This window comes from Mirounga leonina, unplaced genomic scaffold (genome assembly GCF_011800145.1).
Source record: "Mirounga leonina isolate KUSES-001 unplaced genomic scaffold, KU_Mleo_1.0 Mir_108, whole genome shotgun sequence".
Lineage (NCBI taxonomy): Eukaryota > Metazoa > Chordata > Mammalia > Carnivora > Phocidae > Mirounga > Mirounga leonina.
Window position 1 is genome coordinate 5,363,925 of NW_023270237.1, and position 67,612 is coordinate 5,431,536.

A 67,612-nucleotide genomic window follows, 5' to 3' on the forward strand; every position below is an offset into this window, starting at 1 on the left:
ACATATTCTATAGAAGGGAAGAGAAACAGGGAGGGAGAGAGTCGAATGCCAGATGGACACATCAGAAAGTTTTGAAACTTCCACAACTCACAAAAATCAATGGGGAATCACAGGTTTGAAATTCCTTGGTCTAGAACATTGAGAAGAGGTGCTAATATTTAAACAAAATGCAGGTTATAAATCTTGGGTTGAAAAGTAAGAATATGAAGATAAAAAGTGCAATGAGGAAATAAAAAAGTATGTATGTGGAGGAGGTACCTCAGAAATGCTCAAAACTAGCTGTCATTGGTCAATAGATTTTCTACTGGGTCTGCCATAGGTGTGCAGAAAGATACAGTATTAGAATGGATCTTAGATTGTAAATGATGCATTAGAAGTTCATTAATAAGTTTTGGAATTTATAGCCCAAACATTCTTCACATTGTTCTCTATCATATAGCTTTTTCAAAAATGGGCTCACAAGACATATTATAAGAGTGAGAGCTTAGCTACCCTTCAAAGTCCAGGATGGAATTGCTAAATTTAAGCATTCTGAACTTTGAATAGCTTTTTTTAACAATTCACATACTGGGGCGCCTGGGTGGCTCAATCATTAAGCGTCTGCCTTCGGCTTGGGTCATGATCCCAGGGTCCTGGGATCGAGCCCCGCATTGGGCTCCCTGCTCAGCAGGAAGCCTTCTCCCTCTCCCACTCCCCCTGCTTGTGTTTACTCTCTCGCTGTGTCTCTCTCTGTCAAATAAATAAATAAATAAATAAATAAATAAATAAATAAAATCTTTAAAAACGAAAAAAAAAAAAAAACCAGTTCACATACTACCAGAGAGTCCTTCATTTCTAAAAGTTTTAGTGAGAATCAGCTATTCCAATAATGACATTCAAATATTTTTTGCAGTTTTTAATAATATATTTTGAAAAAACTAGTAAAGTACTGTAGGGTGACTAACATAATAAAAATAATATATTTTGGGAGCTACACTGTAAAATGTGCTTAAACCACTGTAGGAAGTTTTATGATTTTTAATTAAAACAGAGGCAGATTACAGATTGCAGAATATGGACTACTGTTAGTAGGCATTGCGTGGCAGAGATTGGCTAGATGCTCCCGATCCTTTTCCTCCTCCTGGATACACAAGAAGACTCATGTTCCAGTCTTGCCTGCAGTTAGGTTTGTGTTATTTGACTAGGTCTGGCCAATGGGATGTGGAGGCAAATAATGTAGACCACTTCCAGACTTGTTTATAAAACAATTGTATGTTTTATAGTCCTGAATGATCTTCCTTGCTGTCTCTCTTTACTTGATGGCTGAGTGATGATCAAGCAGAGGAGTCCATGGAGGCGCTAAGGGGTAGCAGAGCCATAATGCAGAAGTGACCCAGATCTCTCAGTCACTGTCTGGAGGACAGCCTCTAAGGAAGGCAACCCAATCTGTATTGGGTGGGGAAGTGAGACAGAAAAATCTTTTAATTAGATGGTGGGATTCTTTCACAATGTATACTGTATCAAATCACCATGATGTACACTTTAAATATCTTACAATTTTGTCAATTATATCTCTGTAAAACTGAAACAGAACAAAACAAGGGAAGGAAGGAAGGAAGGAAGAAAGAAAGAAAAGTTTTTATTGTTAAACCACTGAGAACTTTTTATTGTTAAGCATTGGGGGTGCATATTAATTACCATAACATTATAACATTGTTTGTAGGTATTTGGTATACCATTCTTTCATTTTATTTGCCAAGGGCCACTGTGCTCAGTACCTTGTCTCTTCTCACATAATGCTCTGAACTTCTCCACTCCCAGACCACATCATGCAGGTCATGATGTTATTCTTCCAAAGAGAGCTCACTTCCTGATCATAGGTTCCAAGAGTTTCAGAGGGCTTGTCCATTCCTCAGGTAATAGATACTTCCATTCGAGCAAAATAATTTCTTCTGGGATAGTAAACAATTTTTTATAAGACACTTTACATTTTGGAGATACCCTCCTCCATATACATACACATCAGACTCCTTTGTTTCATATTCTTATTTTTCAACCCAAGATTCCTAGTTGCATTCTGTTTGAGAGGAGATATCAAAATTTCCTCTCAAATTTCACAGCAGGGAATTTTAACCCATGGCTCCCCATTAATCATAGTTTGTGGAAGCTTTAAAAATTTCTGGTATGCCCATTTTGCTTTCACTACTCCCTCCTGTTAAGTGTAAATAGCTCTATTTTACAATTACCTGACGTGTATTTTTCTCTTTATTTTAAAAAAGTTTCTGTGTTGGAAAAAACCCAGTTCTCATCCTATGCTTCTCCTTTACCCTCATGCTACTATCACACTTAACCACATTTCTGGCAACAGATGTGTAGGGTTTTTTCCCTACAGCAAGCAATTCTGCAACATCAGCTGGGTGTCCTACACTTGAACTCTATTATGACACTGTCGACCTGGAGATAGCATCAGATCCCACAAATGAAGGGCTCAGTCTCACTAGTCTGCCCCCCTCTTCAGATGCCAGCCGCAAGTCCACGTTGTCACCTGTGTTTCTGACCAATTGGCTATAAATTGGAGGTTCCCATGACCCCCTCTTCAGATTTGATTAATATGCTAGAACAGCTCACAAAATCCATGAGAACATTTTACTTACTGTTTACCAACTTATTATAAAAGGACATGATAAGGGATACAGATGGATATCCTGACAGAAGAGATGGTTTAGGGCAAGATGCAGACTCTCCATGCCCTCATGGGCTATGCCACTCTCTCAGCTCATCTACATGTTCACCAACCTGGAAGTTCTCCAAAACCCACATATTTAGAATTTTTGTGAAGTCTTCATCATGTAGGCATGATAGATCATTAACTCCATTTTCAGCCCCCCTCCCATCTCTGGAGAATGGGGGGTAAAGAGGAAAATTCTAAGCTTCTAATCATGACTTGGTCTTTCCAGTGACCAGTTGGCTCCATCTGGGAGCCCACCAAGAGTCACCTCATTAGAACAAAGGACACTGCTATCACCCAGGAAATTCCAAGGGATTTAAGAATCTGTGCCAAGAGCTGGGGGCAGAGATCAATATATATTTTTTCTATTGCCTCACAGTTTCTAATAACCATGACAGCAGTTTGCACCCCTCCCCCCAGCGTCAGCAAAGAGAGCATGGGATTCACCGGGTGTCTATCCCCTGCCTGCCCAGGACAGCCTCTTTAAGGAGCAGCACTTGCAACATGGGCCTGGAAAATCCCAAGGCCCTCATCTCCTCCACCTGACCATTTCCAAAACCTCAACAGAAACTCTGGGCTCTTCTCCATCCCCATCATTGTCAATCCACTGGCAAACCTACCTACAAATTCTGTTATCCTTAAAGTTACTCTGTGTTCAACCAGTCTTTCCCAAACCAAATTCAGCAGAATCTCAAAAATCAAGCTACTTTCCATGCTCTCAAATTTTCCACACCCGGGGAAGTCCCCCCTTTAGACTAAATGAATAGTCTTGACCTTACCAAATGCCTCTGGTACCAGAGCAGACTCGACCTGGTGACTCAAATAAGTGGAGGTATTTTCCCAGAGCCTAAACCCAACCCCGATCTCAGACCTGATCTGGATCTTGGCAGAAGTCTAAAACAGATTCTCAAAGTTTAGAATGTGTTAGAATTGCCAAGGAGATACTTGTTTAAAAGCAAATTCCTGGACCTACAATCTTCAGAGATTTTAAATCTGTAAGATTTTGGGTGGGTCCTAGGAATCTGTATTTCCGTGAAGCCCCTCAGACATATCTGTTCCTGATGATGCAGAGAACTGCTTTCAGAATGCAGATGGAGTAATGTCAGATATCAAGTGACATATTAAGATGCCCTGAGAAAAATGTTCCTCTGTGTCAAAATAAAGTCAATTAAAAAACTTTATGACAGGTTGGCCTTTGCCATTTAAAGACACTCTCAGGATTTTGATGCTTCGTTCTGTCTTTGCTACGGCTCTCTGAATCTCCTCTGAGCCATGATTCAGCCTTTTGTTATGCGTCCTTAGCTTTGCCTCTCAATGTTTGCTTCTGTCCTTACATTGCACTAGGAAATCAGCCAAAGTTCCAGGTCATTGAGTGTGTGGTGGAAATTACTCTAATATCCAGTTCTCTTCCTTTTCCAGGCACTACTGACACAGAACTTCTCCACCCCCTTGTGTTAGGAGGAGCTATGGCATTAATTCTGGCTAATGAAACAGGAGCAGAAGTGACAACTGTGGGATTCTTGAGTCTATCCCTTTCCTTCCACCACCTCTTTCGGGTCTTGTGTTCCAAAAGGCGCAGCTATAAGCTGGTGGAAACTTAATCTGCCCGAGTCCTTTAGATACTTTGTGTAAGAGTTTTTGCTGATTCACAGGGAGCAAGTAGTATGAGCAAGTAATAACCTTGTGTTGGGTTAATCCACCAAGATTTGGGGGTGGCTTGTTATTACAGAAAACCAAGTCTATTCTGACTAACATGGAGTGGTATTGTGCTTTGATGGAGTTTACCCAAGGCCACCTCCACTCTTGCTTATTTGGTTGGTGGCTGCTGACTATGTTGGAGAATTCAGTCCATTGGGCAATGTAATAACTTGTCTTTATTACCAATAATGTTTAGATGAGCACCTAATAAATGTGTTTAAGTAAATAAATATTTAGTTTGAAACAAAGATGTTCAGGGGAATCTCCTCCTTACCGAATACACGGTGAGCTCTTTGGAATCTGACTAGCATGAGCTGATGGATTGTTGGGCATTTGTCTTTTTGTATAACTCAAACATCCCAATTTGAGTTCCAAGAGCCATTCATCTGCACTGACTTTAATCTGGACAGAATTGTCTGTCTAAATCTCTTCTAGGAGCATTTGCTATTCTGTAGACACATAGCCTTAATGTATCTTATAAGTTCAAAAAAAAAAAAATTCAAACTGTCCTGATAAAATATGTTAAAATGACCGAGTCAAACTTCTTTTTTTTTTTTTTTTCCATTTCACTCCTCTGGAGGTAACATGAAAGTTCAGGGCAGTCATAACCCTTAGGAGGCTTTTAAGTGTAACTCTTAACGGATTTATATTCATGTGTCCTCCTTAGAAACTTTCATTGTCCATACAAAGCAGTTAGGTTGACTAGATTGTCCTTGTTTTACCTTTGCAAAGGCTTAGTTTAAATTGTGCAGCTGGAAGAATGGTCTCTGAACAGGTTTTGCTGGAGCATTGTGTCTGATTTCTGGCCCAGAGCAAGATACAAACTGACAATTTTCTTTTGTTTTGTTTACGTACCCGCCTCTCCTGCCCTTTTCCCCCAATTACAAATGGTTAGTTCTGCTTTTGAAAGTTTTTTGTTTTGTTTTGTTTGCCTAGTTGTATGCACTCCTAAGTTCCTCCGACTTTCTGGGCTCTGAGCCAGGTTAGTTTAACATTGTTTACTGTTTCAGAGCCATCTTGGGAGATTGGTATTTTAATTAAGAACATGTTGATTTTAGATACTAGCAAATGTCTTTGACCCAAAATGTCTCTCCAATCTAAACCTTCTCAGCAGACTTCTCACGGAGCCCTAATCTCCCTTTAAAGATGATGGCTATCTATTTTGAACATATTTACATTGTTGGATGTAGTTTTTCTGGTAGCATTCAATTAACACACTTAGTACATCTTGGCTAAACTATTCTCTTCACCATAGCTTGCTAGTTTTTCCCCTTTTCCTACATTTTAGTTTAATTTATATCTCCAAGAAAATCTCAGCTCAATATGGCACATCTGAAATAAAGAGGTAATTAACTTTTAATATAATAGCTATCACTACTAGTAATAATACTTTGTAACATTTTAAATCTTGTTTACTAAAACAATTTGGTGATAACTATAATTATTCATTAATCTCCTGATTTGTGTTCTCTCAAGGTTGCCTTTCATAAATATCTCTTCCATCTTAATATTTCAAAATAGGTAAATCTAACTTCTAAGTGATATAGGAGTTCCCCATTTTGAAAATGGGGAAATGCCTGAATAATAAGGTAATTGACTAAAATGGTGGTGGGGGCGGGGAGCTCGTATTGTCTTGGTTTGGGTCCTCCAGCCCAGAAGAGGACCCTGAGATGAAGATTGAAGTTCAAATAGCTTATTTGGGAGATGATCCTAGAAAACACGGATTAGGAAGTAGAGAAGGGACACAAGAAAGGCAAGGAAGCCAACAAAGAGTGAGTCATCAAGCCATCTCTTCTGGGCAACTGGGGCTCAGCCCAGGGTCTCCCTCCCTACTGTGGGAGAGAGTGTGGAACATTGCCTAGAGTCATCCCACCTCAGCGGTGCAATTGCCGTATTTATCTCTCAACTTGGTTGAGGCTGCTCCTAAAGGTATTAATTCTCTAGCCCTTCCCACGTGCCCTGCACAGCTTGCCTATGCTAGACAACCAAAGAAACACCCTCAGCATTGAAGGAAGCAACCAGAAGCCAAAGAGGGGGATACAGAAGGATATGAGAGGGTCTGGCAGTGTCTGCTACTCATATGAAAAGATATCTCATTAACAATCAGATACATGCAAATTAAAACAATGAGATATTATTTTTGACATATTTTGACATCATTTTGACATGTTAGAGTGGAAAAGATTTTTTTCCAGAAGGGAGAATGTTGGAAAATACACACTACTAGGGGGGCTGAAAGTACAGTCTTTCTAGAAGGGCCATTTGGGATATAAATCAAAAGCCCCCAAAATACGTTTCTCTTTGATCCAGGAACTCTGCTTCTAAGACTGTATTCTGAGAGGGTAATTAAATCAGTATGCGGTATTCATTGAACCATCAGTTATAAAAGTGAAATAACCAGAAAAATCCAACTGTCCAATAATAAGTGATTGGTTAAGGATTCCATCCATCCGATCCATTCATCCAATGGAATATAATGGAGCCATTTGAACTGATAAAGGAGAAATGATTACCTGGAAATATTTTCACAATATACTGATAAATGTTCAAATCAGATGCTCCTATTTTGTTAAAATATGTATGAATGTGTTGTATGCATATAAAAAATTCTTGAAAGACAAAAACCAGAATGCAGCTATTACTGATTGGTAAGAATACAGATTCAAAAATTTTTTTTGAATATATTTTTGTCATTTTCCACTTTTTTTTTAAAAGATTTTATTTACTTATTTGACACAGAGAGAGAGAGAGAGCAAGCACAAGCTGGGGGTGGGAGTGGTAGAGGGAGAGGGAGAAGTAAGATCCCCACTGAGCTCAATCCCAGGACCCTGAGATCATGACCTGAGCCGAAGGCAGATGCTTAACCCTCTGAGCCACCCAGGTGCCCCTCCCAGGTACTTACAATGGTATTATTATACCTTATAACAAAGTTAAAGTTACTTTTAAAAAGTGAACACATAGTTTATGAGATTATTATATAAAGGCCACTTAGCATGCAAAAATGATACATTAAAAATACCAGTTGTATAAAATCAATGTAGAATGGTAATTTACTGTGAAAGCTACTTCTGTGGGCTAAAAAGCATAAGAGCTGCACCAATCTAATCTTTGAGAAATTTTTTATAAAATTAAAATCACTTGATTTTTTTCTCTAGAAAAATACCGCATAGCATTACCTCTTCTCTTTATACAAAAATATGGGTCATAGTAATTTTGACTTGAGTAGAGTTATAGCTCATGTAATTTTGCAACTTGGAGGAAAAACTTATAGCAAAAACCAAAATTACAAGTAGATCATGTTTAAAAGTTTATGTATATCTTGTGGCTTGGGAATGTGGACTAGCAAGCGAGAGTATGTTTTCTCCTGAGATCAAAAAGCTGTAGAAATAATGATGACCAAAATGTTATGACTCTTTATGGCCAAAAATCATCATCACATACATTATCTGATTTATTTTTCTCATCCAAAGCTCTTGGAGGTTAGTACAATATTACTGTCCCATATTGCGGAATGAAATCCCTGAAGCCTAAGAAGTTTTAATTTATTTTTTTCTCCCTCAGTTAGAAAAGCATCCATTTTAGGAATCAGAAATTTTCTGGTTCTTAAGTTGATTCTTTTCTTCCAACGCTGCACAGAGGATTCAATCACAAGCTCTGGCTCCTATCCCCGACTCCGTTAGCTGGGTTATGTATGCGTTCACGTTCCCTCGTTGGTAAAATAAGGATAGTGATGTGTATAGATCAGGGCGGTTGTTCCCAAACTGCGGGGTGCATCAGAATCACATGGAGGACGTGCTTTTTGTCTTAATTGATATATCATTCACATATAACATTGTGCACACTGGTTGATTTGATAATTCAAGTGCGTGCTGAAACACAGATTGTTGGGTCTCGGCCCCAAACTTTCTGAATGAGTAGGTCTGGGGTGGGGTCTGAGAAGGTGCATTGCTAACGAGTTCTCAGGTGCTGCTGCTGGACCAGAGACCCCTCTTTGAGAACCACTAGTTTAGGATATTGTAACTATTTCTCCTACTGAGAGTTGGTTTTATCTCTCCATGGCATTATAATCTCAGTGTAGATTATAAACACACACACACACACACACGTATATGATGTAGTTTTTGAACGTTTTGGTGAGGTTTGGTGGGGTCCGGGACTGATGGCTAAGAAAGAATTCTTGACACATCTTTGGTGCAGAATGGTGGTTTTATTAAAGCATGGGGACAGGACCCGTGGGCAGAAAGAGCGGCTGCCCCGGGATTGTGAGGGACAACTGATTATATACTTTGGGGTCGGAGGAAGTAAAGATAAGGGAAATTCCAAAAGGATTTTCATATGTTAAAGAAGACTCAAGATCCTGGAGGAATGTTATAATCGGCCTCTCTCGAGTATTTGTCAATGGGATGTAGGTTATAAGGAGATCTAATTTTATTTACATTTCCTTCTGCCTTTGTTCCCCACATCATATATGTTTACATACATAATATATATTTGAGCTATTTTGAGCTATACAGATATAGGTTTGTTTTTTGTTTTTAACTGACTCAGATATTCCCCAAATTACTTAAGTCTTTGCTATGTTGTGCTCTTGTGTGGGAATTATGAATAATATCTCTATTATGAAAATTATTTGAAGGTCACCTGGGTGGCTCAGTCAGTTAAGTGTCTGCCTTCAGCTCAGGTCATGATCCCAGGGTCCTGGAACCAGCCCTCATGGGGCTCCGTACCCAGTGGGGAGCCTGCTTCTCCCTCTGCCTCTCCATGCCACTTATGCGCTCTCTCTCAAAAATAAATAAATAAATAAAATCTTGAAAACGAAAATTATGTGAGCTATTTATTTGGAGTAAGAGTAGTATAGCATTAAACATCAGCTAAAGACCAACTTTCGTTGTCTTCAGAAATTAAGAAAAGAATGTCTGAAGTGCCCCCTCCAAATTGCACCTTTCGTCCTCTCAGGAATGCTATTTACCAGATTTTCTATATCATTGGGAATGCGAGGTGAAGTATTATCGTTATGGAAACAGAAAACAAATAAAGCAGAAGTAACTGAAGTATGTGCTGCTTATTTGTTCTTCTCCTCTCCTTTAACAGCTCTTGGAACTTCAAGTGATTGCACAATCTTGCCATGCATCTGGGTCACAGACCACAGACTCTCTGAGAGAAAGGGGGCCTAGCGAGGGCCATATGAGAGAACTAAGATTTATGAAGTACCTTCCCTGGGCCTGGCATTGTGCTGACTGGTGAGGGGCAGAACAGTGACCAAGATCCAGCCTTCAAGGAACTGAAAGTTCAGACAAGGGACCAGAAAATTATACTACTTCTGTGGTAAGCAGGATGAGACCTTCTGCATATGAATTCCACGGTTCGAGGTAGAACTTTCTTTTGTTTGTTGTAAGTGTACCAGCTCAAGTGTCAAGAGAGACTCTCTTACCCTGGCAAGTTAAGGACAGAATCATTTTTTATCCATATAATTCATTAACTTTTGTATCTTTTTAGCATTTACCTTTTCCAGACCAAGAGTATGGAAACTTTTTATATTTTTAAGTATGAAAATAAGCAATAGGTGCTGTTCATAATCCTCAAGTGTGATACATGAGTTTTCACCAACTAGATAGAAATTTGAAGATGGATGTTGTTTGCTTTCGGAGGCTGTTATCCTTGGTGATAGAAGACGAAACTGGTTGTTGAGGTTCAGTGGTTAGTCCTTGGCTAAATACCTGCGGGCCCAGGCCCCATGAGATTTCAGATTTAGATCAAGGAGCTGAAACCTCTGGTGCTTAGCCTTTTACTCTGAAAGAGAATCAAGAGAGAACATCCTGACCCTCAGGGAGATCTGTATACTTTCCTGACAATGGGATCCACTTACTCAATAATATTCCTTCTTTATTTCTAATCATGGAAACCATTTAGCTATTTGAGCTTTCTGTTACTTCGTTTTTTACAATGACATGTGTTCTTTGTTTAGCTTCATTTTCTCTCACAGGGCTTTGGTTTGAAATAGCTCAGGAAGGGGATTTCATGTCTTGTAGCTATCTAATTTAGAATCGCCTTTCATTTCTCACAGTAATTTTAGCATAATATGTTAATCAAAGTTGTCTTATTTGTTGCCTCTTCTTATTTCTCTGTTTTCACATGACTTTGTTCTTTTTTGTCTATCTCTTGCACAAAGAGCCAAATAAAAATCCCACAAAAAACATATAATTTGGACCAATTAAAATAACAAAAATGTTAGGACAATATGGTATTTATTTCTAAGCTTTCTGTACTAAAAATAATAATGCCTCAGATTTATGTTGCAACTCAAGACACTGTTGCAGACATTTATCTTCCTATTATTCTCAGGAGGGAGAAATGTTTATTACAATCCCAATTTCATACATGGAGTAAAGTGGTTTGTCTGGAGTTCCAAAGTTAGTGAGTGTGGAGGTAAGACAAAGGCCCCTGAGTTTCTTGATTCTCATCCTAGTATTCTGTGCAGTAGACTTTGTTGTTGTTAACGTAAGAATATGCTTTTATGACATAATAATAGACATTTAAAAGAAACATTGGTTATGGATTATGTTTTGTTTTATGTAGAAGCTCTCTATAGGTTTTCTTTAACAGTTTCAAGTGGACTTTGGCTTTAAGTTACTTTAGAAAATTGCAGATGGCATGAAATTCTATGCAGTGTTGGGGTATGGCATGACGATTGGCCCTCCTTGGCAGATGTACCAAATACCTCTGGGATTTTGTCTGTCGCACTTCCTTTTAGATTATTGAAATATTCACATGGAGTAAACCAAAGCTTATATGTGGCTTCCCAGAAGGTTGATAACTATCTTTTAAAATCAAGGGGTTATGTGGAAAGTTTGAACATGGCATGTCATAGGGCATTCACATTATATTAGAATCATAGAAAATGGTGGTCCAAAAACTTTCCTACTCATCATTCTGTCCTACCACAGGGCCTGTGAATTTCAATCTTCACTCTTTTGGGGTAAGAGATCTTTGCTACCATTAAAAATAAATGCTATCTGGTAAGGATGATGGATAAAAATAATAGTTAAGATTTTTGTATTAATTTGTCACCTTAAATTTCATCTCCTGCATGGGCTTTGAGGTAGGAGTTTGGATAGGAAAGGGATCTACAGTTGAGAGGCCAGAAGCACTGTGAACTCATTGAGCATTTGGGAGTTTAGAAGGCCAAGGGAAAGCTAGATGTGGAGTAAGCCATAATCATTCCCACATTGGTCCACCCTGCAGTAGTCACCGAAGGTCAAACGATTTATGAAATGGGACATGAGAGTCCAACAGAAGCTACCATGAATTTCTTTAACCTACCAGAAGCTAATAGATTGTAACTGATTTAATTTTGAAGAAATATAGTCTATTATTCTGTGTCATCATGGTGTGTAAGGACATTAAATAGTTAATAATGAAATGTAAGACAGTATAATACATAAAAAAACAGTGCTTTGACAAGACAGATATTTGTAAATAAACCTTGGTAAAACAGTCCCATCCTGCCCCCCCCCAATACAGCTTCTGCTCCATCTAAAGAATAGATCAATTCATTTTAATTCAGACATTTGGGGGATGTCCACTTTGTGCTGGAATACCAGGGCTTCAGACATGGGAAGTCACAGCGGCTGCTCAAACCTAGAGGCACATCCCAGGGTCTTATAAAGCAGATTATAACTGGAGAGATCAGGGCAACCTCTCCCAGAGAGAGATACAAAGTACAAGGGTAACATTCCTTTGGTTTTCTTTAATTTGTAAAGAAAATATTATCAGTGTTTGCTACGTTTGCAGTATACATTGAAAAGAAAAAAAAAAGAAAAACATAGTTCGACTAATCAGCATGAGAAAAGACGCTCAACATTATTATTATTATTCATCAGAAAAATGTAAATTTAAATAACAAGTTCTCACTTTTCAAATGCTAAAATGGCTAAAATTAAAAAGACAGGGGCACCTGGGTGGCTCAGTCGGTTAAAGGTATATTTCTTGATCTCATCTCAGGTCTTGATCTCAGGGTCGTGAGTTCTTGATCTCATCTCAGGTCTTGATCTCAGGGTCGTGAGTTCAAGCCCTGCATTGGGCTCCACACTGGGCCGGGAGCCTACTTAAAAAAAAATAATCAAAAATAAAAAGACTGATAATGCCAAGTATTCGTAAGGATGTGGAGCAATTGGGGCACTCACATATTTATTGTAATGACCAAAAAAATTCCACTCCAAGACTTACACATGAATGTTCCTACCAGCTTTATTCATAACAACCCAAACTATAAACCCCAAATGTTAATCAACAGGTAAACGGATGAAAAATTTTGGTATATCTTCATTCAATGGAATACTATTCAATAATAAAAAGTAATTAACTATTGAAACATGCAAAAAAATGGATGGATCTCAAAAACTAACAAAGTTAGACACAGAAGAGTACATACTATATGATTCCATTTCTCTGCAGAAACAAATGCAGTCAAAATCAATCTATAATGGTAAAAACAGATCAGTGGTTTCTTGGGACTGGCTATGGGGGGTTTGGGGGAATTGACTGCAAAAGAGCACAAGGGAATTTCCTGAGATGATGGAAATATTGTATATTTTGACTTGGGTGAGGGTACGTGGTTACATACATTTGTCAAAAATCATCAGCCTAGGGGCGCCTGGGTGGCTCAGTTGGTTAAGCGACTGCCTTCGGCTCGGGTCATGATCCTAGAGTCCCGGGATCGAGTCCCACATTGGGCTCCCTGCTCAGCAGGGAGTCTGCTTCTCCCTCTGACCCTCCTCCCTCTCCTGCTCTCTGTCTCTCATTCTCTCTCAAATAAATAAATAAAATCTTAAAAAAAAAAATCATCAGCCTATACACAGAAAGTGGTACATATTGTATAAAAATTATACTTCAAGTTGATTTAGAAAGAAAAAGACTCATCTCTTTATTATGATTTAGCACTAAAGTTATTTTTCACAAGATAATTCTTTCATGGAGGATCCAAATTAGTCTTAACATGGTGCCCAGCAGTGAGATAGGGAACATTTTTATAGCTTAGTGAAAAGTAGGGTACTAATATTGGGGAAGCTGTTCTAGCAACTGCTATGAGGTGATTCTTTTTCAGTCAGGCATTGTTTAAGCATTATGTCTCTAGATTCAGGCTGTCAGGATTTGAACCTTGCTCACAGCTGCTGGCTGAGTCACCTTGGGAAAGTTACTTAATTTCTCGAAGCATTAATTTTCTTATATATAAAATAGGAATAACAATGGTCTCCATTTTGTAATGTGTGCCGAGATTAAATAAGACAGTTTATGTAAAGAGCCTAGGATTCAGGAAATGCTTCATAACTATTAGTTATTCTTTCTGATATCACCCCTCACAGGAACATGGAGATCCGGAGAAGGGAGAACACAGTCTGTGGAGATACAAATTTGCTTTTTCCCTGGTTTTTGTTTTCTTTCATAATGTACGTAAGACTCTCATGAAAGGATTATTGTTCATTCCCAGGAAAAGGACAGAGACTAGGGACAGTGGGCTGAAACGGAGAGACTGAGCTAACAGAAACCACAAGGCTGAGTTTTGCAGCATTCTCTTTGCCCTCATGGTTTTGAGAGGCAGATGAATTTAATGGCAGGCGGCTGCTCTCCAGCCATTCCCCCAGCTCACCACAGCAGGTGGTTCGGGCCCACATCAGGCCCAGGTAAAGATAAAGCCCCACCAAATGTTACCTCATGCCCACATTTAAAATCACAAATCAAGGATCTGTGAATCATCTTGCATTCTGGTTTCAGGTTCTAGCATTACACTTAACCTCAAACTATCCAATACTTAAGATCCATTAACACAATCAATAGAGAATGGGGTGTATTTGAGGATAGGGTTGCGCTGTTAAATTTAAAAATGTGTCTGAGGAGTGCAGTCTTCCTCTGTCTTCTCTGCTTTTTGTTCAGGCATTTACAAATTCTGTTCAGATTCTTGAAGTGAAAGTGAGTAAGTGTATTTTTAAAATTTTCTGTGGAAAAAAAAGGATAATAAGTGAAAACATTCTGGAAGATTCATTTATTTAGAATATTTTCCCAGTAGCTCAGTGTGTGTGTGTGTGTGTGTGTGTGTGTGTGTATTAGACATTTTTATGGAGTTATTTGGCAGAATTTTAAAACTCTGGGGTATGAAAACTATCTGATTATTTTCTTTGCTTTGAAAAATCCAAGTCCTCAATACTTGAAGTCTTAAAATGAATGCATAATTACCTTATAAGCCATTGTTCACATTAGTTGGCAAAGGAGAAAAGCCAGGGAACCAACTTTGTTTAAATGGAATGAACTTCAACAATTAAATCCTTTCTGGGGTGTGTGCTTCCTGAATCCCCACGATGGCTGTGTTCCCAAGGCGATGTGGAAAGGCAGAGGGGTGTTGTAACACACCACCCATGAGAATGCAAATGTAAGTCTGAATATAAAATTAAAGACATCTGTAGGAATCATGAAAATGTGTGACTTAACATCTAGTGTCCCAAACCAAGTGAAACACCCAGGGCTTGGCAAACTGAGATAGTTAAGTGATAATGTGAAGGAGAAGGCCTGAGCTAGTCCAGATTAATCACCATGAGAAACTGATTAAGTTTGTTCCATTTTATCCCTCATTTAAGAATAGATTTTTCACATAAAAATATCCAGTTGGTTGACTGTTTCAAGCAATGTATATAAGTTTAGTTCTTCCTGATTATGATGTGATGGGTAGAACCTATAAGAAGTTTGAATCATTTCAATGTTTTCAGTAGAAAAAACACTAAACAGAATAACTAAATTTTGGGGGAAGCAATTTAGTTTACTGTAAAAAACACTAGACTGAGGTCTCTGGATACTTAGCAAAAGAACTTTGAGTAGATTTTACTAATAATTTTAGTTCTGCTGCTAATGTGCATGAACAAATCACAGTAACTCTCTGCATTGTTTGCTCTTCTTGAAAATAAGGGGGAGAGGTTTGGACTTGATGGTCTTAAGCTCTGTAATTCTCCCTGTCCAAACATAGGTGGAATTTTCAAGATATCTATGTACAGAGAGGTACCTTTCTTTAAACTTAATGACTTTAGTGTAGTATCTGTTTTTTCATTCATTAATTATGTGATACTTAAGATAAATAAAAGATATAAGGAATTAAATGGTAATCACATCATTATATAAACTGCTGGGTAAAGATGGTGGCTTTGATATCATTTCAATCCCTCGTGAATTTTTAGTTGATGGCATAAACTTACAATGACAAAGAGAGTATGACTGTCTCCACAAACTGAACAGTGAGAACCTACCTACAAATCACACGTAATAGACACTTCCTAGTTGGTCTCTTCTTTTTATGACCAGGCTTAGTTTGTATTTTGTTTCACAGCCAAGGGGAATCCATAGCAACAGCATTTGAGAAGCTTAAAAATAGATGCATGAGTGGGAATTGACAGTAAACCTGAGAAAGCCAAATCCTAAACTGATATTGGGAAAAGATGAGAACCAATTAGCTTTATACCACACAGTCCTGAAAAACCTCAACATTGGTGGCACCAGGGCTGGGGTTCGGGGTAGGGGTGGGAGGGATGGGAGAGGGGTTGAGAAAGGGGAAGCAGGGATTAGCTAAAGAAGACTGATTGGTAAGAAGCATTCAGATCCCAAGGCCCCCCATTGCCACCCCAACAGAGAACATGAGACAAGTAAAGAACCAGGGATAGAGCTTCCAAAATCTGAATTTAAAAAAAAAGCAGTAGGAGAGGAAATGGAGAAGAGAGAATCAACAAGAATGCTTCCCAGAATCAAAAGGCATGGGCCTTCCAAATTGAGAGGGCCCAAAGAGTTCTCAGCATGGTGGATTAAAAGAGATTCATACTAAGGAACAACACTACTGGAAGCTAGAAGACTGTGGGAAAAGGCCTTCAGAATTCAGAAGGAAATGATTTCTAAACTAGAATTTTATATCCAGCCAAACTATTAATGAAGTGTCAAGGCAAGACATTTTCAGACTCAGAACGTTTCTCTCCGAAAAATAATGTCTTAGAAGTTGTGGGGTGATATGTCCCACCAAAATAAATAAACAAATGAAGAAAGAGGAAGACATAGGATACAAAAACCAGGATGCACAGCTCAGGGAAAAGATGAAGGGACTCCCCAGGATGATGGTGAAGGGAGTTCCCCAAGTGACAACTGTACATCATGCTTAAAGTCCAGATTGGAACAATGTTGACTCAGAGGCATATATGTCAATATCTTTTCGACCTAAAAATGTCTGGGTGAGTCTGGCCCTATGCTTATCTGTACTATGCTTTCTTGGATCAAGTGCAGATAAAGTTTCATTTCTTCTCTTCCTGTATGGGTCACGTGAGGACACTTGTTCCCCTATATACACGTTCTGCTTGGACCTGCTCCTGAGAGCTAAAGGTTAACCAAGGTGAGATCAGAAGCAGCAAATACAGACCATATTCCTGCCTGATGTCCAGTACCTGGCCCATACTATGCCCTGCCAAATGTCCCAATTGTGTGAGCCCAGTGTTTCTTAGGACTCACTCCTGGCCTAGCTTGCTGTCTCCCCAAAGAGTTTTAGTAAACTCTCAGTGAAAATAAAGCCAGACTAAGACCCAGAATCATACAGTAAACATCCTTCTATAGATTCCTCTTATCCATTTAATATGTCATTTTAATGAAATTTATCTATGTTGATACATTTGGCTCTAATTCATTTATTTTCATAGCTTATATTCTATTGCTTGACTATACTATAATTTATTAATCTGTTCTTTTGTTGTTTGGACTTTTAGGTTGTTTACTATTGGGTGTCATTATAAACAACGCTTGTATGAATATTTTTGTGCATGTCTTCCAGTGAACGTGTAAAAGGGTTTCTCTTTGGTATTTGCTTAGAGAGGAATTGCTGGATTATGGCATTTGTGTGTAACTTAGTGGATATTTCCAAAACTTCCTAAGTAATTTTTTACCAAGTTTTGCTCCCACCAGCAATATATACAAGTTTCTGGTGCTTTATATTCTCACCAATATTTGGTCTTAGCAGACTTTTTGAAGTTTGCTAATTAAATGTATATAAAATGTTTTCTCATTATGGTTTTCATTTTCAGGTGACCAGTGAGGTTAAACATCTTTTCAAGTTCATTGGCCATTTGGGATTCCTATTCTATGACTTGCCTTTTCACACCTTTTGCACATTTTTCTATTTAAATACTCATCTTTTTCCCTGGATTTGAGGAAGTAATTTATATATTCTGGATAATAATCCTTTGTTGATTATAGGTATTATTATTATTTTTTAAAGACTTTATTTATTTATTTGACACAGAGAGAGAGAGAGCACAAGTAGGCAGAGCGGCAGGCAGAGGGAGAGGGAGAAGCAGATTCCCTGCTGAGCAGGGAGCCCGATGTCGGGCTCCATCCCAGGACCCTGGGATCATGACCCGAGCTGAAGGCAGACGTTTAACTGACTGAGCCACTCAGGCGCCCCATTATAGGTATTCTAAATATCTTTACCCAGAGTGTGGCCTACCTCTTCACTTTTATTATAGTGTCTTGTTTTTGGTAAACTTAAAAAAATTAAAGTGTAACGGGGGCGCCTGGGTGGCTCAGTCGGTTAAGTGTCTGCCTTCAGCCCACGTCATGATCCCAGGGTCCTGGGATCGAGCCCCTCATCAGGCTCCCTGCTCGGTGGGAAGCCTGCTTCTCCCTCTCCCACTCCCCCTGCTTGTGTTCCCTCTCTCGCTGTGTCTCTCTCTGCCAAATAAATAAATAAATAAAATCTTAAAAAAAAAAATTAAAGTGTAGGGATGCCTGAGTGGCTCAGGTCATGATCCCAGGGTCCTGGGTTCAAGTCCTGCATCTGGCTCCCTGCTATGCGGGGAGCCTGCTTCTCCTTCTGCCTGCCGTTCCTCCTGCTTGTGCTTGCTCTCTGTCTCTCTCTGCCTCTCTCTCTGACAAATAAATAAATAAAATCTTTAAAAAACATTAAAGTATAAGAGACACATATATAAAGATATAGTTCAATAAATTTTTACAAATAAATATACCATATAAATATACATATAAATATATTATATACCTTGATGCATTTTTAGAATGTGGCTGAATCATTGAATATTTTCCTTTATGGTTTGTGTTTTGTGATTTAAGAAATCTTTCCCGGGGCACCTGGGTGGCTCAGACAGTTAAGCGTCTGCCTTCGGCTTGGGTCATGATCCCACGGTCCTGGGATCGAGCCCCACGTTGGGCTCCCTGCTGAGCAGGGAGCGTGCTTCTCCTTCTCACTCTGCCTGCTGCTTCCCCTGCTTGTACACTCTCCCTCTCTGTCAAAAATAAATAAAATGTTTAAAAAAAAAAAAGAAATCCTTCCCTATCTCAATAACATAAACACATTCTCTTATTTTTCTTCTAAACATTTTAAAGTTTTGGGGCGCCTGGGTGGCTCAGTCATTGGGCGTCTGCCTTCAGCTCAGGTCATGATCTCAGGGTCCTGGGATCAAGCCCCGCATCGGGCTCCCTGCTCTGCGGGAGGCCTGCTTCTCCCTCTCCCACTCCCACTGCTTGTGTTCCCTCTCTAGCTATCTCTCTCTCTGTGTCAAATAAATAAATAAAATCTTTAAAAAAAAATAAAAAAATAAACATTTTAAAGTTTTATTTTTTTACATTTCATGGACCTGGAATGTGTGTGTATGTGAGTGTGTGTGTATAGTTTGAAGTAGTGATCTAGGTTTTGTTTTTGTTTTTTTTACCATATGGATAACCATTTGTTCAAGCACTCTTGATTGGCCATTTTTACTCTCTAATCTACAAATCCACCGTTTTCGTACATCAAGATTCCATATGTGTGTGAACCTAATTTTGAGGTACCCCACTGTGTTCCACAAGTCTCTCTACTTAGCTTTCCACCAACACCCATTATCTTTTTTTTTTTTTTAAAGATTTTATTTATTTGACAGAGCACAAGCAGAGGGAGAGAGAGGGAGAAGCAGGCTCCCCGCCGAGCAAGGAGCCCGATGTGGGACTCGATCCCAGGACCCTGGCATCATGACCTGGGCCGAAGGCAGCTGCTTAACTGACTGAGCCACCCAGGCGTCCCCAACACCCATTATCTTAATTACTGTAAATTTACTATAAGATTTAATATTAAGAGCAAAAATTGCTCCATGTTTTGTACCATAAGCTCCCCGCTGGGCACTGAAGTATGAAAGCATTCAGCTGATTCTGCAAACCCAGGGTGGTGAGGAAGAAACTGCACCAGACTTGCGGTCACAAGGGTCTGGCCTCAGTGTTGCCTTATCTGGGCATTTGATTTGGGGCAGGTCACACTTCTGTCTGGGCCTCAGCCTTTCCATCTTAAAACATGTAAATTCGACTGGCTCCATGAGGTTCCTTCCCATCCTTCTGACTCCATCAGACCTGTTTTTCTAGATTTCCAAGAACCAATCCCCTGTGCCCAATAAAGAGCAATATGTTGTGGAATTCACCACCGGGAAAGAATGACTCCAAGCTCCAAGCTTTGGTTCTTGTGCCTGAAGACTAAACTAGATTATGTTTTTTTTTTTCTTTCTTTTAAAATCTTCTCAGATCTTGTCAACTACCTAAGCTCAGAAGAGAACAACTACCATTGATTTCTCATAAATGGCTCATCTAACAACTACCATTGATTTCTCATAAATGGCTCATCTATTTAATTTTTTTCTAAAGCAACTTGGTTTACAAGTTTAGTTGGTTTCATTGGGACTGTAAAAATACCTCTTCCTCTTTCAGAATGGATTATTTTGAGTAATGATATAAATGAAAATCAGCGTGTAGTTTTATCTTGGTTATTTTGAACTAGAACCACCAGAAGAAATGTTCCTGCCCTTATAAAGCAAGTTAGTTCTATAGTGACATGCTGTAATGAGTGTGCTTTATTTTAAGATCTATATTCGTTCATTTACATTAACAAAATAAATACTTGTTGGAGGGAGGATGTAATTATTCTTGGTACTGAAGACTTACAATTTTTTTTTTAAATTTTTATTTATTTATTTGACAGAGAGAGACACAGTGAGAGAGGGAACACAAGCAGGGGGAATGGGAGAGCGAGAAGCAGGCTTCCTGCCAAGCAGGGAGCCCGATGTGGGGCTCGATCCCAGGACCCTGGGATCATGACCTGAGCCGAAGGCAGACGCTGAATGACTGAGCCACCCAGGCGCCCCAACAATTTTTAACATTAGTATTCACTATGGACTTCCTATAAAATATGATATATTGGAAAATAATATTGGAAGTATGGTAAGACAGGTATCAAATCAGGATTATCTGAGTTGGAAGGGATCTTAGGGAGCCAGTCAAATGTGCATGTTTTAAGGTAAGAAAGGTAAGGTTCAGACAAAAAAAGAGTGACTTGCCCAAAGATTCAACTTAGGGGACCTCTTCTGCTCCAGAAAACTCTTCTGGTGAATTGAGATTTATCTATATGCATTTCTCAAATTGTTTAATTACAATGTTGTTCATACATTCAAGGGCAAATCCAGATTTTGTGGAGTCTAAAGGCATTTAATTTGGGGCGGGCTTTTTTAAAGGACACAAAATTACAAATATAAAATTGAGTATAAAAGGGAATATTTATTTAGAATAGAAAATCTATCAAACAAATTACTGAAGATTTCGAGATTCTAGTCCCTTTCTTGGGAGATTTCTTTAGGCGACTTAGCAGAAACACATATAGTGATGTCTGCAAGCACAGTCTGCCTTCCCTTCCTCACCACGAAGACTCCATGAGCCCCAGCAGCAACCAGCATTGGTGGCTTCATCAGCTTCGGGGTAAATCTGCATCTGCACACATCATGCATACTATTTCACTAATTGTAGGACACAGTATAATATAGAGAATAAAGGCATGTATATTTCATTTTTATGTCATTATAACAGAACAAAAGCACATTTGTCATAAAGTGTAGTGGAACACACAGGCTTTAGCTAAAAAATAAGGATAAGGAAAAATGATACCTTTTATTCATTGTCTGTTATATGCCAGACTCTCCCTTGTTTTTAGATGAGGAAACAGAAGCTCATAGAAGTAGAGCAAGCTGTCCAAGGAGATAGAGCTATTTGTATTCTATCACTCCAGCCTCCCACCAGTGATTCCAAAATGACTGTGTTCAAGTGCTCTGTAGAGGGCCTAGTGCAGAAGATGCAAAATGATAAATGAGCCCATTCCCTGGCAGTGGAGTTCAGAAGCACAGAATATTTCCCCCAAAGATACCGGACTCACATCCCTTTGGAAGCTTTCTTCACAAAAATAACAAACCACACAGCTGGTCGGAGGTAGAATTTGGGTTATTTCCCAACATTTTAGTTTTAACTACATTACATAACTGCAGCCTGCCACAGACCAGTGTGCAGCAATGCCCATGTAGCTCCTCGTGGCTTGTGATTTTATCCTTTTTATCAGTTAGGGGAATATAGTCACATATTCAGAACTTATGACTTGGAGGATATAGCATATCGAATTTATCTGAACAAGCCACTTCAATACCCATTTTCAATACTTGGGTGATGAAAAATATTTAATTTTTAAAAAGTTGTATCTTATACACCCTGTACATAGGTTAAATATGCCAGAGGGTGCAGTCTGAGAGTTGGCAGAACTAGTCTCGCTACTGTCCTTGCTACTAACTACATTTCTGCAACCTGATGAGTTCTTTCTTTTGGGTGCAAAATTCTTAACCTCTTTCAATGTACCTCCTTCAGCTGCATTCCTTGGTGATGAAGTAAAATTATTAGAACTCCGAAACAGTCTATGATTTAAAAAATGTTTTTACAGAAGACTGCTCTATGAAAATGCTGATGCTAGCATTATTCATAGAGGGTTGGTTGTGGAAGTTACCTAGGGAACCATGTACACGGAGAATGGATAAGTAATTTGGATAGCATGATTACCATGGGCTATCAATCAGCTATTACAAACACTAAACTAGATGTACCTATTGCTGTGTGAATCGATCTTAAAAATATAGTATATAGTAAAAATAATATATAGGAGCAATCACTTCTACAGAATAATGCCAGTTACATAAATTATAAACATTTATTTTTAACACAAAAAACAGTATGTGTTTTACAGAGGTAAGTGGATATTTATTTATTTTTTTAATTTAAATTTTTTTAAAAGATTTATTTATTTATTTGACAGAGAGAGACACAGCGAGAGCGGAAACACAAGCAGGGGGAGTGGGGGAGGGAGAAGCAGGCTTCCCGCCAAGCAGGGAGCCTGACGCGGGGCTCGATCCCAGCACCCTGAGATTGTGACCCGAGCCGAAGGCAGATGCTTAACGACTGAGCCACCCAGGTGCCCCACAAAGGTGAATGGATATTTATAAAGTGGATTATAAGTGGATATTACAAAGATAAGTGGATACTTAACGTTAAATATATCAGGTTTCCCAGTCCAGGCTGATATTGGGCATGGTGATGAAGAAGGAAAGGGTGTGATGGTAGAGAGAAGAGCCTTGCACGGACCAGTGATTCTAGGGTGCTACAGAATAAACTCGATCCTGAGCACACACACAATTCAGTAATAGTCACTTGCTCAAGGAAGATCAGGGGCTTGAAGAATCAACGCCAAAAATATTGACTGAGAACAATATGAAACATAAATTTCAACTAACGAACATAGGCAGTATAAACCTTCTCATATAAATTCAAAATTACTGATAAAATTAGGAAAGGAAACAGCCAGAATTTATATATTAGATTCAGGTCCTCAATTCACATGTGTGAATGTGGGTCAAATTTGGGTCTTGAAAAAAACTTACAGCACATCCACATGTGATAATAATGAAAGGTTAAATATTCTCAGCATTGGACACTCACCAACTTCATTGTTTCTGTCGTTTTTCCTTCTTTCAGCCAGATTATTTTTGGCTCTACTTTCTCTGGCTTGCTTCTATGGCCAGTTCTGGGCTTCCTCTTCCTTTGGCTGCTGTCTTGGCATGAATATTATTGATATTTCTTTTAAAGAAGTAAATAGTTTTTGCTTTGGCCACACACAATGTAAACTCTTTCCCTTTCCCTCCACCCCCCTCTCTCTGGCACACACACACACACACACACAGAGCTACCCTAAGACTTTGAATAAAGCCAACTCTACAATTAGTGGCTTAAGAGTGATATTTAATACCAGGGTAAAAGAGGTGGTATATATATAATAATATGAACAAAAGCGTTCCAGAGAATTCTGAGAAGTTATTTGTTCCACAAAGAAAGAGATAACCAGGGATCAAAATTTCTTATTCTTTATCATATTCTCCATTCCCATAGTCCGAAGCTAAGTATTTAAATAATATTACTATACATGATAGGTTTAATATTTTACCTCAAGTTTTTATTTTGAAAGGCAAAATACTATTATTACAATGCTATGATATTAGTAATAGTAGTATATGACTTCGGAAGAAAAATATCTTACACTGAATTTTTCACTTCTTGGCTTTATTGCCCAGGATATGTGGATTGTCTCCTCTATATTTGTTGCCAGCAGTCATCATGAATAGTGAAGAGTAGTTAGGAAGCTTGCTGTACAACGTGGCAGGTGCAACACTGTGGTGTGGTGGTTGAGTGAATGGGCCCCGGGGGCTAGGCTGCCTGGATTGAATCCTGATTCTGCCGATAATGGATTGTATGGCCTTGGGCGAGTTGTTCAACTTCTTCGTACTTTAGAGGGTTATTATAAAACTTCAGTGAGGTAATATTTGCAGAGCACTTAAAATAGTACTTGTCACATAGTAGGAAGTAAATGACCTCGGACTGCGGTGGTTCTTATTTTAAGTCATGTTGGCATTTTATCGTTTCTCTGCCTCCTCTCTTTCTGTTGGTTGCCAGTTGAGTCCATTTCTAGTACCTATTCTCACTTTCTTATTAAGCGGATGTTGCTAATCTGTGGTGGCCTGGGAAATGACGATATCAACTTATTAGAATTTTGTCTAAAATTAAGTTGGATAGTTTAAAGATCTTTCTTATGAATCATGCATATGATCTTTAGTTCTTGGATGAGGAGACATCTACCTAACTTGCTCAGAAATGGCCCTTTTTCCCCCTCTTCCAAACACCAATTATGTTCTGAGTAATTGAGTTCAATTGCTAACTGTTCTCTAGTTAGCAGGGTTTATCATACTCCCTTTTATTCGATAAAATATACTCTGCATTGAGTATCACAGTTCCTTACCCTTTCCTCTCATTTATACATAAGCTTCTATATCCCGCAGTCATTCTGGGACAGCAAAGAATGTGCTGGCCTCTGGGAAAAGGAATGGATATCATGGAAGGTGATGGTTACATCAATCTCTCTCAGAGAACGGCCATAACTCTCTGTGAGCTTCTGGACCCACGAGATTTTCTTAAAGGTTGTTTTTTGTTTTTTTTTTTAACCTAACCTGTGTCTTCCCTACATGAGTGTAGGTGCGTAATTCCAATTAGGATGTATGAAACAAGACAAAACTGTTGAAAACTCATGTAAGTCATCACTAGACTGACTCTCCACTTCCTTCCACTTTCCACCTTAAAATGCGAACAACCCAAAACCAAACAAACCATTCTTTTGGGATTATTCTTCTTGGCTTTGTAGTGAATGGAAAGAATGAATTTAAGAGCAATCTTGAAGGCTGCCAAGAAGACCTTATTTTAAGTCATGGTCATAAAATTTTTGAGTTAGAAGGATCCATAAAAAAATTTAGCTCAATTTCTGGATTTTTCAGATGAGGAAACTGAGACCAGGAAAAGTTGAATGACCTGACAAAAATTACTAGGTCAGAACCTGACATTTTAAATGCTCGTGAAGCTATAATTTCTTGGCCATGATACCTACTATGGGCCCTAAAATATATTGTAAATTTTATCAGCTGGGTGTATCTCAGTTGCAAGTGATTAAAAAAAAAAAACAAAACCCAAAAAATCCAAAAACCTAGCCTAAACTAATTTAAGAAAAAGAGGAAAAATTGTTGGCTCATGTAATAAAGTATCTAGGGGGAAGTTTGGCTTAAAGCATCCCACAATCCGGCAGCTCAAATAGTGTCAACAGAACCCATTTCCTCTGTTGTTCTCTGACAGATCCCTCTTCCATATGTGAAAGATGGTGGCAACAGCTCCAGACTCAGTATCCTCTCAGATTCTATCCTCTCAAGTTCAATAGGAAAGAGCCAGGAGCTCCAGAATAGACTCCTATCATCCTATTGGCTCTGATGGGCACTATGTGGCATGTCCATAGAAATCAGAGACCAGGAGAAATGTGATACATTGATTGTGATGAGGGAACAGAAGACAAGCTGAGGACAAAGCAGAAGCTGACCCCCCCCCCCGCCATGGGATATATGTTACATTCCTCAGGCACTTCTGGCTGCCCTAAAGGAAAAACTAACTTATAGAGTTTCCCTCAGTTTACAAATATCTTAGCAATCTACAAGAACAAAGCATTCTATCATCAATAGCCTAGCTTCCAGAAGGAAATGTAGATACAATTAAATGTCTTTATAACCTGCAGCCCATCAACAGATACTTGAAGTGGGCAGAATGTTATGTTCCTCCAGGAAGTTCCCAACTATCTTAATGTTAATGCCTTACTAGAGCGGTAAACAACCTTAACTTGACAATGGTAAGGCCGTGGGTATCCTGTGAGTCTTCTTTAGCATATGAAAGTTCTTTCTGAAACCTCCCTTTTTCCTTAGCTCCCCCAACCCCGAAGTATATAATCAGCCACCGCTCACAACCCCAGGGCAGCAGCTCTTTCTTTCTGTCCATAGGTCCTGTCCCCGTGCTTTAATAAAATCACCATTTTGCACCAAAGACGTCTCAAGAATCCTTTCTTAGTCGTTGGCTCCGGACTCCACCCCATTGAACCTCACCTAAATCCCAAAACCCCATCAACTGGCTTAGGTTTGTGTCCGCTCAGTGAGAATCAGTACACGAATTATCTGAATGAGTTAATATATACATGTTATTTATTGTTTTCTAACAAACAATTATATAGCCCCTTTCTGCCAGCTCGTTCTAAGGATTTTACAAATACCAACCCATCTTAACAACCCAAGGAGATAGGTACTGTTACTGTCCCCATTTCAGAAATGAGAAAACCAAGTCACAGAGAGGTTAAGAAATGTGCCCAAGTTTATGTAGCTTATAATCTGCGGAGTAGGCACAATTCCATATGAGGCAGTCCTGCTCTTGAATACCTGTTTTCCCACTGCGTGCACTGAGTAATTGAATTCTTCCACTGTATCTAGCACAGCCATCTTTTAAAAAATTTTTGTTTTTATTTTTTTGTGAGAGAGAAAGCACGTGAGCGGGGGGGAGGGGCAGAGGGAGAGGAGAGAAAGAATCCTAAGTAGGCTCCACGCTCAGCTCAGCGAAGAGCCCCACTCAGGCCTCGATCTCATGACCCTGAGATCGTGACCTGAGCCGAAACCAAGTCAGACGCTTAACCGGCTGAGTCACCCAGGTGCCCCTCTTGTACAGCCACCTTCTTAACTGCAAGAGTGTACGAGGCGGAGCCTATGATTTTTCTTCCTTATCGTTATGGGGAGACTGATGAGCAGAAGGGTGAGTGGTGTACAGAAGGTGCGCTGGCAGGGCTGGGGGCAAGGGGCAGATCGAGCTCTGTAGGTAACAGCTAGTTCTCAGTGTTCTGGGCTTCCTTTTCAAACAGTCTTTTGGGCTCTTGTAGAATGAGTTCACATGCATACTACATTTGCTAATTCTGGCAACTGAGAAGATCTGCCAATAAGCTTCTTGGAGATGGATGACTTTTTAAATGTCAAATGCAACATTGAGCCGTTAAATTGTGCTGTTTAAAATGTCAGGAAAAACCATTATTTTTGCAGACAGGGCTTCAGTGTGGTCTGATTTCAAGTCTGTGGAATGACTCCTGTCTTTGAGAAGAATCCTTCTTTTCTTATTTTGAAATGCTGCTATTGTTTTGTCCAGGGAAGAGTGGTCCGAGAGGCATTTCTGGCCACTGAGTCCAAGCTAGCATGGGCAAGTAGTTGAAGTTCCCACCCCGGACTAGCCTCATCCTCGCAGGAACTCGGCCAATAGCTAGCCACCGGCCTGCCCTCTTCCCATCTTCCCCCTGTACTAAAACCTCCTCCCCCCCCTCCACCCCAATACAGAGCTCTGGGTGAGGTTTCCTCTAGAATCCATTCCAGTTCTGTTGTTTTCAGCCATTTTTCTGCAGAGCATAGTGGGGACTAGTAGAGTAGACTTTATTACTCCCAAGAAGAATCCAGTTGAACGCTTTAGAGCACAGCAGTCCCCATGGGCAAGTGCCAAGTAATGACCGCTCCCTGTGGAGAGTTAGAGCCTGGAAGCTTTGGGTCTCTTTCTCCACATGTGTCATTTTCATCCAGGTCTTGTCACATGATTAGGAGCCTGAATTAAATCGCCAGAAAGTAATCTGGAGTTTGAGTGATATGGGTGGAAGTGGGTGAGAGAGAGGGCAACTACCTCCCCGAGTTGTGGGAGAGCTGGGAGAGGGAGGGATGCAGCCCCCTCTGTAATCTGTGGCCCTGAGGTCTTCTGAAGCACTGTTTTAGCACAGTCAGCCCCTCCTCCTCTGGCTTCCTCCTTCATTGTGACACAGCTTGATCATCTCAAATTGTTAGGCTGAAGGAGATGACTCCCAACCGGTCTCCGTATCTGAAATTATATGGTAAGAACTACCACATAATTTATGAGAAACCCAATTAATTTGGTGTGCGTTGGGGGAGGAGGGGAACCTCTGTCCTGCTAGTGTAGGAGACTGCCATCTTGTGTCTACCACGACTCAGTATGAATATACGATTTTCCGTGTTCTATATTGTCCCATTTATGAAGCCCTTTAAAGAGGGTGAGCAATGCGTGTGGAAAGGCCCAGCTTACAGCCTTAACTCTAGAACCATCTAGCTGGTTCATATCGAACAAAGAGAAGTTTTTTCTGATCCTTTTTTTTCTCTTGTGAAATGAGGAAATAAACTAGATTATTTTTAAGATGTGCTTCCTACTTGAAGAGTCAAATCTGTATTTCTGAAGTCAGAGTTTTAAAAAATATTAATGATTGTTTTTTTATCTCCACAGTGTTGGAAACGTAAATGAATATTTGTCCCTGTGTAACAAACAGATAAGGGAACTGAGACACAGAGACATTTATAGCCCATCGAACATCAGACCCTGAGTCCTTCAGAGAGCTTCTGTTCCCTCGTGTGATCCTTTGTCTGTGAGTCACTGACCTACATCACACAGGCCGTGCTGGCTCTCCCACTCTGGGACTAACATGGTAAAGTCAGTGGGGACGAACAGCTTGGTTCCCAGATCACTCAGCTGGGAGATGATATTTAGAATGATGGCTTAAAAACAATTCTGACCAAGCAAAGCATTAGTCAGCTTGGGAAAACTTTATGGCTTGGGAGGAACTTCTCAGGGAGGGAGAGGTAACAGTACATTCTATTCATCCCAGGAGGATCATTTGCCATAAGTCAGTCAGGGAAGAATTTGTTTTGGACCCACACAGAGAGAAGGGAAGCAGTGAAAGAAAGCAAGCCTGACTGGAAGTTCGAAGGCTTAATTTGCTTCTAGTCTGACTCTGCCAAACACTTACCACAAGACAAAATACATACCCTTTCTGACCTTGACTTTTCCAATCTATAGAATGGGAGGATAAAACTAAATGGTCCCTAAACTTCTCTGAACTCTGACGCCCATTTCTGCGTCACAGCTGTCATTTGGAGGCTTCTTAATGTGCGAAACAAATCTTACAGGAGTCAGAAGTACCTCTCTCCCTATGATCTCCTGCCCTGGCTCTGTGTTCTCTCTAGCTTATGAACACCTTCCTATGAGTCTCCTCATCACAGCCTGATTTTTATTATTGCGAGTGATTCCCCTCTCTTCCGTGGTGGGCTCTTGGTGAACAAGCCATTCATTTTGGGTCACATTTCATTGCAAGTTATTCATTTCAGGGTCACCTTAGCACATAGTGAATGCTGCCTTGCCTTTTGTTTGCTAGGATTGCATATCCAGGAAATTACAAGTCTATGATCGCTCCATATTTCAAGTATTACTATTTCTTAGATTTCGAATGCTAAGTATTTAATAATCTCTTGTGCAACCTTCGTGGTATGCTACTGATATGCAGAGATCGAACTCCTTTATTTCAGTGAACAGTTAGTGGTGGACAATTACTTATTTTCTCAATCAAGGGGAGAGCAACTTATACATGCAAATGATTGCATGTACATATGATTTTCTATATACATACACATTTTCTCCTGGCCAGTATGTATTCTGTTGGCTTAAATAACTGAACAATTTTTACATTTGTTTTTAATTTTTATGCTATACCTCTGGTTACAACTATCTCCTAGTTCTTCCTACTATTTGCTTATTATGAAGCCCTTCGATGAACTTTAAAGCTGAAAAGGTCCATCTCTGATGCAACCCTTTCTTTTACAGTTCAGAAAACTGAGGCCCAGGGACGCCTGGGTGGCTCAATCGGTTAAGTGTCTTTCTTCGGCTCAGGTCATGATCCCAGGGTCCTGGAATCGAGTCCCGCATCAGGCTCCTTGCTCAGTGAGGAGCTTGCTTCTCCCTCTCCCGCTGCTGCTGCTTCCCCCTGCTTGTGCTCTCTCTCTGACAAATAAATAAATAAAATTAAAAAAAACCCTGAGGCTCAGAGAGGCTTAACGTGTCCCTGCTGGTCACAGCCAAGGGAGAACTAGAACAGATCCGTCTTGCTTTCCAGCCCAATGATTGCGTCTCTGCTCTAGCACGGTAATATTTATAGACATAACATAGCACACATATATGTTTATAAAATATAAACAAAGAAATATTTATGTTTTGCCCACATTCTGTTACAGAAAGGTAGAGAAATTCAGATATAAATTTCCCGCTTGGATGTCTCAGAAATGTGCATCTTCAGGAATATTATTCATTGGTTGAAGAAAATATTGCTAGGTAAGTAGAAGATATGTATCTTGTTTCTTTAGAAGCCCAGTTCACACTGTGCCAAGGGGATAGAGTACAAGTGCTGGTTAATAATTTATAGTACGCATTCATCTCCATTCCTCTTTGACTAAAATATTAATCCTCCATTGATCATCATCATTTGCTTTTTGCCTTGGCAATATACAGTGTGCAGAGAGTTTGATGAAAGGGTGATTTCCTAGACTCATCATAGCCGCCCGTGCTCTGCCAGTAATTTACTGACTTTATTTACTTGTGGTAATGAGCACACCATGGAGAGGATACCAGCTGCTGGGATTGTCTTGGGTGCCTTTTTTCTAGGGCAGGACAATGTAAAAAGCACAGCTGTTTTTCTAATTTAGTATTTGCAGCATGTGCCTGCGTTTTTATTACATTTTTAGTGGAAAAAAAACCGCAGGTGAATATAGAATATAAAAAATCTGAGCCTGGTTTCTATTAATAAAGTGAATTTGTTTAAAAGTATCTCGAGAAAGGTGGGGGGTGGTTTGTGTATATATTCTAAAAAATAATAGCCAGGCTTTGGAAGGTAGGACATAAAAGATTTGGTTTAGTGACTTAGGATTATATAATTGTTTAATGGGTATAATTTTTAAATATGTGGCGATATTTTATATGTGCACGTGTTTTCCATGTGTGTACAATTTGTATAATTGCTCATGAATTGTAGGCTGAGATAAAAGAAATTTAGTATGTAAACCATCCTTTGCTATATATATGTGTTTATTTTTTATTTTTTGAAGATTTTATATATTTATTTGAGAGAGAGAGAGAGCACGAGCAGGGGGAAGGGCAGAGGGAGAAGCAGGCTTCCCGCAGAGCAGGGAACCTGATGCGGGGCTCCGTCCCAGGACCCTGGGATCATGACCTGAGCCGAAGGCAGACGCCTAACCGACTGAGCCACCCAGGTGCCCCTACATATATATTTATATATTAAAGAAGAGAAACTTTATATTTTGATTTGTAAAAAGGAAGTCAATTTGCAAATCATTCTTTGTTTACTATGAAATGCAGTTTTGAATTTTTGTCTAAAAATATCTACTTTTCCAAAATGCAGGCATTTTGACTAAATTGTGAAGCCACGAGGGTGACCTAACTAAGGAGGAACTAGCACGTTTCATTCCCTCTCTGTCCTTGTCCCGTGTTGGGCATTGAGTGCACTGCTGTTCAGACCACAAGACCCCACAAGCTAGCTCCTTTCACCCCTTCTCTTTCTGATTTTCATCTCTGCCTTCCTCTTTTTTTAAAAAATAGAAACATTTCTGCTTTTATCTCCTCTCACTACCTCTTTAAATCTCCTTTATTTAAATAAACCTGAGAATTGCAAGAACTCTTGGCACACCCAAGTTTGTGGGCTGAGCTGCATGCCTGTTACAATACTCGTCATTTCTCATAGGTGATGCGCCAAAGATATGGTGACTGTGGGGCACTTGGTTGCTTATTACACACTTTCAGGACAATGGATTTATGTTACAATTGCTCCTACTCAGCTAGGGGCCCAGTTTTTCCTGAAGCTCAGGGAGATAGACCTTCTCTTTGAACAGTCATTTATGTAATGCCTACATATTGGGAGGTGGGGGATGGGGGTAGGAAAGACTTAGTAATTGTGCTCTACTCTTGAATATTGTAACTGGACTACTTGGCAAGTCACCATTTTAATGTATCAAATAGATATTTTTTCATATATACTTAATATATATTTTAAAATATCAAAGATATATATCAGGATCTAGCAAGGAAATCTGAAACCGCTTTAAGTATTTACAAGAAGAGAAATTCAACATAGGAACTGTTAACACAGGTGATGAGGAAGCTGGGAAAAATAGGCTTATCAACAGAGAGAGAGGTGAGGGAGGCAGAGTTACATATAGGCAAGGACACAGGAACCAGGGTCACCTAGCTTTGGCTGGAAATTTGGCAGACCTGTCTGCAGGAGCTAAAGCCCTAGAGGAGACCATTCAGTCATCTGAGAGGCCATCCAAGGTGGAGGAAGTGGCGGCCTCATGTTTCTCCCCACCCCCTATCTCCTCCACAATCTCATGCTGATGTTGGCCCATCGCAGAGGGCAGCCAGCGACACTGGAAGCTCAGGAAAAACAAGCTGTGGAGATCAGCTCCCCTTTGCCAGCAGTGCAGGTCAGAGCGGTGTGGCGGAGCAGGGACGCGAAGGAAAGGGAGAGGAGAATGGATCACGGAGTGAATAGGCTCAGAACTTCCACACGAAGGTCACCATCTGACTGTAACTGAATCCTCTTGACCCCCATTACTGGCAGAATCTTCATGGCAGTTGATGAATCCAAGTGGGCAGGGACTACAGAATCTGAAGGTTATCCAGAGCCTGCCTGTTGACTGAGCTTCTCTTTGGGACTTTCTATTTCTCTTTCTCCTTCCTCCCACTCTCACCACTTCTTTCTTGCTTAAACTTTCCCTGTGGTTACTAGTCAGAATTATGTAGGCTTTCTGGGGAAAACCTCAACTCTTCTTCAGCTGGCTTACAGCCTTGGTTTAGGTTAGAATAATTAAGTCAAGGATGATGTCTGCAGAAGAGCGGCTCAAACCTCAGAGGTGGGATGGGGCCTTCTCCACACACCCGCCCAGAAAGTGATCTCTGAGAGCTAAGGTGGCTTCTCAGCCCTACGTATCATCACTTGTTGCCAGATATTTGAATTACTTGGTTAATGTTGCAATCCTAATAGAATATAGATTTCTCGTGGATAAAGACTGTGCCCTACAGGAGTCTATATCCCTTAGCATAGTGCTACTCAAATATTAAGTACTGCAATGTTTTTAACTGAAAGGTAAAGACCCCTAAATGGACAAAGATAAGCTCTAGTGTCTCCGGTTTTGGTTAAATTATATAAAGTCTTGGAGCCTCATGTTAATGCTTTTTAAGGTAGAATTTTAAATAAAGGACATGCTTTTATGACCTGTCCAATTACATCACAAGCAATTCGAGGGCAAGGACATTAGCGTACATTTTAATGTCAAGCATCCAGCCCACTGTCTTGGCACAAACAAGATCCTCAGTACATGTTTAATAAAGAAAAATCTGATTGAAAAATTGAAAAGAAGATTGGCCAAGCTGCAATATGAATATGCTTTTAAAATATTTAACTTCCTTTAAAATTTTCTATTTCTTTTTATTATTTAGTAGTAAGAAAAATTTGGAATCTACTTATCAGGGGTTGCAAACTCAAATGCTTACCAGGGATCAAGCAAGTAATGAGAAATGAATCTGGTTGTGACAAAAGAGACTAGTGGGGACCGTTGGGACCTGGAGATGATTGGAGAGCACTCTAAAAGTCCTCTCTCCAGGGAGAAGCAGATGTCCTGTCCTAGCCAACTGTCCTACGAGAGAGTAGCCGCAGTGTTGTCCAAACTTCTGGATATGTATGTGGAATTCCTATATGTTTAAGGCCAGATCAGCCAGTTAGGGGATTCTTCTAAAAACAATATCCATTTTAGACTTCCAGGTGTTAATAATACTTATAGTTCCTCCTAATGTATTTATTGAAGATGTTTTGGGAATTATGATTTTGGAGCTCTAATTTTCCCTGTCTCCCTTTCCAATTTTTTTTTTAAAGATTTATTTATTTATTTTAGAGAGAGAGAGAAAGAGAGAGCTTGAGCTGGAGGGGCAGAGAGAGAGGGAGAGAGATCTCAAGCGGACTCCATGCTGAGCCTGACATAGGGCTGGATCTCACAACCACGAAGTCACAACATGAGCAGAAACCAAAGGCTGGTCGCTTAACTGACTGCACCACCCAGGTGCCCCTCCCTTTCCTACTTTAACTGGAATACTGTATCAGTTTTACTCAGTTTAGTGGCAGGGGTAACTATAAGTCAGAAAAGAGTGCTATCAGCTATTGCTGAACTTTGACCTTCAATTGACGAAAGTGCTGAACAGTTAGTTGCCTTTTCAGATTATTTTCTACAGCAAACATTTTTTTAAAAACACACGAAAGATAACAGATTTTCAGTCGACCGATAGATTATCAACAAATGTGCTTATTGCATAGAGACTACAAAGTTTATGCATACTCTTTTTTTTTTTTTATGCATACTCTTATGTTTCGATGTGGTCAGCTCAGATAAGTGCAACACACTGTTGACAAAAGTAGGCTTCTGAGTTCTTGTGGCCAAACAGCCAGGGAGGTTCATAGACACAAATCCTCTGCGCACCGGCAGAGACTAATGGCTCAAGCAGAGACACCTGAGTTTCATAAGACCTACTCCAATTTGTAGTTGATTTGAGGGGACCTAATAAAGGTAGTCAATGAGTCATTTTCCAGCATGATATAACTAGAATTGGTTCTTGGCCCAGAAAGATGTGAGTCAGTTTAGTCCTGACTCAGTTCCCAGTCTGATGCACGGTGACTCACTTCCCCATGTGATGTCATGTTTGTTCCTTGTGAGATGTGACCTCTTCGTTGTTTTGTTGTATTAGGGTTGTTTTCTTTTTTGAAGAAGAAGAAGAAAATGAGAATATTGTAGCATAAGATGAAATACTCCAAGGAATACAGAATCAGACTAATAAAAAAAAGCCTTGATTTTCTCACAGTGAGCCTGAAGAAGTAATTAAGCTTTAAATGCCTATATTGTTGTTCCCATGTATTAGGATTGTTAATTTCCAAACAGCCTAGCTATTAGCCAACATTTGATTGAAAACATTTTGCATGTAAAAGAGGAAAAATTGGTATAACAACAATTCAGTCATTTGGTAGATATATTTATAAAAGGCAGCTGCATCTGAAAAAAAGTCAACAATAGATGGTGAGATTAAAGAGGACACATGCATGGATCTTTCTAGAAAGATACATTAATTTGTATACAGAAAGTAAATCCCAAATGGAACATTTGTTATGAAATCCACGAGCATTTCAGAATACGTAGAATTTTTTAAAAAATACGATAAAAATGGCTTTTTATGCTTTTGTCAATTGTGAATGAAATTCAATACATGGCCTGTGTAGGGGGTCAAGTTTGGAAGCAGAGGAGAAAAAGCAGTGTATGCATCTCAGACACTATGTAGGGAAATGGATTAACTTTGGTCTTCCCCTTAGGCAGACCAAACACTCTCATCATCAGTAGATGTCTATACTGAGAAAGTCAAAGCAATGGAAGTTAAGGTTGTTTCAATGACAGCAATAAAAACCCTTTTTGGCTAATTGAAGCTAAAAAGGGGGATATTTTAGGGGATGGATGAATCAGAGTAGTTGGCAATAACCAAGCCTCAGAGCACTTTGAGGATCCCCAGCCTAGGTAATTCTGGGCCTGCCAGGGTTCTGTCAACCTGCAACTCTCTTCAGTGGCCTTTTATAACCATTTATCCCTATTCATGTTTTGAAGACCTAGAAGAATGATCCATTAATTGGCCCACCTTGGCAGGTACATCTCCTTTTGGATGAATCATCTCTGGCAGAGGGTACAGCTGCACAATTCTCCATGGGAGAACTGTTATGAGCTGGTAGTCATCCCAACTTGCATCTGCTATGTAGACCATTTGGCTGGTTCTCCAACTTCTTTACCCTACAGCCCCAATCATCACATTTTTTTTTTTTTTAAGATTTTATTGATTTATTTGACAGAGACACAGTGAGAGAGGGAACACAAACAAGGGGGAGTGGGAGAGGGAGAAGCAGGCTCCCCGCGGAGCAGGGAGCCTGATGTGGGGCTCGATCCCAGGATCCTGGGAACATGACCCGAGGCAAAGGCAGACACTTAATGACTGAGCCACCCAGGTGCCCCCAATCATCACATTTTTATCTACCCTGTAGATGAGTGTTTCTCAAAGTCTTATGTTAACATGGATCACCTGGGGATCTTCTTAAAATACAAATTCTGATCCAGTAGAACTGGGGTACTACCTGAGATTCTGCATTTAAAGTAAGCTCCCAAGCGATGCTGATAAGGCCAGTTCATGGACCAGACTTTCAGTAGCAAGACTGTAAAGAGTTTCTTGGTCACCTTACTAATATCCATTCTCTCCTCCCCCTCTCCTAATAGCATGGACATCTTTATTCAAGCATTTATTTCCACCCCTATACAGTCCATATGCTTTGGAGGAAACTGAGCATACTCCCAGCCCTAGTGGTGGGTACCAGTTGGCTTAAACCTAATCAGCTATTCAATGTTATTTCAATGGCCCAGGACCTAGAGCAGTGGCTAACAGGTAATAGACATCAACAGATATTTGTTAAATGAATACATGGATGGGTGTGAGCATAGACAGGTGAGATGAGCTTATCCAATTAGGATGGATTTCAGGACACTGGCTTGGAATGCTGGTGTGGAAGCCCTCTTTGCCATTGGATGTGAATGTTTGAGACTTGATTGTGACTGGCAGCCTTCCTACAACTGTTAGGGAGTCAGCCTTAAAATGAGGCTGACACTAGAGAAGGCGGAGCAGAGAGGTAAAAAGAAATGGACCACTGATATCACTGAAACACTTGATCAACTATGTCCACCCAACAGTTACGAGAACCAAGAATCCCCTTCAATTTTAAAGCCAGTTTTAGTTGGAGCCTCTGTTACAACATAAAGAGTCTTTTTTTAAATAATTTTTTTAAAGGTTTGTTTATTTTAGGGAGAGGGTGTCCGTGTGCACGAGCAGTGGGGGGAGGGGCTGAGGGAGAGGGAGAGAGAATCTCAAGCAGACTCCACACTCAGTGCAGAGCCTAACATGGGGCTCGATCTCACAACCCTGAAATCATGACCTAAGCTGAAGCCCAATTGACTAAGCCACCCAGGCACCCCTGTTATAACATAAACAGTCTTATCTGACAATAGGTCAGATATGTTTTATTCCATTCCTAGGATACCCCATTATGGTGCAATGTGGTGGTACCTTCATGAGTCACTGTGGTCATAAAGCACCATGGTCAGAAAGCATTCCACAACACTCTCTGATACGGATTTAGAAATAGACTTTATTGATGAAAAATACTAAGCAAGTGTCTGCAGGAAGAGCAGAAGTCTGTGATCTTAGCCTTTCATCGATCTAAGGAAAGGCATCTACTGGAATATGGAAGGTTTATGTTCTATCTCCTTGTTGCTTTCCATATAGGGAAAGTGAGAGAACAACTCATCTGTGGGGATACAAACACTACTGGGGCACCAGGTGTTAAATAGTGTTAAATGTTTTCAGGATGTCCAGGAAAGCCAGTTTTTCAGCTTTGGAGATTTGAGGCTTGAGGGGGCAGAGAAGAAGCCTCCAGTCCTATAGAGGAAGCTAAGTTGAGTTGGAGGGAGTCCATCCCACTGGGAGAAGGTGGAAGGCCCTGCTCCTGTTGGCCTGCCCAGGCTGCCTCAAGTGACCTCCCAGAGTCATTTCTAGAAAATTTTGCTCATCACCCACACTACACTAACCTAAACTCTTTTGCCAGCCAGTTGCTTAAAATCCTTCACTTGCTTCACCACTGCCTTCAGGATAAAGTCTCCGGAGTTTGTTTTCCAAGATTGTCATCATCTGGCCTAACCTAACTCTTAAGTCTCTCTCGTGTCACGCTGACATTATACCAGAAACTTCAGCTGTACCAGAGGGTCTTCTGCGCTCCCGACATTTAATACATCATCACTTCTCAGTGTCTGGAAGTCTTTTGCGCCATGGCTCTTCCCAGAATGCATCTTGCTGAGCGCTGTGCCCACTAAATTTTCTCCTGATCAAAGCCTGCTTATCCTTTAAGTTTCAGCTCAACTGTTACTCTCTCTGGGAAGCAGTCCCAGATCTTTAATCCCCACACCCAGCATAATTATTCACTGCTGCTTCTGAGTCCCCATAGCACTTGGTTCACACTGCTAGCTTCCACTTATCACCTTGTTAAGCCACATATCCATGGCCTCCCCTAGATTACGAGTTTCCCTAGCATAGAGAGCTTGTCTTATTTGTCTTTATAGCTTAAGCCCTACTGGGCTACTCTCCATGGGACTGATCCTGTTGGCCTCACTGTAGGATCTTGACTTTTATTCTCATTAGGGAGCATGCCTTAAGACCAAAGTTGACCAAACAATTGTACAGGATTCTTGATGAGAAGAGAATCTGAAGATGGACAGCCTGTTAAAAATGCAGGAATTTGCAAGCAGGAGAGGGCCTAATGAGTTTGGAAGGGAACAAAATTAGGAAAAGAAGAAGCTTGATTTTTTTTTTAAAGATATTATTTTACTTATTTATTCGACAGAGAGAGATAGCAAGAGAGGGAACACAAGCAGGGGGAGTGGGAGAGGGAGAAGCAGGCTTCCCACAGAGCAGGGAGCCCCATGTGGGGCTCGATCCCAGGACCCCGGGATCATGACCTGAGCTGAAGGCAGACGCTTAACGACTGAGCCACCCAGGTGCCCCAAACTTGATCTTTTGGAACAGAGTTTCCAGAGGGTCGGTGGGACCAGCTGCCTTGGAGAATAGCCACTGATACCCAAGATGATCTAGTATATAAAAGAAATAGTATATTGTTTAAGATAAAAATTTCCCCCCTTTCGGCCTTTTCGCAATGATTGCATTGCTGTTAACTTTCTTACTAAAGTGTAATGCTCAAGACAGCAGGAAGCCAGCTAGAAACAGCTGTGTATATGGCCATTTATTGATCTGCCCTCACTGTTAGGACGTAAGAGGTGGGCTTTCTATTTCCACAGCCAGTGGCGCCTGGGTTGTTCTTGTTGAAGTCCCAGTGACAGGCACCTTAGACCACACGGAGTTAAGGGATGTAGTTGATTCTTTCATTTTCTTCAGGCCAACAAGCTTCAGAGATCTGTCACCATACATCCTGACCTCTGTGGATTTTTAGAGCAGGATCATGTCCAGAACTGTAAGAACCAGCAGGTCATGCGGCTTTTCTGAAGGTCTATTCAGCCACCTCAGAATATACTTACAGGCGTGCTAATGCCAAGGTACACGGGCCACTGGGTGTGAGACTGACAGGAGCAGAGCCCTGGAGGCCTAATGGGGTGGTTGGCACGGCGACAGTCTGCAGGCCCCGTCTGGCCTGCACGGCAGCTGCACATGGTCCTGGGACCCGAGCCAGCTGGTGGCTCATGGCAACGGTTTCTGGGTCCTGGCACCAGCCCAAGATCGGCCCCAGCTTCTTAGCCCTGACCTGGCAGTGGCTTTGTTCTCGCTTGGAGCTGAAGTTCACCCCCGCACCGAGCCTCAAGGTGAAGGCAGGCCCTTGAACCCTAACCCGCGTCCACCTCTCGCACTGCCACGTCCTCTGCTCTGGGTGAGGCTAAGGGCCGGGAGGAAAGGCCAGTCCTTGGGGGTTAATCTTAGCCTCAGAACTTTGGTAGTGGTTTTGTCCGTGGTGGGGCTGAGCACTTCCGTGCTGTGTGTGCTTGGGGCCCCAAGTGCGGGTTGAGATCGTCAGGGATGGAACAGAAGCCCGGCAGGAGATGCCCCTGACCCTGACTCGTCCAGGAGCACTCTGAGGCAACTCAAGGACTGGATTTCAAAACTGGCCTTGGTGTCGCCAGAAGTGTCACCCCACATAGGGGTCTCCTTAACCGGGTATCAGGAATACCACAAAATTCTCAAAATAACATGGATTTTAATCTCTATTCGAACGTTTCACACACATTTCAAATGCAAACATCAGTGCTGTGGGTCTCCTGCCAAGTGTGGCTAAAGCATCTTTAGAACATCTTGCTATCTTTATTGATTGGAAGGGGCAATCTAAGTAAAGCAGAGTGCTTGCTGTGCATATAAAGCTTCTAGACACATCTCCTGTCTTCCTCCCCCCCGCAGATTGCCTCCTGAGCACCTCCCCTGTGGAACTCCGAAATCTGATTTTAAATTATAGTCTTTATTTGCATGTTGCCCCCTCATGTTGCAGTCTAATTCTCCCAGATTGAGAGAAACACAATAAAGGAAAAAAATTTGTTTTCAGCGCTTCCTTTTTCACAAACTCTTTTTTTGGAAACCACAACGTCGGATCCCAGCAGAGGTTCCTGGGGCCTTTAGGAACATCAATCAGTTTCGCAGCTGGAGGCCGAGGCTTTCCTCAGGGAAGACTTTTTACATAAAACAGATTGTACTTTGTCCTTGCCAGGGCAGACAAAGGTTTAAATTAAATATGCAGTGAGCTGCCGTTGGCTGCTTGCCACGGCCTGGGGGAGGTGGGGAGGGAGAGCTCGTCCCTACTCTCCTTCCTTTCTCTGCAGTTGTTTCTTTTTCCTGTTTCTGTTTCTCCAGGGGACTCATTCTGGAGTTAAAAGACCTGGGCTCTGGGCTGGGCTTTTCTGTAAATTCACGGTGTGATGTGGCGCAAGTCACGGGGCCCCCTGGGACCTCAGTTTCCTCTTCTGTACAATGAGAAGTTTGAGATGATGTGTGAAGGTCTTTTCCATATTTAACCTTCTAAGTTATCTCCAAAGCCAGCTGTGTGCATTTCCAACGAGCGCCGCAAGCCTCAGCTCTGAGCCGCGCATCCCCACCATTCCTGGGCTGACAGGGGTGACCTGGCTGATTCCTTTTCCCACAGACCCCAGGGGCCAGGCGGGCCACGCTTTGCAAGAAGGAGGCCCGCAGAACAAGATAAATGGCAAATGACTCCGTTATCAGTCTTGGAGGTAATAAAGAGAGGTGGGGGTTGAAGTGAATTGGCGAGAAAGATTCCTCAAAAAAGGGGCAGCCTCTACCCACCTCAGCTGAAGCCACTTGTTGCCACCAGGGAATGTGGACCTCTGGGACAGCAAGGCTCTTTTTGTTTCTGTTTTAAGATTGTATGTTTAAGTAATCTCTACACCCAACGTGGGGCCCAAACTTAACAACCCGGAGATCAAGAGTCGCTCACTCTACCGGCTGAGCCAGCCAAGTGCCTCAAGTTTTCTAATTTTTATTTAAAAAATTTTTTTAAATGGGAAAGTCTGAAACTTTTAAATATTGGCAGCTAATTACAAAAAAGTTTATGAGTCTCATAAATTAGACATACAGGTCTGTGGACTGAATTCAACTTGAAGAGGGTCAGTATGCTGGGTTTGTGGACCTTAGGAATATAAGAATTTGTCTTCTCTATCTCATAGAGCTATTCAGAGGATTGCTATATTTAATAGTGCGTTGTAAACTGCAGCAACGTACAATAGACCTGAAAGGTGTTTGAATATAGAAATGCCCTATGGGAGGGGCGCCTGCGTGGCTCAGTCGGTTAAGCGTCCCAGGGGAGGGTAAGTTTCAGGAAAATAGCTTTACTCACATTCAGGTTCCCAGTCAACTCTTGGCCTGGGAGTTAATAAACTGTTCTCTTATTGGTTAAAAATAATTTTATTATCTAAGTCCGCATTAAAAAAATTGATTTCATGTTATTAGCATTGTAGGGAAAGCGGGTTATAAATGGAATGTATATTTAAACTTCAGAATTCTATTTTGCATTCTGTAACAATGGTAGCTTTTTATGTCGTTAGCATATGAAATGAAATATCATTTCAATATATAATTAAATAGTAAAGATTTATATAAGGTAATATGCATTTTAGTCAATATTTCTATTATTTGGATACATATGTGTTCTATAATACTATAATAATTGCAACAATAAGTCCAGAAAGGACAAAAGCAATTTGAGAGCAGTTTTGTTCCCTACATGCTAAAGTATTAGGCAGTCTTTTTATCTTGAGAGAGAATCAAATGAAAATGGGATATGATTCTTTAAAACATTCATGTTAGTGATTAGATTACCTCTTTTCCTATTTTGTCTGCATAAGAAACACAAATTTTAATTTCAGGAATATATATGAAATACATTACGATTGTTCTAAATGTATTCAAGTGATGTGCAAGTAACAAATAGGCACAGGTAAGTTATTAAGAAGCAAGATGAAATGGTATCTCTTCTTGGAATGCCATGATTTTATAGACTGAAATAACTGAAGGGTACCTAAATGTAAACTCACTTCCTCTTACATGGATAGATAACCATTTTCTCTTTTGAGTTGTTTCCTCTTGATCTTACTAACTCAAGACATAAAAACTTTATTTCTTCTTCTTTCTTCTAAGTTGGTCTCGTTTTCTTCCCCTATATTTAAGCTTTTTCTCTTTTTGTCTCATGTATATAGTAAGTCTCTCGGATTTGATCCATTAAAGTTTCTGGCTCATAACTTAAAAATACGTTTTTCAGTTCTCACAGTATATATTGAAGGACACAAGGGGATAGGGTTTCCCCATAAGCAGGGCAATATGTGACATATTTACCAAATGAGACAGCAAGGGCATAATCAGAACGGACACGGCCATGGTCAGGACAGACCTTGGCTGTAATCAAATGCTCCAGACTTACTGGTTCTTTTTAAAGACAAGTTGCAACTGTGCAATTATTAGCCCTGGAATAATTATAGTATGGGCAACACTGAGACATTTGGTTACTGTGTTAGTCTGGATAACTACTCACTAGCTACCACAATAGACCAGCTCTGAAATCTCAGGGGCTTCACACAACAAACATTTATTTCTTGCCCACACAAAATGTTGTCGTCAGTAGAGATTTTTTCCGCTCAGAGACCCCGGGCTCCTCCACCTTGTGATGTTGCCCTATTAACATGTGGCTTCCAAAGTCACTGCATGAGGAATGGGAGAACTGAAGGACTCCCCCTGGGTCTCAAGACCTGGATCCAGAAGTGATACAAGACACTACTCACCTTTCATGGGCGGGAACTAGATCCATGTCTCCAACCCACCTGCAAGGAAAAGGAGAAAATGTAGGAAGCATATCAGTTGCTTTTGAGTTCACAGCCCAAGTACTGATGGTGATTTCTATCTCTCGTCACACGTTCATTTAACTGATGGTACCTTGAGACCATGACCTGATTCTGAGACTTCTTTGCTTCTCTAATTAGTTCTGTCATACTCTCTCCAATCTACTTCTGGATCAGATGTCCAAGAGGGACAATCTTATTGTCTTGTTTATCATCATAATCGGTTTGGGCAGAGCCTTTGTTTAAAGCAATCTGAAATGCACAGGCCAGTTTACAGACGGACTGTTCTTGATTATGTGCCCACACCTGTTACAGCCGTCCGTGGAAAGAAGTTTGGGAATAAACTGCATAGGAATTTGGAGATAAAATGAATAAACAAATTTGGCAAAACTGTTTTGAATAGTTTTAAAAGCACATCTAACAAGGTCTTCGTTGTTATTAAATTGTTACTATATCACAGTAATTGCAAAATCAAAATCTGTCAAGGTTTTGTAGAGAACTACAGCTTTATTTTTTCAAGCCTATTTAAGTAGTCTGAGTTAAGAGTAGCTGCTATAAATGTCAGTCTACAAACTAAGGTGTACTAAAATGTATCTTTCATTTTTTCAATAGTTGAATTTAATTTCTATTTTATGTTTTCATTCTGTGGAGTGCAAGAAACTTAATTTTGTTAAATTTCAGGCCCCCCCTACTTACCCAGGGTTGCATCTAAGATTCAAAGTATTCATGGATTTACGTAGAATCGAGGCATTTGACAGTGTTCAATTTTGTCCTCTGTACATATCCCCCCTGGGATATGAGACATGGACAGTGGCAGAAATCACCACTTATCTACAGATATCCATTTCTCTTTCTTTAGTCAAAAACCACCTTATTTTTATCTGGGTACCTGGCTGCCCAGCTAGTGACTACATTTCCCGAGTCTCCTAAAGCTGGGTATGGACATGTGTCTAAGGGCTGGCTGATGGGTGGTGAACGGGAATGATGTGTCAACTTCTGGGTCATGCCCTTAAACGGCATCTGCTGACCCTCAGCTTTCCATGTTCCTTTTTCTCTCTCTCCAAGGCTGGAATGAAGATAGGGTGATGATGAGCCGGCTTTGTTTCTGGGAGGGCACGAGGGCAATATCCGGGGGGGTGGCTCCTGGCTGGCCCGGTGGAGCAGGGCAGCTTCAGCGTCCTGGACCACTACCACCCTGAACTTGAATGGGACAGAAGTGAGTGTTCTGTCTTGCTAGGACTCTGTCCTTTTGGTCTCTGTGAAAGCAGCTGAGCCAATATCTTAAAGGATACACCCACTTTCCGGGGTGGTTCCTGCTGTGTTCTCCCTTGCTTCTGATGGGCAAGCCTCTTCCTGTCGGTTCTCAGGGCTGTAGCTCTCTCCATGTCAGTAATGTTCTAATGCTTCCTTACCGGCTGCACCATGAGAAACTCTGCCTCTGTGCTTGTCTTGCATTTCTGGCATCATTCTGCCGCCACCACACGAGTCTGTGGCTTTGAGAGCTCTGTGGGACTCGCAGGACCATCTGCCTAAATACAGCATACAGATTTTCCATCTACTGTGCATGCAGGACCCAGGAATATCGAGTCCCTTGGCTTCCAGATTCCACCTAGAGAGGGAGCAGAATATGTTGGTCTAGAATCCCCAGGTATATCTGGCGTTTTCCTCCCCCAGCCCCAATCAGAGGGCTCAGCTTAGGACAGCAGTGGGCTGAGACTAGAGCCCTTTCTTTGGAGCCCATCGGTGTCTTTGCCTTTCTTTCAAATCTCCTTATCAGACGAATCTTTCTGAGTAGTAACAGTATGGGAAGCTCTGTTCTAACATGTCAGGTTTCCTTCTAAGTCTTTTTGCCTTAATACCTGGGCCTAAGCTTTAAAGATTTTATTTATTCATTTGAGACACAGAGATACAGAGAGAGAGAGAGCATGAGCAGGGAGAAAGGCAGAGGGAGAGGGAGAAGCAGGCTTCCTGCCGAGCCAGGAGCCTGATGTGGGGCTCGATCCCAGGACCCCAGGATCATGACCTGAGCCGAAGGCAGACGCTTAACGACTGAGCCACCCAGGCGCCCCGTAGTGAGGCTATTTCAAAACGACCCACAAGAAATGCAAAGAGACTACTACTGGCCAAAAATAGGACTATTTGGGAAACAATGAAAATAATATTCTTAGATTAAATCATATCAAATACATTTAAATTTATATTTAACTATATATAAACTATTTATAATCGCAGGGCAAAATAACCTCATTTGTTACTTTCCTGAAAAATAGTAATTACTGGAGGAAAAGTCAAGTTTTTACCCTATCTGTGTTATATGAAACCTTACCTCAGGATATTCAAATAGTTAAGGGAAAAATTATTATTATTTTTTTTAAAGATTTTATTTATTTATTTGAGACAGAGAGAATGAGAGAGAGAGAGCACATGAGAGGGGGGAGGGTCAGAGGCAGAAGCAGGCTCCCTGCCGAGCAAGGAGCCCGATGCGGGACTCGATCCCGGGACTCCAGGATCATGACCTGAGCCAAAGGCAGTCGCTTAACCAACTGAGCCACCCAGGCGCCCCAGGGCCTAAGCTTTAAAAATATTTTGTTTTAACTGTTGGTTACCAGAGTGGAAAGGGGTGGGGGATGGGTGAAATAGGTGATGGGGACGAAGGGGCGTGCTTGTCGTGATGAGCACATGGTGTCTTACAGAAGGACTGAATCACTATGTTGTACACCCAAACACTGTATGTGAGCTAGCTGGAGTTAAGGTAAAAACTTAAAAAATAAATGTTTTCTTTTTCTGGATTCTGCTGTATCATTCCTTCTCTGAGGCAAGTAAGGCAGAACATCCCATGAGGCAGAGGGTGGTGATAACTAAAATAATGCAGTTGGATGGAAGTGTTTGTTAATATTTCAAAATTTCATCTGTCAGTGAACTAGCAGCCAATATTGCCAAGACCTGTCTTTTAGGAGTTCCTGTCAATAAATAAGGATTATTTGTTGTGGTGCAGTGGAAGGTTCATTGGCTCAAGATTTACAAGGTTTGTGTTCCAGTCCTGGTTTACGCCTCTTCTTTGGAAGCATACCTTCTCTGTTAATAGTAAAGGGCAATTCCAAATGTTTGTCTCCTTTAACCGTGGACTTTTTGACTCTGCTGATTGTGTAATGTTGGGAAACTGACCTAGATTTCAAGCTTCAGTTTTTGCTATACATTTCCATAGCACTTTTTAAAAAAGATTTTATTTATTTATTTTTGTGAGAGAGAGAGTGAGAGATAGAGAGAAAGAGCACTAGTGTGGGGAGGGGCAGAGGGAGAAGCAGACCTCCTGCTGAGCAGGGAGCCTGATGTGGGGCCCAGGACCCTGGGATCATGACCTGAGTCGAATGCAGACGCTTAACAACTGAGCCACCCAGCTGCCTTCCTTAGCACTTTGTACCTCGGACACAGGGAATGTATGTGGAAAAATAATAATAGTTCATATTTAAACAGAATTTCTAAATTTTAAGTATTACTCTTAGTGCTTCACATATACTGTTTCTTTTGTGACTCATTTATGAGATGGATACTGAGATACAATCCAAAGGAGAACTAGAATTTAAGTCTATACAATCTGGTTCCAGGGTCTGTGCTCTTAATTATTAAGCTAGACAACCTCTGTAACAGGAAATATTTTGAAGGAAAGGAATGAAAATGTATTGTAATTACTGGAGTGCTTTCCTGGTTTTTTGTTTTTTTTTTCTCCTTTGATTTAGAGGTACTGTTCTTTCAAAAGCAAACCATGACTCAGCTCTGCCTAAATTATCCCAAAGTTCAGGTATGCTCAGGAATAACTGAATGCATGCTAAGAGTACAGTTATTAAAATTGCTATTATTTTTTATTTTATTTTATTATTATTATTTTTTAAAGATTTTATTTATTTATTTGATGGAGAGAGACAGCCAGAGAGGGAACACAAGCAGGGGGAGTGGGAGAGGGAGAAGCAGGCTTCCCCCCGAGCAGGGAGCCCAATGCGGGGCTCAATCCCAGGACCCTGGGATCATGACCTGAGCAGAAGGCAGACGCTTAACGACTGAGCCACCCAAGCACCCCTAAAATTGCTATTAATTTTTATAAAGTGCATTTTTATAAGTACATTTACTTTATTCAAACTACCTCCTTTCAAAGATGGATTTAGTTCAGGAATCAATGCAAGCAACTCAGTTTTAATTTCCACTCACAAATTATAATTCAAAAATAGCACTAACCAAGTAATAATGAAGTAAATGTTGGCTTGGCTTTCTTTAAAGGACTTCTACCCCAGCCAAACTGTGTAATTGAAATTTAATTGCACGATAAAACTTTATCACCATCTAGTGTCAGTAAGGAACACTACAGTAATGTTGCTTGTCCCTCTTGCTTCTGTTAGTAGTATCTAGCACTCCCAGGTGGTACTGCTTGATTCCTTTACCAGAGACCATGGGTTCTGTAGACTATTTTAATAACTGAATTTCAGAGTAACTCATTTCACGTCATTTCTCACTTCCAAAGCACAGTTTATTTTATGAGCGTGCTCTCAGGGGACCATAGGGATTTTCATCCAAGTTAGAGACCACGTGCTCACCCCTAAAAGGGCCCTTTACTTTAGCTTCAAAATGCTGAACATGGGGAAAACCTTCATGATATATATTTACATTATTATGAGATAGTTTAGACATTCTGAAGAACGTCAAGATAATAGATCAAATTTCGGTGTGCTCACTGTATTGGTTATCCACGGCTGTATAACAAATTGCCTCAGCGCTGCAACCTACAAAGCAAAACACTGATTATCTCACACCGTTTTTGCGGGTCAGGAATCAGAGTGGCTTCGCTGGGTGGTTCTGGGCCAGTGTCTCCCTCCAGGCTGTGGCAGGTCATCTCAAAGCCTAACCGGGGCTGGAGGGACAGCTTCCAAGCTTACTCTTGTTTGTTGGCAGGTTTTGGTTTCTTGCTGACTGTTTCCTGACATGTGGGCCTCTTTGTAGGACTTGCTTCCCCCAGAGCAAGAGAGAAGGAAGCCTGAGGGAGAGAGGGGGGGGGGGAGGGAAGGTGGGAGGGAGGCAGGGAGGGAGAGAGGGGGATGCCATAGTCTTTTTTTAGAACCTAGTTTCAGAAGTAATGTTTTACTTCTACCGTATGTTACTGGTCACTCAAACTGGTGTCCCTGGGCCTGGTACCATGTGGAGGGGGACTATGCAGGGCGTGAAGGCAGGAGGCAGCCATCATGGGGACCATCTTGAAGCCTGGCTGCAACACCCACCTTCAAGCTTTACTAAATAGAAACATTTTGCCCCGTTTGTGTTACTACCTTATAAGTGAGTTTAGCCCAGGGCTAAACTCTGAGAGACATAAATGGGAAAGAACTTGTTCTTCCCAAGGGCTTTCAACCACACTGCTCAATCTCTCCTCCTCCCTCGGTGACTGACATCTCTGATAGATCCCGTGGCTCACATTGGGCTGTTCGAGAGATGAAAAAGCCTAGTGCAATCTCAAATGCAGCTTCAATCTTATGTCTTTACCTCTTCTTACTGCTGACTCTGTGAGGAAGGAGATCAGGGTCCCTTCAAGAATTTTTTTGGCTTCCTTTGCTTCTTTCTTGCTCTCTAATTGCTCTAGCATGGGGTTCAGTATGTGGATTAAAGAGGAGCAAAAAAATCTTTGTATTTAGCTGATATTGTGTATAGTCCTCTCTTGGCTAAATCTAGCTCATTCCCTCCATTAACCTGAGCATCCAAGTACAGGTTCTTCAGGTGAAGATGTAGGTTATTGGGAGAACCCATGAATGGGCTTCATTCTGTTTAAGTCGTTCTCCATTGGCTTCTTGAGACCCACTCTCACCCTACACAGCCTCTTCCTGCTGGGGACCCCTGACCTCAGGAAGCAGTGTTCTTGGGAGGTAGTAGGGTCTCTTCAGGATGGCTTATGCCAAGCTACTCCCTGCAAGCCCTTTTGGTCAACAGGAAAACATCATGTGTCTTTTTCCTGCCAAATGCCTACCCATCCAGTTAGCCCTCCTGCCCCGTAACGGTGCTGCTCCAGCCAGTCTTCTGTGTTTGGAATTCTCCAGACGGGCTCCCCAGGTATAGATGCCAACAAATACCTTGTGGATGCTCATTGGCTTTCCTTAGACCTCTTTCTGCTCTTGTCTTTGGTGTCCGAGTAGTACCAGGGCCCACAGTGTGAGGGCTCTGTAAACATCCAGCCAGAAGGCGAGATGGCAGTTTACTCTCTTGTAGGCACTCTTGGTCCCTGTGACTGATTTGCTTGGAGGCTCTCTCTCGGCTTGGCAGTGGGTAAGAAACATTCGATTATGGAAGGTGGCGAAACCCCCCAAAATCCCATTCAAGTGAATGTATGGCCTTCTCCTAAAATGGCTGGAAAAACCTGCCAGGGACTGATACTTGAAGGACCAGCTTGGTCATTTTTTATAAAATTCTGCAGAAATGTGTCTAGGAAGTCTCTTTGACTGCAGGGCCTTAGCTGAATTTCAAAGACAGTGAGAAAACCCCTTTTAACATCTTAAATTCTGCTCAGATTAAAACATGTAGAAATTTACAGATTTAATTGAAATCCCCTGTGTATTTGTCCTGAATTCCACTCCCCTCCTTGCCTACCTAGAGGGTGTTTTTCAACGCCATATATATTTAATACTTGTCCTGGTCCATTTGGGCAGCTATGACAGAATACCACAGACTGCGTGGCTTATAAACAACAGAAATTTATTATTTACGGTTCTGGAGGCTGAAAATCTGAGATCAGAGTGCCAGCATGGTCAAGGGAGGGCCCTGTTCCAGGTCACAGACTTCTCATTGTATCCACACATGGGGGAAGGGGACAAAGGAGCTCTCTTGAGCCTCTTGTATAAAGGCATTAATCTCATTCATGAAGGCTCTGCCCTCATGAACTAATTACCTTCCGCCTTCTAATACCATCACATAGGGCAGTGGGATTTCAACATTTGAATCTGGGCCTGGGGGGGGTGGTGGTGTTGGGGGGATACACAAACATTTGGACCGCGGCAATACCTGCTACCATATGTGTACATCTCTATGAAGAATATATTGTAGGTATTTTTCAAGCTTATAGAAATGGTATTTTAGCATGCATTTCATCCTGCAACTTGCTTACATTGTTCCACATGTTTTTAAGATGGATCTATGTGGATACTTGAAATTCTAATTCTTCCTTTTAATAATTTTACAGTATTTCATTTGTTAATATGAGATATACTTTATTTTAAAAATTTATTCTATTGGGGGCACCTGGGTGGCTCAGTCTTTAAGTGTCTGCCTTCTGCTCAGGTCATGATCCCAGGGACTTGGGATCGAGTCCCGTGTTGGGCTCCCTGCTCAGCAGGGAGGGAGTCTGCTTCTCCCTCTGACCCTACCCCCTTTTGTGCTCTCTCTCTCTCAAATAAATAAATAAAAAATAAAAAATCTTTAAAATAAAATAAAACTTTCTTCTATTGGTCATTTACATGATTTTTAAAATTTTCTTTTCTTTCTCTTTTTTACTATTGCAGATGAGATAGCAATCACCATCCTGGTACTTGTCTCCTTTTTTTAGACTTTATTAATTTGACAGAGAGAGCACAGAGGGAGAGTGAGAGGGAGAAGCAGACTCCTTGCTGAGGAGAGACACCAACATGGGCCTCGATACCCGGACCCTGAGATCATGACCTGAGCCAAAGGCAGATGCTTAACAAACTGAGCCACTCAGGTGCCCTTCATCATTCATGTTTTTATGCCTGTCTCTCTGCGCTGTGTTCTGGGTAAGTTTTTTACCGTTATCTCCCATTTCATTAATTTGTTTAGTGTATCTGGGCTAGAGTTTTCCTGATTATTGAATTTTTAATTTCAGTCACTCTATTTTTGCTTCAAAGATTTAAAATGCATTCTTTCTCATGTAAGTTTTTCCTTATTTTTTGTTTTTGCTTCACAAATTCTTTTTTTTTTTTTTTAAGATTTTATTTATTTATTTGACAGAGAGATAGAGAGAGAGCACAAGTAGGCAGAGAGGCAGGCAGAGGGAGATGGAGAAGCAGGCCTCCCCACTGAGCAGGGAGCCCAATGTGGAGCTCGATCCCAGGACCCTGGGATCACGACCTGAGCCGAAGGCAGCCGCCTAACCAACTGAGCCACCCAGGTGCCCCTGTTTCATGAATTCGTGCTTTACAAAGATGAAACATTCTTTACTGAGCTTAATATACTTATTTTCAAGTTTTGTCAGATTCTTTCAAAAAATTAATTTGTTTTGGAATCCATTTACATTTGGAATGTAGAATTTTGGGGTAACTTTCTTAGCATTAGATGTTACTTTTCATGGTTCTGGAATTTTGTTTGTATGTACATTTTGAGGCGTATGTATATTTCTGAATAAAACATCCACTTTCCAGAGACGCCTGGGTGACTCAGTTGGTGAAGGATCTGCCTTCGGCTTAGGTCATGATCCCGGGGTCCTGGGATGGAGCGCCTGCCCTATCCCCAACTGGGCTCCCTGCTCAGTGGGGACTCTGTTTCTCCCTCTTTCTCTGTGTGCACTCTCTTTCTCTCAAATAAATAAATAAATAAATAAATAAATAAATAAATAAATAAAATTTTTTAAAAAAGATTTTATTTATTTGTTTGACAGAGAGAGACACAGCAAGAGAGGGAACACAAGCAGGGGGAGTGGGAGAGGGAGAAGCAGGCTCCTGGCTGAGCAGGGAGCCCGATGTGGGCCTCGATCCCAGGACCCTGAGATCATGACCTGAGCCGACGCAGACGCTTAACGACTGAGCCACCCAGGCGGCCCTAAATAAATAAATCTTAAAAAAATAAAATAAAATGTCTACTTTCCCTCTACTTTCATGAAGATGGGATGGGGGTCTACAATTTACAGAGAGGAAGGCTTATTTTATAAGCCAATTATTAATTTTTATGATAATGAGTTTTATTATAAGCTTTTTTAAATTTAAATTTTAATTAATTTATTTTTAAAGATTTTATTTATTTATTTTCCAGAGAGCAAGAGAGCACAAGCAGGGGGAGTGGCAGAGGGAGATGGAGAAGCAGGCCTCCCCGCTGAGCAGGGAGCCCGATGTGGGGCTCAGTCCCAGGACCCTGGGATCATGACTGGAGCCAAAGGCAGACACTTAACTGACTGAGCCAGTCAGGCGCCCCCTTTTGTTACCCTTTTATCATTAGTTTTGTTTTGGTGGCTCAAGCTTATTGATGCCCATGGAAGTGATGTGTAACCATATTTGGGCCTGGATGTTAAACATATGAAATATGGGGGCTGGAGGAGGTGGAGAACAATTCAGTGTATAACAACATGTCTTCAATAAATATTTGTTAAATTAACATCACTGATTTCCATAGGTCTCTCTATTTCTGATGGTCATTTTCCCTTAACATAGAGTTGCTCTTTTAGGTTTATTGTGTCTGTATGAATTTGATATTTTCCTTTCCCTTTGGATCCCTTCTGAAGAAAGGGGTATCCCCAGTATTCTAAGTATTCCCCGATATTTCATAATTTTGGATATATACAACACACTTTCCGGGATCGCCTAAATGAAAAGACAGAAATGCCAAGTGGTGGCAAGGATGTGGGGCAGCAGGGGTGTTCATGCCCTGCTGGTGGGAGGGTCAATTGGTACAACCATTTGGCAAGCTCTTTGGCAGCATATCAAAGCTAACCATCTGTACACCCTATGACCCAGGAGGTCTATTATCCAGCAGAAATACACCCATATGTTCATCAAAAGACACACAAAAGTGTTCAGAGCCACACTGTTCATAATAGTTACCTAAATGCCCATCAAAAATAAATGAGTCCGGAAACACACCTGGGAGACATGACTCTCCCAGAGGCCCTGTGTATCCCGTGAGCACAGGGCAGCAAGCGCTCTATCTTAACTGACCTTTCTCTCTAGGCATGAGTAATGCAGGGCTAACAACCCTAACTCCAGGAAGATGGCCTGTGGGGCTGGAGTGTGCCCCAGACGCACAGGCCTAGAAGTCCAAGAGGCCTGAGGGCAGGAAGTGCTTCTGGAGCAACACCTGCATGCGTGGGTTCCTCAGGAAAAAAAAAAAAAGATAAATAAAGAAATTGGTAAATTGGAAATCTCACTCAATGAGATTGTATGCAGCAATGAAAAAGAATCATCTACATCTCCCCACAACTGTATAAATACATCTTCTAGAAGAAACGGTAGGTGAAACAGTGGTGTACTTATATGAGGGGGTGGTGGAAGGTTCACCCCAGGTGTAGACAATAAGGATGTGCACTGTCTGTAGAGAATTTAAAAACAATATTAAAACTGACAAAAAATCAGTGTTGTTTTTTTTTTAAAGATTTATTTATTTTTAGAGAGAAAGAGAACCGGGGGTGGGGGGGCGGCGGAGAGGGGCAGAGGGAGAGGGGGAGAGAATCTCCAGCAGACCCCCAGCTGAGTGCAGAGCCCGGTGTGGGGCTCCGTCTCACGACCCTGTGATCACGACCCTGAGATCACGACCCGAGCTGAAACCAAGAGTCGGGTGCTTAACCGACTGAGCCACCCAGTGCCCGTCAGTTTTGCTTTTTCACTGTCACCCTGTGCTATCGTTTGGAGCAGCATGGGTGATAAAATACTGTTGCCTGTGAGGGCATTCCATCTCTTCCCACACCCCCTCCCCCAGCACGGGCGTGAAAGAAGCTTCCCACCAAAGAGGATAAGCTACATGATTCCTTTTACATAAAGCACAAAAACAGGCAAAACTAATCTATGCTGTTGGCAGTCAGGATGTTTTTTTAACCCTTTGGGGGTAGTGACTGGCGTGGAGCACAAAGAGATTCTAGGCGCTGGAAATGTCCTGGATGTTGGTTACAGGGTGTGTTCAATTTGTGAGAGTTCACTGAGTTGTACTCCTAAGGTCTGGGCACTTCTCCATATATTACTCCGATAGAAAGTTTGTTTGTTTGTTTGTTTTAAAGATTTTATTTATTTATTTGACAGAGAGAGACACAGTGAGAGAGGGAACACAAGCAGGGGGAGTGGGAGAGGGAGAAGCAGGCTTCCCGCGGAGCAGGGAGCCAGATGCGGGGCTTGATCCCAGGACCCTGGGACCACGACCCGAGCTGGAGGCAGATGCTAAACGACTGAGCCACCCAGGTGCCCCAGAAAGTTTTTTAAGAAAGCTATGACATATATATTTTTTTAATTATATGTAATTAAGAATTATCATTTTGCCTAGGAATGTGTATCTGGCTTGATTTTGGGGAGGCAATCTTTCTGTCTGCTTTGACAGAAACTTTCATTAGGATCACTCAACAGCCTAAAACTGATATTTTCAGAATCAACTCCTAAAAACTCAGCACAGATGTTCATTCAGTGCCTGCCACATGGGAGAGGTACTGAGCCCGTGCTCGGATGAGGAGATACGGAAGCCGCTTCTTTTGCTGAGAAGAAAACCTGGCTTATAAAGCAATGGAACTGCTTGGGACTTAATCACACGAAACTAGACATTTACCTTTAAACACAGGTGGCAGATCACCGGTCATATCTCTCCTTTGCTATTTCTGTGGAGTGTGAATTCTTTTTGAGGTCACTAACTTTGCAGAAGAGGGGCCATGTTGGAGCCAGGAAGAAGGAGAAAGGGTGGGTGGAATAGACGGATGCCAAAAAAAGAAGCTGAGGAAAAGGCAAGAGAGAGGAGAGAAGACATTGCTCTTCCATCCGCATCAACCAGTGTCAATGAAGAGATTAAACAGAACCAAACTGTCACTCACTCTCACTGCATAACAGAAAGGACATCTTTTTGGTCCAACAAAAAGCAGGAAAGATGTCATCTTAGGATAAAGGGCTCTTCTTTAAATTGAATAAGTTTAACTTTATGAAGTATCTACTTTTTTATACTTCTTTGTTATATTATTCTCCAGTGAACTGGTAAAATTTCCTCTCTGTCTCCTGCTCGAGAGGAACTTCTGCTCTGACCCTGGGGTTCACCAATTTTTTCCATAAAGGATGAGATAATAAATATCTTAGGTTTTGGGGGCCACGCTCTCTTGCCTGCACTCCACCCTGCCATTGTACCTCGGACGATGTGGAAATGAATGGGTGTGTCTGTGTGCCAGAAAGCTTTTGGACACTGCGAGTTTTGGACACTAAAATTCGAATTTCGTAAGACTTCTTGGACACAAAACAGGATTCTTGTGATCTTCTCCCTCCACCTCAACCGTTAAAAAAGGCAAAGGCCATTCTTAGTTTGCAAAACTAAGCTGTACTAAAACAGGCCGGTAGGCTAGATTGTCCCGCCGGCCAAAGCTGGCCTCTGGGGCTTTAGCCTGACATCTCCATTTATGCAACACCTTTATGCAAGCTGTTTCTGCGGCATGCCTTGCCCTCCTGGCCCTCCATCACCTTTTTTTTTTTTTTTTTTTTTTAAAGATTTTATTTATTTGAGAGAGAGAGGGCATGAGCAGGGGGCAGGGGCAGAGGGAGAGGGAGAAGAAGACTCCTTGCTGAGTCAATTTCTAGAAAGAGTTCTATGGAAGGTAGGAATTAGGGCCACAGCCCAGGCCATACCTACTGCTGGAAACTATAGGGCAGGCTTGCATGGTATTCCCAGGCTCTCAAGTTGGTGCCTTTTCAAACTTGTGTTCTTTAAGTATTTGTTCAAGATCTCTTCGTTTGGGAAATGGTTAGACACTCTGTGGGACGGAGACAGCCCCCTCAGCCTCTTCACTGGTATCAAGAGCACTTCCACGCTGGCCCGAAACTTGGTCACCTTCCACAGGTCACCCTCAGAGGCTAACTAGATTCGTCTCCCTAACAGGCAGCTTAGCGACCAGTTTCACACACCCCTGTGGGATCTCACTGTCTCTAAGTTACATAATACCGTATTTCCTCCATCCACACACCGTGCTTCACAGGAGTTTCAGTAAATACAGAATTCTTTATCTGGTTACATTTCTGGTGATATCCTGGTGCCTATCTGCCTCTTACCCCAGCTTGGTGTGCAGTAATCAGGTTATTAGTGGGTTCTGGCAAAAGGAGGATGAAAACCTCCCTGGGGAGGGGAATGCAGACTCTCTGTCTTACACTTAGTCCTCCGGTCCAGTGCTGAGAGAGAGGGATCTTAGGCAGAGATGGGGTTTCCGAAGATGCTCTGGGAGATATTGGGGTAAGCTGCCATCTGGATGGGAAAGAGGGCCATTGGCCTGGGTGAGAGATGCATTCTCAGCACTCGGGTACAGCTGTCCTGGGCCAGAGAGCTTGGCAAGCGGGTGTAAATGCGCCACTCCGCCTGACGGGAGGGGACTGCCACTGGGCATCAGAGGGGAGGCAAGGTGCCCTTGTGCTACTCTGAAGGTGAAGAAGGTCTGGACAATAAACATCACCCAGGAGTGTGTCCCCTGGGATGCAGCTTGGTAGGCGATGCCCAGAAACCGCCCGTGTGTAGAGCGTGTGGCTGTTAGGAACACGGGCTTGGTGTCAGATGCTCGACCACTTACTCATAACTTTGGACTATTCATTTAGAAATAGGATAATACTGACCACAGGATTGTTGACAAGATTAAGATAATATGAGTAAAGCACGGGGTAAGCGATACTGATATAAAGAGTCATGAAACCAGAAAGAAGTCATGGGTCAGCAACATATGAGATATTCCTGGCAATGTGACCCGATTTGAATCTATAGAGAGTGGTCTGGCATTCAGACACATGGGTCACATGTGTTTCCATGTGCCTTGGGTGGCCATGAGCTGGATTTTTTCCCCCCTTTAAGAAACCACATCCCTTTAATAGAAAGCTACAGCAAACACCATGCAATATGTAAAAAGGACCACTTATTTATTATCACTACATGTCAAAAACCATCTGGACCATTTTCTTGTAACAGATGTTTGCCAAATTAACTTGGGTAACAGAGAATTCATGCAGGGTATTTCTCTTAGCACAATGAATGCAACTAGGGCAGATATGGATAAATTTTTCAAAACAATATTAAGCCATATTATGGTCAGGTAAAAAACCATGGTGACTGCACACATTTTTAGAATTTGCAGAGTGCTCAGGAAATGTCAATAAACTCTCTCTTAATTTAGGCGAAATTCATTTAGAAACGATCTGAAATTCAGAAGAGCTTTAAAAACTTGACCATGAAGACTTAAAAACAGTCAATGTTGTTCATGGTAATGGTAATTATAATATGAAATATATTTGATCTTCCTCTGTTCCTGCAGAGACCTCCTAAAACCCTTGGAATTTCCTGTGATGGGAGGAAGAAAGGTGTCTTTTGTTATGTTAATGAGGCGACTTTTGGAAAGCTTCTAAGGATAGAGTCGGCTGCGGAAGGAGCCAACCCTATGATAAGAGGGTAGAAACTTCGGGGGGCGGAGCAAAATGGCGGAGGAGTAGGAGACCTGGATTTCGTCTCCTCTCAGGAATTCAGCTGGATAGGGATCAAACCATTCTGAACACCTACAAACTCAACAGGAGATCGAAGAAAAGAATAGCAACAACTCTCTCAGCAGAAAAGCGACCACTTTCTGGAAGGTCTTTTCTGATTTGTTTAGAGTATATTTTCTGGAGACGTGGTTACTCTGCTAGCATTTTGTTCTCCCATTAATCTATTCTTCTCTGCACAAAATGACAAGATGGAAAAAATCACCTCAACAAAAAGAACAAGAGGTAGTACCGACTGCCAGGGACCTACTCAATACGGACATTAGTACGATGTCAGATCTAGAGTTCAGAATCATCACTTTAAAGATACTAGCTGGGCTTGAAAAAAATATGGAAGTTATTAGAGAAACCCTTTCTGGAGAAGTAAAAGAGCTAAAATCTAACCAAGTAGAAATCAAAAAGGCTATAAATGAGGTGCAATAAAAAATGGGGGTGCTAACTGCTAGGATAAATGAGGCAGAAGAGAGAATCAGTAATATAGAAGACCAAATGATGGAAGCTGAGAAAAAGAGAGATAAACAACTACTGGATCACGAGGGTAGAATTCGAGAGATAAGCGATACCATAAGACGAAACAACATTAGAATAATTGGGATCCCAGAAAAAGAAGAAAGAGAGAGAGGGGCAGAAGGTATAATGGAGCAAATTATAGCAGAGAACTTCCCTAATTTGGGGAAGGAAACAGGCATCAAAATCCAGGAAGCACAGAGAACCTCTCTCAAAATCAATAAAAATAGGTCAACACCCCGACATCTAATAGTAAAACTTACGAGTCTCATAGACAAAGAGAAAATCCTGAAAGCAGCTCGGGAGAAGAGATATGTAACCTACAATGGTAGAAACATTAGATTGGCAACAGACCTATCCACAGAGACCTGGCAGGCCAGAAAGGACTGGCAGGATATATTCAGAGCACTAAATGAGAAAAATATGCAGCCAAGAATACTATATCCAGCTAGGCTGTCATTGAAAATTGAAGGAGAGATAAAAAGCTTCCAGGACAAACAAAAACTAAAGGAATTTGCAAACACAAAACCAGCCCTACAAGAAATCTTGAAAGGGGTCCTCTAAGCAAAGAGAGACCCTAAAAGCAACATAGACCAGAAAGGAACACAGACAATATACAGTAACAGTCACCTTACAGGCAATACAATGGCACTAAATTCCTATCTTTCAATAGTTACCCTGAATGTAAATGGGCTAAATGCCCCAATCAAAAGACACAGGTTATCAGACTGGATTAAAAAACAAGACCCATCGATATGCTGTCTGCAAGAGACTCATTTTAGAACCAAAGACACCCCCAGATTGAAAGTGAGGGGGTGGAAAACCATTTACTATGCTAAAGGACACCAAAAGAAAGCTGGGGTGGCAATCCTTATATCAGACAAATTAGATTTTAAACCAAAGACTATAATAAGAGATGAGGAAGGACATTATATCCTACTTAAAGGGTCTATCCAACAAGAAGATCTAACAATTGTAAATATCTATGCCCCTAACATGGGAGCAGCCAATTATATAAGGCAATTAATAACAAAAGCAAAGAAACACATCGACAACAATACAATAATAGTGGGGGACTTTAACACCCCCCTCACTGAAATGGACAGATCATCTAAGCAAAAGATCAACAAGGAAATAAAGACTTTAAATGACACACTGGACCAAATGGACTTCACAGACATATTCAGAACATTCCATCCCAAAGCAACGGAATACACATTCTTCTCTAGTCCCCATGGAACATTCTCCAGAATAGATCACATCCTAGGTCATAAATCAGGTCTCAACCAGTACCAAAAGACTGGGATCATTCCCTGCCTATTTTCAGACCACAATGCTTTGAAACTAGAACTCAATCACAAGAGGAAAGTCAGAAAGAACTCAAATACATGGAGGCTAAAGAGCATCCTACTGAAGAATGAATGGGTCAACCAGGAAATTAAAAAAGAATTAAAAAAATACATGGAAACCAATGAAAATGAAAACACAACCATTCAAAATCTTTGGGATGCAGCCAAGGCAGTCCTAAGAGGAAAGTATATAGCAATACAAGCGTTTCTCAAGAAACAAGAAAGGTCTCAAGTACACAACCTAACCCTCCACCTAAAGGAGCTGGAGAAAGAACAGCAAATAAAGCCTAAACCCAGCAGGAGAAGAGAAATAATAAAGATCAGAGCAGAAATCAATGAAATAGAAACTAAAAGAACAGTAGAACAGATCAATGAAACTAGGAGCTGGTTCTTTGAAAGAATTAACAAGATTGATAAAGCCCTGGCCAGACTTATCAAAAAGAAAAGAGAAATGACCCAAATCAACAAAATCATGAATGAAAGAGGAGAGATCACAATCAACACCAAAGAAATACAAACAATTATAAGAACATATTATGAGCAACTCTATGCCAGCAAATTCGATAACCTGGAAGAAATGGAGGCATTCCTAGAGATGTATCAACTACCAAAACTGAACCAGGAAGAAATAGAAAACCTGAACAGACCTATAACCACTAAGGAAATTGAAGCAGTCATCAAAAATCTCCCAAAAAACAAAAGCCCAGGGCCAGATGGCTTCCCAGGGGAATTCTACCAAACATTTCAAGAACAATTAATACCTATTCTTCTGAAACTGTTTCAAAAAATAGAAATGGAAGAAAAACTTCCCAACTCATTTTATGAGGCCAGCATTACCTTGATCCCAAAACCAGACAAAGACCCCATCAAAAAGGAGAATTACAGACCAATATCCCTGATGAACATGGATGCAAAAATTCTCACCAAAATATTAGCCAATAGGATCCAACAGTACATGAAAAGGATTATTCACCACGACCAAGTGGGATTTATCCCTGGGCTGCAAGGTTGGTTCAACATCCGCAAATCAATCCATGTGATACAATACATTAACAAAAGAAAGAACAAGAACCATATGATCCTCTCAATAGATGCAGAAAAAGCATTTGACAAAGTACAGCATCCTTGCTTGATCAAAACTCTTCAGAGTATAGGTATAGAGGGTACATACCTCAATATCATAAAAGCCATCTATGAAAAACCTACAGCGAATATCATTCTCAATGGGGAAAAACTGAGAGCCCTAGTCCCCTAAGGTCAGGAATGCGGCAGGAATGTCCACTATCACCACTGCTATTCAACATAGTATTGGAAGTCCTAGCCACAGCAATCAGACAACAAAAAGAAATCAAAGGCATCCAAATTGGCAAAGAAGAAGTCAAACTCTCACTCTTTGCAGATGATATGATACTTTATGTGGAAAACCCCAAAGACTCCACCCCAAAACTGCTAGAACTCATACAGGAATTCAGTAAAGTGGCAGGATATAAAATCAATGCACAGAAGTCAGTGGCATTCCTATACACCAACAACAAGACAGAAGAAAGAGAAATTAAGGAGTTGATCCCATTTACAATTGCACCCAAAACCATAAGATACCTAGGAATCAATCTAACCAAAGAGACAAAGGATCTGTACTCAGAAAACTATAAAATACTCATGAAAGAAATTAAGGAAGACACAAATAAATGGAAAAACGTTCCATGCTCATAGATTGGAAGAACAAATATTGTGAAGATATCAATGCTACCTAGAGCAATCTACACATTCAATGCAATCCCCATCAAAATACCTTCCACTTTTTTCAAAGAAATGGAACAAATAATCCTAAAATTTATATGGAACCAGAAAAGACCCCGCATAGCCAGAGGAATGTTGAAAAAGAAGGGCAAAGCTGGAGGCATCACAATTCCGGACTTCCAGCTCTATTACAAAGCTGTCATCATCAAGACAGCATGGTACTGGCACAAAAACAGACACATAGATCAATGGAACAGAATAGAGAGCCCAGAAATGGACCCTCAACTCTATGGTCAACTGATCTTTGACAAAGCAGGAAAGAATGTCCAATGGAAAAAAGACAGTCTCTTCAACAAATGGTGTTGGGAAAATTGGATAGCCACATGCAGAAGAATGAAACTGGACCATTTCCTTACACCACACACAAAAATAGACTCCAAATGGTTGAAAGACCTTAATGTGAGACAGGAGTCCATCAAAATCCTAAAGGAGAACACAGGCAACAACCTCTTTGACCTCAGCCGAAGCAACTTCTTCCTAGAAACATCGCCAAAGGCAAGGGAAGCAAGGGCAAGAATGAACTATTGGGACTTCATCAAGATAAAAAGCTTTTGCAAAGCAAAGGAAATAGTCAACAAAACCAAAAGACAACCGACAGAATGGGAGAAGGTATTTGCAAATGACATATCAGATAAAGGGCTAGTATCCAAAATCTATAAAGAACTCATCAAACTCAACACCCAAAGAACAAAGAATCCAATTAAGAAATGGGCAGAAGACATGAACAGACATTTTTCCAAAGAAGACATCCAAATGGCCAACAGACACATGAAAAAGTGCTCAATATCGCTCGGCATCAGGGAAATCCAAATCAAAACCTCAATGAGATACCACCTCACACCAGTCAGAATGGCTAAAATTAACAAGTCAGGAAATGACAGATGTTGGCGGGGATGCGGAGAAAGGGGAACCCTCCTACACTGTTGGTGGGAATGCAAGCTGGTGCAGCCACTCTGGAAAACAGTATGGAGGTTCCTCAAAAAGTTGAAAATAGAGCTACCATATGATCCAGCAATTGCACTACTGGGTATTTACCCCAAAGATACAAAAGTAGGGATCCGAAAGGGTACGTGCACCCCGATGTTTATAGCAGCGATGTCCACAATAGCCAAACTGTGGAAAGAGCCAAGATGTCCATCGACAGATGAATGGATAAAGAAGATGTGGTATATATACACAATGGAATATTATGCAGCCATCAAAAGGAATGAGATCTTACCATTTGCAATGACGTGGATGGAACTGGAGGGTATTATGTTGAGCGAAATAAGTCAAAAAGAGAAAAACATGTATCATATGATCTCACTGATATGAGGAATTCTTAATCGCAGGAAACAAACTGAGGGTTGCTGGAGTGGGGGGTGGGGTGGGACGGATGGGGTGACTGGGTGATAGACACTGGGGAGGGTATGTGCTCTGGTAAGAGCTGTGAATTGTGCAAGACTGTTGAATCTCAGATCTCTACCTCTGAAACAAATAATGCAATATATGTTAAGAAAAAAAAAAGAAGAAGGTAGCAGGAGGGGAGGAATGAAGCAGGGGAAATCGGAGGGGTAGGAGAACCATGAGAGACAATGGACTCTGAAAAACAAACTGAGGGTTCTAGAGGGGAGGGGGGTTGGAGGTGATGGGTATCCTGGTGATGGGTATTGAGGAGGGCACGTTCTGCATGGAGCACTGGGTGTTATGCACAAACAATGAATCATGGAACCCTATATCTAAAACTAATGATATAATGTATGGGGATTAACATAAGAATAAAAAAAAAAAAGAAAAAGAAAAAAATTAAAAAAAAAAAAGAGGGTAGAACCTTCAGCCCCAGTCTCTCCCGACCAGAGGGTGGGGCTGGAGATTAAGTTCAATCACCAATAGCCAATGATTTAATCAATCGTGCCTACACAATGAAGCCTCCATAAAAACCCGAAAGGATGGTGTTTGGAGAGCTTTCAGGTTGATGAACGTGTAGATTTGTAGACAGTGGCGTTTTTGGAGAGAGCATGGAAAATTCGTTCTTTTCCCGTACCTCGCCCTATGCGTCTCTTCCATCTGGCTGTTGCTAAATTATACCCTTTTATAATAAATTGGTAATCTAGTAAGGAGCCTGATGCGGGACTCCATCCTGGGACTCTGGGATCATGACTTGAGCTGAAGGCAGTCACTTAACCAACTGAGCCACCCAGGCGCCCACCTTCTGCTGATTTTTAAGGAGTGTTTCATTCACAAACATACTGTGTTAGGACCTGAGAATAAAAAGTCTATTAGGAATTAGCCTCTAACCCTCAGAGATCTTTTAGTCTAATTAGGAAGCAGGTAAGACAACACATCCAGTGTGGTTAAGGGCTAAGATACAGGTGTATGTTGGATTCTATGGAGGTCCAGAAGACAGCCATAAAAACCAGACTCATGGGCCAGGGAACATTTCTTGAAGGGGGTGGAACTTGAGAGATGAGGGTCAAAAAGCAGTCAGGGTAGGGTGGGACATCATCAGTGACTTGTCTTTATTGTAAGCAACACAGGACAATAAGATAATGACTATAACATCCAATAGCTTTCAAAATGTCAATCTCTAATATTTTCAATAGGCTTGTATTAGCTTGAGATTTAATATAATCTAAAATCTAATATTTGCTTTCTGCAGAGTCATAGAATGGTAGAACATGAAAGGATGGTTAATAATACTTAAGTCCATTTTTGAAAGGGGAACCCCCTTACACTGTTGGTAGGAATGCAAGCTGGTGCAGCCACTCTGGAAAACAGTATGGAGGTTCCTCAAAAAATAAAAAATAGAGCTACCCTATGGCCCAGCAATTATATTATTAGGTATTTACCCAAAGGATACAAACATAGTGATCAGAGGGGACACCTGAACCCCAATGTTTATACAGCAATGTCCACAATAGTCAAAATATGGAAGGAGTCCAGATGTCCAACGACTGATGAATGGATAAAGAAGATGTGATATATATATACAATGGAATACTACTCAGCCATCAAAAAAATTGAAATCTTACCATTTGCAATGACATGGATGGAACTAGAGGGTATTATGTTAAGTGAAATAACTCACTCAGAAAAAGACAATTATCATATGATTTCACTCTTATGTGGAATTTAAGAAACAAAACAGATGAACACAGGGGAAGTGAAGAAAAAATAAAATAAGGTGAAAACAGAGAGGGAGGCAAACCATAAGAGACTCTTAACTATAGCAAACGAACTGAGGGTTGCTGGAGGGGTGGGGGTGGAGGGATGGGGTAACTGGGTGATGGGCATTAAGGAGGGCACATGACGGAGTGAGAACTGGGTGTTATATGCAACTGATGAATCACTAAACTCTGCTTCTGAAACTTATAATACACTATATGTTAATTAATTGAGTTTAAATAAAAAATAGAAAAATACTTAAAAGATAATAACACAATATTAAAGACCTCTTTTTAAAATCCCAGAATAGGGGCATCTGGGTGGCTAGTAGGTTGTGTCTGCCTTGGGCTCGGGTCATGATCACAGGGTTCTGGGATCGAGCCCTGTGTCCTCAGCAGAGAGCTGTTTCTCCCTCTCCTGATGCCCCTGCTTGTGCTCTTTCTCTGTCAAATAAATAAATAAAATCTTAAAAAAAATAAAATTTCAAAGTAATGCATATTTTTATAGAACATGTAGATAAGCAAAAGAGGAGAAAAATTCATGTTTAATTCTACTTCTAAGATGTCATGAATATTTTATAACTAAAATCTTGAAAATGCCCATGTTTATTTCCTTGAAGTAAATTTAGGATTAACTCCAAGATAAGAATTACAAATAAAAAAAAAAATCCCATTTTCAGGACTTTCACTGACGTGAGCAAATAGAGAAAGACTGTACTTAGGTCTGGAAGCCTGCGCTCCGGAGGAGTTGCTAACCATTGCTAAGTGAGATCACTGCACGGATGGATCTTTCTAACCTTTCTAACCTTCTGTAGCAGCCAATGGGGAATCACAGCCGAAGTCAGGTGCTTAAGGGGCATCCTTGGTGCCCCAGCCACGAACACCAGGACACCAGAAGTAAAATGGGGGCGCCAGATACCTGTAGAGATTGCCCCCGGGGGTGGGTTGGTGCTCTGGAGCTCCCACACGGCACCCACCTGCTGGAGCCAAGGAGCCCAGGACCGCAGTGAGCGCCATGGCAAGCCCCCAAATGTGTGTCAAATCAGATGCATGTCCTCAGGGGGCACCGGGTCCAAGGCAAGCAGAAGAGCCTCTCCCACACAAAGCCTGGGCCGCCCTCAGTCAACTCCAGCTTTAAGAGCCGCGTCTGTTCCCTATGGCTTGTGGGTCTGTGGACATGAGCCCTGTGGGGTTTCAAAGCTACAGGTTTTAGGGGCTCCTCTTTCAGGGGCAGGGCTTAAAAACTGGGGGTACCTGGTATGGGGTTCAAACATTTGGCTCCTTGGGGAGCAGCTCTGGTTTGGAGTTCCCTCCTCACTGTGGTTCTCTGGGCCTGGGATGGAGTCTCCGGCCAGAGGGTGCTGCAGCCTTGCTAGGGCTTGGCTGCAGAGGCCTCGCCCAGGCAGGTTTAGGTGTTTCTTTTTTTTTTTTTTTTTAAGATTTTATTTATTTATTTGACAGAGAGAGATAGTGAGAGCAGGAACACAAGCAGGGGGGTAGTGGTAGAGGGAGAAGCAGGCCTCCCGTCTGAGCAGGGAGCCAGACGTGGGGCTTGATCCCAGGACCCCGGGATCATGACCTGAGCCAAAGGCAGACGCTTAACGACTGAGCCACCCAGGCGCCCCCAGGTTTAGGTTTTTGTTTTGTTCTCCGCCCCCGCCCCGAAGTTCATCCTTAATGCAGCTGTAGATTTTGTGTGTCTGTGGGAGGAGGTGAGTTCAGGATCCTCTTCTGTTGCCATCTTGAACTGCAAGCAGATTTTTTAAAATCATATATTTTTAAACAAAGTCGAGAACAAATCAGTATGTCTCTCTTCCTCTTGAACAAGATCAGTATTTTTAGAATGCTTTAACTTCCTTCAGATATTCCTCCCATTGTCTGCCTTTGAGCAGCGTTTCCATCTTCCGTGCTATTTTTATCTAGCATTTTACTTCCATTTTGTTTTTCAGCGCAAAAAGTTATCATTATTTATTTATTTATTTAAATAAATAAACTTTGGTTTTTAGACCAATTTTACTTTCACAGCAAAATTGAGTGGAAAGTACCGAGAGTTCCATATATCCCTTGCCCCCATCCTCATTATTTTTATAGTCAATTTTTACTTAAATTTACCAGTGCATGTTCTGACTTTGTTTCCCCCTGTGCCATGCATCCTCTACCTTCCATGTGGAGTTGTTTTTATTCATATGAGGTGAACTTCATTATGATTTCTAGAAGTTCAAAATAAACATTCATAGTTCTTCAGGTATGAAAACTTCTACTTGGGTCTGTGGACTGATTTAGTCACTAGAATTTTCTTTTTTTTTTTCCTCCATATTTTTTGTGAGTGAGTTCATGTTCATGGGCATTGTCTTTTTTTTTTTTTGTGCGGGGGAGAAGGGAGGGGTAGAGGGAGAGAGAGAATCCTAAGCAGGCTCCGTGCCCAGCATGGAATGTGACGTGGGGCTGGATCTCACAACCCTGAGACCATGACCTGAGCCAAAATTAAGAGTTGGACGCTTAACCAACTGAGGCACCCAGGCCCCTGGGCATTGTCTCCTTTGAGAGTCCCATGCATGCCTGGGAATGGGAAGTCTCCCATGGGATGGTTTTTTGTTTGCCTCTGTCCACGTTCAACAGTGCTCATGAGTCCTGAACTGGTTTTTGTTTTAAATAATATTAGACTTACAGAAGAGTTGCCAAGATAGTACAAGAAGTTCCCATATACCCTTCACCCCTATTACTGCAGCCCTTAGCCAGCTTACATTTGGCCTTTAGCAATTTGTTAAAAATTTCTAGCTAAATTCTTCCTAATGCCTTATATGGTGTCTGAGAAATCTGTCCTAGCTAAGCAAAGGCCTGGATCATTTTCTCCCTGTGGATGCTGTCTTTCCTCAGATTTTGGGTTAGTTGTTGGCTCTGTGACCTCAGCTTTCTGAAGGATTTGTGAAAGTTAATTTGCAGTTTGTCCAGTTTGTTTCTTATTTTAAGTGCGGGAGTGATGCTTTCCCACTCTTTTTATCTCCAAGGGGGACCAGTTGGGCGGGTTAGTTGTTTCTTTTCGTTTTTCCTGAGTCTCTGTTCTCTCTTTATAGAGAATTGTGATTACCAATGACTCCATGGTGATTCCCCTGAAGATAGAAAAGCCCTAAAAGGATACCTTTTGTTTATTTAGTCTTTCTTTCTTTTCTTTCTTTCTTTCTTTCTTTCTTTCTTTCTTTCTTTCTTTCTTTCTTTCTTTCTTTCTTTCTTTCTTTCTTTCTTTCTTTCTTTCTTTCTTTCCCTTCCTTCCTTCCTTCCTTCCTTCCTTCCTTCCTTCCTTCCTTCCTTCCTTCCTTCCTTCCTT

General features: G+C 41.2%; 1 long non-coding RNA gene across 7 annotated transcripts; it reads left to right on the forward strand.

The window, feature by feature from the left end:
- Window positions 1–9,241: 9,241 nt before the first annotated feature.
- On the forward strand, window positions 9,242–53,135 carry LOC118019704. 7 transcript variants are annotated; one of them, XR_004681725.1, is made up of 6 exons: window positions 27,153–28,076; window positions 28,481–28,679; window positions 30,259–30,355; window positions 40,115–40,938; window positions 50,583–50,831; window positions 52,063–52,146. It is a non-coding gene; the product is annotated as an uncharacterized LOC118019704 (long non-coding RNA). The 7 variants fall into 7 exon arrangements; XR_004681724.1 differs by lacking the exons at window positions 27,153–28,076; window positions 40,115–40,938 and adding an exon at window positions 9,242–9,730 and having other exon boundaries at window positions 52,063–52,121; XR_004681726.1 differs by lacking the exons at window positions 27,153–28,076; window positions 40,115–40,938 and adding an exon at window positions 26,825–26,968 and having other exon boundaries at window positions 52,063–52,121.
- Window positions 53,136–67,612: the final 14,477 nt, after the last annotated feature.